Genomic DNA, 71910 nt, shown 5'->3' on the forward strand with positions numbered 1-71910 from the left:
AGGTTGTGTGACACCAACCCCTCCCTCCCCCCCAGCCAGTTACTTAGCTTCAGTGAGCCTCAGTTTCCCCATCTGTGAAATAAGGTTAATAAAACCTCCTCCCACAGTAGCCTAGGGGTCAGTGAGAATAAACACACAATACACAGCATCCTGCCCACTGCGTGGGAGGAGGCCAGGGAGGGTGAGGAGGGTGGAGTCTGCCATCACCAGGCCTCAGGAGGGCCCGTGGGCTGATTTCCAAGCCTGTGGGACCCGGATGCCACCAAGACTATGAGGAAGGGAGGCCCTGACTGGCTGGGAGAAGACAGGGGTACTGAATCTGGTTGACCCAAGAAAGAGGTCACCTGACAGTGTCTCTGTACCCAAACAGCATTCTGTCAGCTACCTGGCTGGATGCCTTACAACTTCGTAAATAATCAAAGGGCATTGAATCATAGAGAATCATAGAGAACGGCTTCTTTGTGCTAATTTTATTTCCTAGGACACCTTGGCTTGACTGTTTCCATCTGTTTTCAGAGTGACCCTGATTTCTACCTAATTTCTCCGTTGGATTCTAGAGGCAGAGAGAGGTTAAGTGATTTGCCCATAAGCTCTTGATGTGGTTACTTTATATAGGGGTGGAGTCTTGGTGGCTACATCAGGGCCTCCTCCATAGTAATCCTTCAGCAAGGACCAGGGAAAACTGTGAGGTTTGCAGATAGATAGACTTGCTATTCCGCTCCCGCTCAGAACAGAAAGCCCACCGGCCTAGGCTAAGTCTTGGTTTCTCCACCTGTCAAATGGGTTAAATGCCACCTAGCCTGTGAGACCATCGAGAGGCACATAGCAAATATGTATCAGTTCTCAGCGATGCCTGTCATGCCCTGGGGACACAGTACGTGGTGCTATTATTTTGTTGTCAGCGTACAGAAACTGAAGATTGGCAAACCCCTTCAAAATCCTACTTGGGTGGTTTCTCTGTAGTCTTGATTTCACAGACCAGTCAGATTTCAAAAAATAAGGGACCCACACAGGGTTGACAACTCTCATTTTGCTGAGTGAGGTCATTAAAGACAAACTGTCATCCATTAGCAAAATACTTTCATAAAAGAAGGGGTATTTTAACACACACAGAGACTAGAAATGCCAGAATATCAGAATAAAGGACAGTCTTTCAAAACTGGGTACAGCTCAATTTGTAAAACACTCACTATGTTATTTTTCTCATTTCTCCACAGATTGGTGGAAATTTTGTCCTAAACTGACAGTTGTCTGCAGACCTGCACTGGGCAAGCACTGCCTCAGTTCCTTCGGTCCTCAAAACAACGAAATAAGGAAGACAGACAAAGAATGGTAGCATTTTACAGGTGAGCAAACTGAGCCAAGAAGAAAGGAACTAACTTGTGATGCTCCTTAGAGCTGAAAGTTTCTGTTCTATTATGATCATCATTTTCATCATCATCGGAACCCATAAGGGGGTGCTTGCTAAGTGCCAAACACTGTGCTAAGTCCCTTTAAGCATCGCCTCAAATTATCCTTACAGAAGGCCTGTGGCTGAGGGTACTATAATCTCCATTTCTGTAATGCATAAAATGTAGGTTAGAAAGTTGTCCAATGAAGGGGCGCCTGGGTGGCTCCGTCGGTTGAGCGTCCGACTTCAGTTCAGGTCACGATCTCCTAGTCTGTGGGTTCGAGCCCCGCATCGGGCTCTGTGCTGACAGCTCAGAGCCTGGAGCCTGCTTCCGATTCTGTGTCTCCCACTCTCTCTGCCCCTCCGCTGCTCATTCTCTGTCTCTTTCTGTCTCAAAAATAAGTAAAAACATTTTTTAAAATTAAAAAAAAAAAAAAAGTTGTCCGATGTCACGCATTTGGTAAGTGACAGAGCCAGGGTTCAAACCCAAATTCAGACAACTCCTAAGCTGCTGCATTTTGCAGATCACATCTTCCCAAAGTCATCAGCTAGAAAGAGGGAAAACTGGTTCCAATCCTAAACCTTCAGACTCCTGGCCCACTGTTCTTCCCCAACATGAAAGATTTGAGGAACCCCCTGCAGAAAACAGGGACCTCTGCCTCTCCCTGCTGCTCCCACTTGTCCAGACCCACCATCACTTGGCTCCAATGCCTTTGATGGTGGGAACCCAGGACTGGGAGTCAGAAGCTGAGTGAAGAATCCAGAGTAACTGCCCTGCCGTTACCGGCCAGATTTTCATGACCAACAATGAACCAAGGGTCCGTGCCTCTTCTGCCTATGAAACATTCAATCAGACAAGGCAAAAAAGCTCTTATCTTACTATTTTTTTAAATATAATTTATTGTCAAGTTGGCTAACATACAGTGTATACAGTGTCCTCTTGGTTTGGGTGGTAGATTTCTGTGAATCCTCACTTACGTACAACACCCAGTAGTCATCCCAACAAGTGTCCTCCTCAACGCCCATCACCCTTTCCCCTGCATTTTCCCCTTTCCCCTGCACCCCCCTCAATAACCCTCAGTTTGTTCTTTGTATTTAGAGTCTCTTTTTTTTTAATCATTTTATAGCTTTATTTTTTTAATATGAAATTTATTGTCAAATTGGTTTCCATACAACACCCAATGCTCATCCCAACAGGGGCCCTCCTCAATGCCCATCACCCACTTTCCCATCCCTCCCCCCATCAACCCTCAGTTCATTGTATTTAGAGTCTCTTATGATTTGCCTCCCTCCCTCTCTGTTGGTAACTGTTTTTCCCCCTCCCCTTCCTCCATGATCTTCTGTTAAGTTTCTCAGATTTCACATATGAATGAAAACATGATATCTGTCTTTCTCTGACTTTCTTATTTCACTTAGCATAATACCCTCCAGTTCCATCCACGTTGTCACAAATGGCAGCATTTCATTCTTTCTCATTGTCAAGTAGTATTCCATCATATATATAAACCACAATTTCTTTATCCATTCATCAGTTGATGGACACTTAGGCTCTTTCCATACTTTGGCTATTGTTGAAAGCGCTGCTATAAATATTGGGGTACATGTGCCCCTATGCATCTCCACTCCTGTATCCTTTGGATAAATTCCTAATAGTGCTACTGCTCATACTTTTCTCTTTTAATTTTTTTAATGTTTATTTATTATTGAGAGAGAGACAGAGCATGAACAGGGGAGGGGCAGAGAGAGAGAGAGAGAGAGAGAGAGAGAGAGAGAGAATCCAAAGCAGGCTCCAGACTCCGAGCTGTCAGCCCAGAGCCTGATGCAGGGCTCGAATTCACAAACCATGAGATCATGACCTGAGCCAAAGTCAGATGCTTAACCAATTGAGCCAGCCAGGCTCCCCCTTGCTCATACTATTCTTAATGGATTAAGACTCTAGCAAATTCTGAGGGAGGTGGAGTTCTCCAATGCTACTCTATAGAATCTGTTGTGACCCAGATTAGGAGTGAAAACTGCATCCACGTTCTCTGTCTGGATGGACAGTGCCCGTTGATAAGTAAAGACTGCAGTGGGGAGTGAGTAGTTTGTAATCTTCCAGTTAACTGAATGTTAGACATAGTATCTTGCTGGGAGCCAGGTGGTATAAATATCTGCCCTTCACCTGGCTCTTCAGGTGGCCCCAATGCAGGCTTTCCCACAGTCACAGGGTGAGGAGCCCAGGGGCCTAGCAGCTGTGCCCTGCAGGAGCCCACGCACACATACACTCGCCTCCCCCCACCCCCACCCCCACCCCTCCGCTTCTGGTCCAGCTCTGGGGACGCTGGACAACAGAATTCCCTGCTCCAGGGCCTGAACTGGCCTCTCACCCAACCTGTGAAGGTCAGGGTGTGGCTGAGGCATGAAAAGAGGAGCACTGTGTTAAAGTACACCTGCGGACCGAATACCCCTGTTCCTTACCCCGCCTCACACGGTCAGGGGCTTGCACCTGTCTTGCACCCAGCCCTTTCCCACCAGCGCCAGCAGGAGAATGGGGATTTAGTCTCTAAGCAAATTACCAGAATGGATTCTGACCTTCAGATCCCCGGGCTCAGTGGAGGGGGGTGGGGTGGCACATGGGATGAAAGCGGGGTTCGGTGAAATCTGTAGGAGGACCAGCGAGGTCCCCCCCCCCGCTTTCCCCAACTGCCGCAGCACACTTCAGCCAGGCAATTGCCCTCCAGAAAGGAGCCAGACTCATCCTTGCTGGAGAAACTGAATAGATGCCAAGAACAGACCTTGAGAGACTGGCACGTGGGGATCCTCCAATGCAGTGGCCGGCTGGTCCTCTGCTCGTCCGTGCTACAACGACATTCCCCAGGCATGAAGCGGGTGGCTTACTCCATTCTTTCTCCTCCCCCCTTCTGCTCCGCTTACAATCACACACCTCTGTGCTGTCCTGCCATCCTCCAGAACTCTTCCGGAAAGCTTGCCAATTGCATGCTTTGTCCTTTCTCTAACCCCTTCTCTTCCACCTGACAGCCTCACCTCCTTTGCCTTTAATAGAAACCACCGGAGAGAAACACCCTCATTTCCACCCCACCCCCATAGACAGAGCCACAGCTGCCTGGGCATCGGCTTCTTCCCTCTGCTCTGGTGGACACAGCTCCCCTCCTCCTGCCCAGGGCCCTCCCCCTTGCCCCCACTCAGGGACTGTGTTCCTGCAGCATCTCCTGCATCAGCACATCGCCAGCCTCTGCCAGCCTCGCTCAGTCTGGTCGGGCATCCCACCAGCAGGCAGTCTTCCTTCTTTATTTATGTATGTATGTATGTATGTATGTATTTAAAATGTTTATTTATTTTTGACAGCAGCAGAGAGACAGAGTGTGAGCAGGGGAGAGGCAGAGAGAGAGGGAGACACAGGATCTGAAACAGGCTCCAGGCTCTGAGCTGTCAGCACAGAGCCCGACGCGGGGCTCGAACTCACAGACGGTGAGATCATGACCTGAGCTGAAGTTGGATGCTTAACCAACTGAGCCACCCAGGCGCCCCCAGTCTTCTGTCTTTAAATGCCATTCCCTCCCTCCCATCCCTGACCAGTTGCTTAGGTTCTGTCCCTCCTCACAGCAAGACACTGACGACCGTGGCCACACTCACCAGCCCCTTTTCTCACTTCCCACTCACTCTTTTAAATGTACTGGTTAAAACCTTTCAGATGATTTCTCATCTGTGGTCCCCGATACTCCAAAACTGAGGTGCATTTGGCTATTCAATTGCTCTGTTCCAGTTTGTTCCAGCAGGGCAGTTGTCTGGGGGTGCCCACCAGACTTGGGTCATGCTGATGTCTCTCCAGGGCGGCTCCACACGAACCTCTGCTGGTGCTGTTGGGTCTCCCTTGTTCCACACCGGTTTTGATAGGAATTTCTTCGTCTCAGGTTTCCGCACGTCATGGACACATGCGTGGTGTGGTCTTCCCATTTCTCCACATCTCTTTCCCCACCAGGCAGACACTCAGCCTTCTCACTGTGCACCCACGACCCTGAGTACAGCGAGCGTCTCCAGTCCCATCAGCAAAAGAGATCTCTTTGTTCTCCTGGTTCTTCTGTCACATACCAGTAAACAGAGTCACAGAGGGATGGCTGTGCCTTTAAAATTTGACAGTAAGAGGAATAACATTTAGAACCTGGGACTCTGTGCTGAAATCTCGGGAGCTGCACTGATAAAGTTTTCCAGGGAATATTGGCGCAAGAGTAGAAAGAATATAATTGAATATACCACACTAAATATATGCCAAAAATTAAGCTATTTTTACAATTGAAAAAAGAAATAATTATTTAATTTCGGATGACTCTATCTTCCTCCCTCCTTCCCTCCCTCCCTCCCTTCCTTCCCATCTTTTCTTTTTCCTTCTTTTCTCCTCTTCCCTTCTTTTGCTGTTTCTTCTTTCCTCTTCCTGATGCTTAGGGGAGTGAAGAAAGCTCTACCTCCATGGATACTACTTTTCTCTGGCAAACCTTCTGCCCTTCTGAAAGCTTGAGGGGATAGTTGTAATTTAGGCAGATCGTTTCCTTAATCATTTGCCTTTTTCCTACGCTTCCCTCCCTCCCTTCTTTTATTTGTTAACACAGAATAACCCCAAAACAAATGGACAACAAGCCAAATAATCCATTAATTAATTTATTTTGAAATGACAAAATAGCGCCGATTATGACCGGCAGGCCTCTCGTGTCCATCTTTCCTGTCCCATTTGGGGGGGTGGGATTTTCCCCTTTGGTTTCCATTAAAGTGCGCACCTTGCCTACATTTTAAGGGCCTCAGGAGATGGAAATGCCCTGACTTTTCTTAAGGGTCTATTTCCCATAACTTAATCAGTTTGGAAATGAAACATTCTTTATCCCCCAGCTTCTGTGTTTTAGATCGCCCTAGGCTGTCTGTCCTCTTCCACTTGGGGATCAAAGCACATTGGTGGGGGAGATGCACATGTTGCTTGAAAAGGGCTTCATTTCCCCCTGACCCCTACCCCCCCCCCCGTTTTATTTGATTTCTCTTCAGGCAATAATCCCTACCTCCGTCTTCATCAACATGTCATGGCTTTTTCCCTAGGGTTGGCGTATAAGGTGTCCTAGTGAAAGTAAAGAAGGGACAGGGACTTCGTGACTCTTTTGAAGCCTTTCCTGAGAGCTATGAGAAGGCAAGGCCTTCCCTGGGGAGGTGGGCCATAGAAGATAAGGGCGGATTTCCCACCTGCAGGTGTGAGGCTCCCAAGTACACACTCCAGGTGTGTGGGAAGTAGATACTGCCACCTCCCAATCACACACAGAGAGCTGCTTTTAAAAAAAAAATTTTTTTTTAATGTTTACTTATTTTTGAGAGAGAGACGGAGCAGGGGAGGGGCAGAGAGCGAGAGGGAAACAGAATCCAAAGCAGGCTCCGGGCTCTGAGCTGTCAGCACAGAGCCTGAGGCAGGGCTCAGACCCACGAACCGTGAGATCATGACCTGAGCCGAAACAGAGCGCTGCTCTCTAAGACCAAAGGTTCAGGTATGGCCCGTGTGTCCAGCTATCACAGCTGGCTTTATCCCTGGACGCACTGACATCTGAGAGGCAAAGCGACCACAGGGTCCGGCAGTGACTCGGCAGCACGGCCTCTCCCCTGCCATCTCCTGCTGGTCTCGTTCATGTAACTTCTGGACTCCTGACCCAAGACGTAAGGTCCAAGACCACCCAGAATATCTTGTTGTCCCGCCCCCACATCTCCCAAAATGTGTTTGAATTTGCCTGATTTTCACGTGCACCTGCATGTCCCCATCTCCCCCAGAAAGCATTTGTAGGAAGAGGTGGGAGAATGGATTACAAAATCAAAGAAGCAATGATCAGGTAGGACTACTCCCCAGAGTTTGGTAATCCCTAATCTAACCTACGTGGCCCTTGATGAGAGAGAAGAACGTAGAAAACAAAAAATTCCGTGGGTGGGGACTGAGGATGAAACCATGTGTTGCTAAACACCCATTGTAAGGAACGCATTAAAAAAAACTTGGTTTACAACGGATTAACTTAGGGGGAATAATTATCTCCATTCCTCTTCTTACTTAAGAATGTCTTCCAAAGTCAGCATGGCCTAGTGGCTTGGAGCCTCTGGGCCAGGCTTCCTCTCACCAGCTAGTTTTACAAACTCTGTGAGCCCTGCATTCCTCATTAAGCTATTAATACCTTTCTCATATGGTCAAAGCCGGGACTCTGGGTCAGTACCAGTGAGGTCCCTGCTCCCTTTTAGTAAGCAAAGGTCATAGGCCAGACAGGGACAAGCTCTGCTCACCAGAGGACAGCTTAGGCTTCAGAGGTGCAACAGTCTTGGCTGAGCCCTATCTGCGCAACCCAAAAGAGACCCACAGAGGAAACGGGAGGCTGGACCAAGCTTCAGCTCCGGCCTGCGGGAATGATTACAAAGGCCTAATTACAAAGGCAAACCCTGTGGGATACGCCTGACAAATGGTCCCATGGCTTCTGCTTGAATCTCTCCAGCACAGGGAACTCACCACCTCCCAAGGTCGCCTTTCAGTGACTTGTAATCTGCTACCTTCTCTTCCTCTGGGCTCTCAGGGAGCAAGCTTGCCCCTCTTACACACATAGGCTGGCACCTCAGATACTTGAAGACAGTTGTCCTGTCTCCCCTTAGCATTCTCTGTTCCAGGATCCTTCTTCCTTGAGCTGCTCCTCATGAAGCTTGAATAAAATAGGAGCTGGGTGTTCCCCCAGCTGGCATCTGGTATGTATCTGATGAAACTGCCATTATTAATATCTGCTCCCCTTGAGTGAGTGATGACGATGTCTGTGATGCTCTCTCCTGGAGGACCCATGGCCACAGTCAGGTCTGCAGCTGTATTTAGCAGGTGTCAGGAAGACCTGTGTTCTGATAGATTATCCCCAGCAGGGTCCAGATTGGAAGTGAAGTAGGAACTAGAAAGATCTTGTGTTTCTACCCCTTCCTTGCTTCGGTTCTTCCTCCTTCCCACACTAGTTGCTCTGAACTCCACCAGCTCCCTTCTGAGGTCCATTCAGGCTCCCTGTTCTCACTTCCTCATGTAAGCCCTGGGGTTTCAACCTGTTTTCCTCTTCTCTTGATGGCTGCCACTGCCCCCTTTATCCCTGGGATTCAGTTCCTCCTGCAGCCTGGCCCCTGTCCCCACCAGTTTTTGTCCGCTTGTCTCCAGGCAAACGCATGGGCTTCTGAGGCCTAAAGACATGACTGCGCACGCTTCAGGAAGCCATCAGCATGGGAGAGTGGCAGAGGGCTAGGAGGCAGGAAGATCTCACAGTTCTAGAAACACCTGTTTCCAGATGCCCTTCTGAGACAGAAAATGGTAACTCCATTGTCTTCCATCTTCTTATTCCAAGAAGGACAATCCTACCTGATCGCTCAAGCAATCAGGGATAGAAAAATCATAAGGGCAGGAAAATGGCAACCAGGGAGCCTGGGAGTGTTCTATATGACAGAGTGGCTAGCCATCGTCAGGGGCCATATCTATGGCCAAGCAAAGCAGGGGGGGGAATGGAGTGGGCTACTCAAAGGACCTCAGTAGAACCAATGCATCATGAGCCAGTGGCTCTAACTTTCTAAGAAATTCTGCCTCATGCTGACCTGGCCCAAGCTGACATATTTTACACACATTGTACAATAGGTGTGTGGGGGCTGCTGGTGCTTGGTCGTCAAAGGCATAGACATGACTCCTGCTCACTGTCCTTCACAATAAGAAGGGACCGTGTATCTTTGCTTAACCAAAGGCCACACACAAAGTAAAAATAATAGTAATAATATATATGTATATATATTATTATTTGTATATTATTACATATATTTTATATATATATATATATATATATATATATATATATATATACCAGCCCACAATATTATATCATCCATGTGCTAATTTTTTATCTGGAATTAGGAAACTTTTTGGCTTAAAGAGAACAATTTTTGTGTTAGAAAAATTTAAATATATTTAAATAAAAGAGACTGAATTTGGATTGAAAACAAAAATTTTTTTGTGAATGTACCCTAACATTTGTGAGTAGAAACAAGAGTTGGTGTTAGAAACTTGAAAATATTAGAGTGCTTGCTTCACTGGGCCTTTTTTTTTTTTAATTTTTTTTAAGTTTATTTATTTTTGAGACAGAGAGAGACAGAGCATGAACGGGGGAGGGGCAGAGAGAGAGGGAGACACAGAATCTGAAACAGGCTCCAGGCTCTGAGCCGTCAGCCCAGAGCCCGACGCGGGGCTCGAACTCACAGACCGCGAGATCGTGACCTGAGCCGAAGTTGGACGCTTAACCGACTGAGCCACCCAGGCGCCCCACACTGGGCCTTTTTTAATGTCTCTTATAAACTAGGAAATAAAGACTGAAAGTTACATGTGAGTCACTGATTCTGCCATATGTTTCTCAAGCAAATAGAAAATGAAGACAAGTGATAAAAAGATGCCCTTTCCTGTTACCTTCCTAGAAGCTGTTTCCTCTTAAAAAAATGAGCCTCATGAAGCATAAATCCCATGATGTGAGGTAAATTTCCTTCCCTTTAGCCACATGTCAGAAGTGTTTGCCTTCCAAAATTCAAGTGACCCGCGGTGTTTCCTAAACTAGAGCAACTGTATCCAGGAAGTGTGCCTGGGCCAGGCCTGTGTCCACGGGGCTTCTTCCTGGGATGTGGGAGCATGTCATAGAGAACGACAGGCAGGGTCCTGCAGGGATAGCTTGGTGAATGCACAGGTGCCCCGCGTGGGCATATGTGTCTACCCTGTGGTGAGCACGCACAATTAGGCACACATATATATTTATAAATACATCTGTGTCAAGGCTTTATGTTTACGTATGTGTATAGACATGAATTTGCACACCATATGTCTATTAGGAACCTACCATATGTTCAGAACCAACTGTTTTAGCAAACTTTGAGTCACTGCTTTCAAGGCATTCATAGTCTACTTAACAGTTGGTAAGAACATTCTGGGCAAGAGGAGTGGGCAGGAACGTGTGGGAGCCGGCTGCACCAAGGCCCCGCCTGGCATCTCCTGCTAGAGCAGAGGGAGGAAAACATGGGAGGCAAGCACGAGAAAGAAGGGCTAGAGGAGGGCCTGTGGGGAGGAGGGAAGCAGCAGTGTCTGCCGGCCATCCATACACCTTTCTGGGGCGGGGACAGGTGCTGGGCTCTAGGGAGGCAGGTGACAGTGTCTCCGGTCCTTGCTGCCCCAGACGGGGGAGCATCCCTTCTCCTAGGGCTGATCTCTCCACTGGGCTCTGAAGCCCAGTCTCTCAGGGACCTGGGACCACCCTCTATTAACGCTCCCGTCATCCAGAATGGTGTCAGCTTGTCCTCCTTGCCTCCTTCCCCCTGGGACAGACTGCTCAAGGCTGTCCGATCCTGCCTCCCCACGCTGTTTCCCTCTGTGTATTCCCTCTGCTTCCATTCGCAGCCGCGTTTCCTAACACACTTGCTTACCTTCTGTGGTCTTTATTTCCCCCCTTGCATACCTTCACTGAGTCTGAGCCAACCAGCCTCTGCAATCCCCACCCCCGCCCCACGTCTGCTCTGGCCTAGGTCAGCCCCTAGACACCCTCCACCCTCGAGCTGCCCGGCCCCTCCTGAGCATCTGACAGAGTTCACAGGGCCTCCTGCTCAGCAACCCTCCCCCTGTCCCTCCTTTGGCTCTGGAAATAATGCTGTCTCCTGGCGGCCTCCTCTCTGGAGACCAGTCGGATTTGGGGCTCTCCATCCTCCCTGGGCCTCTCGTGTTGGTGTCTGTCCATCTGCCATCCATCTAGGCCACCTCCAGTCTATCCTCACCTCCTTATGGCTGTGTTTCCCAACACTGGCTGCTTGTCAGAAGGAGCACCTGGGAACTTGTAAAATATCCTGAAATGAGGACCCACTGCACAGCAATTGATACAGAATTTCTGGGGATGGGGTTCAGATCCCTTTTTTTTTTTTAAGCTGCCCAGCTGATTTGGATGGGAGTGAAAGGCTGAGACCCACTGCCCTACAGGCTTCCTCAGCTCCCCGCTCCCTTCCAAACTCTTAACTCCAAGCCTGATTTCTCCTCTGATCTCCCAATTGTGTATCTGACTTCCTTCCTGCTTATTACAGCCACTGGGATCTCCAACTGGCTCCTCATCACAAAAGACTCAAAACAAGCCTTTCCTTTCCCTCGGCCTGCCCCTCCTCCATGTTCCCCTGCTTGCTGAATGGCATCAACCTGTTCTCAGTCACCCAGGGCTGAACCCTGGGCTTGCCTCAGACTCTCCTCCTGCCCCCACACATCCAACTGGCCACTCAGCCCTGTGACTCATTTTTAGCCTGCCTTTTAATTACTTTTTAAGTACTTCTCGAATTGGATCCTTCTTTTTTTTTTCTGAGTTTATTTTTATTTATTTTTGAGAGAGAGATACAGAGCAAGCAGGGGAGGGACAGAGAGAGAGGGAGACAGAATCCCAAGCAGGCTCCGCACCGCCAGCACAGAGCCGGATGAGGGGCTCGAACTCACAAACCGTGAGATCGTGACCTGAACCGAAATCGAGAGTTGGACACCTAACCGACTGAGCCACCCAGGCACCCCGTGGATCTTTCTTTTTCATCCTCTCTGACCCTACCTACCTCAGTCCAGGCCCCTAGCCTGTCTCACCTGAGCTATTAAACAACCTCCAACCTGGCCTCCTTCTCCCCAGCCTCTTTCCCCTTCAGTCCCCTGCACAGCTAACATAGGGATGCTTGTACCCACACATGGGATCGTGCTATTCTCTGCTGAAAACTTCCAGTGCCATCCATGCCCTGCAGGCAGCCCCTGCGCTCCTGCTCTAACCCTGCTCATGGTCCAGCCTCCTGGTTCCTGCCTCTTGCCTGCACCTGCTCTGACCTGCTTTGCGATCCCCCGTGTTCCCTGCTCTCCTGCGTCTCCTGCCTGTCCCAGGCTGCTCCCTCTGTCTGGATTGCTCCCCTTCTATTTCCTATTCAGCCTTCAGACCCACATAGGGATGACCTCTTCCTAAAGCCTTTCATGACTTCTCCCACCACCCTGTGGAGTTGTGTCCTATCACTGCCACCTCCCCAGGGCAGAGAAGACATCATTTATCTCTGAGCAAAGTAAAGTGGGGCCTTGACTGGAGTGGGAGCTCAGGAAATGTTTGTCAAAGGAATAAATGAATGAATGAACGAATGAATGGAGAGCAGTCAGACAACAGTGGAGTGGGTGTGGCCACCATGTAGGAGACTAAGAAGGAAGATGCTAAGCCCACGGTGAGATGTCCAAGATCATCCCACCTTCAAACCTGCTAGACAATTTGCTTTGTGCTCTGTAGCCTAACTGGAGTGTTATAAAAGCACAAATAGTGCTTTACTGTCCTGATATATAAAATGGGGACAATAATATCCATTTAGCAGGAGTGCCATGAGGATCAGAGAAGGTAACGGAGGTGAATGTGCTTTGAAAATTATAAATGACTGTTCGAACACGAGTGATGGGTATCCAGTGTCGTCGCTTGGCAGAAGTCTCCATGCCAGTGGCTCACAGAATGCCCAGTGTGGAAAGGTTGCACACAAATGATGTCATGGTGGCCCTGTCTGCCGGTCCCCAGGGAGGTCAAATCTGCACTTGGAGCGTGCGCCTTCGCACTGTGACAAATCCCTGTGGTCGGAGAGGAGGATGCAGGGTTTGAAGTCCAGCTCCTTAACTGGCCCGAAGGCCCACCGAGTAATAAGCGTGACGCCCTTTGGTGCGCGCCACGGAGGAGTTCTGCTCTCTCGACCTGTGGCTGACAGCCCGCAGGGCCTTAAAAATAGCTCTGGGAAGATATTTTTAGCGCACCATCCTGAGGCGTGGCTGGAGCCCGTGGCCTCCTGTGACGCATGAAAATTGTTTTGGCGCTGTTTGCAAGTGATTCAGACAGCTGGTTTGGGACTTCAGGGGTGTAAAAATAAAAACAAAGTGGGGGAGGCTGGGTTCCAGCCACAGGGCATCCCCCACCCCCACAACATCTGAATAATTCTCATGAGAAAGTTTAATTTGAGCCTTGGTTCTCTAGAGAGTGCAAAAATCACAGCTCTACCTGGAGGGCCTCGGCCTCCGGCCAGAGGGCAGGACAAAGATCAGAGTAACCCATTTTTCAGGTCAGAAGGGGAGGCTGTGCGAGCTCCCCAAGTCACCCCGAGTCCCCAAGCTGTACGTGGCCGGGCACCTCTGGATCCACGTCTAATTCTAAAGGCCTTGTGGTTTTGCTGATCTCCTGACTACATGACCATTGTGAAACTTGCAAAGTGCTTCCATAGACAGCCTCTCACTTGCTCCTCATCCAAGGCAACATTATGATTCTAATTTTACACGTGAAGAAACTGAAGCTCAGAAAGCACCTTCTCATGCCTGGTAAGCCCTCAGGACACAGCAGGGCCCTCAGACTCCAAATCCCTCACCTGCTCAGGGTAAGCCTTCACGGGAGGCTCTCCTTGTGAGGAGGGAGGCCATGGACACAGACCCCGTGACACCTGGCAGGCTGGGAGGGGACAAATGTGTCCATCCTCCCACCCTCGCAGATACCTCCCAGGGACTGGGAAGCAAATGCAGAGAGAACAAAGCGGGGCCTCCGTGGAAAAGGCGGGCAGGGCAGACTATGGGCTCCCCCACTGGCTGGTGTCCTGCTGCTCCTGGGAGAGCCTGCTGGGCAGCACCCGGGAAGCAGCGAGCACTGTAACCTGAGCCATGTGGTGGCCCGGTCACTTCTGCTCCCACCTCAGCTCCCCACATGGTGCATCAAGGCTCAGTCCCTGGTTATCCAGGGAAATGGGATGTCCAATCAACTTTGGATGTTGTGCGAGGAATAGCTAATAAAACTCGTGCCCCGTGGAGCTACATCATCCTCTGTAGGATCAGCAATGCAGGTGGACTCAGAGAACATGCCATTGGTTGCACCTCATCATGCACGCTCATAACATGCAGAAGTAGGAGAGTCAAAGCCATGTGAAATCCCGCAGTGCAGAGCTGTTTGATGTTGGGTGACCGTCACTTAGCCCAGGCATGTCCTTGCATGTGTAAGAATGTATACAATTTTACATAAATGGGAAAACACTGTACAGGATATGAAAACTTTTCATTTGCTTTAAGTAGTCAATCATACCCACAAATACAAGTCTGTATAATTGTAACTACTGTGCCCAATTCCATTGGACAAATGCACCTTATTTTAATCAGTATTCTTCTTTTCCTTAATGTTTATTTATTTTTGAGAGAGAGAGACAGAGCATATGCTGGGGAGGAGCAGAGAGAGAGGGAGACACAGAATCCAAAGTGAGCTCCAGGCTCTGAGCTGTCAGCACAGAGCCTGATGCGGGGCTTGAACTCATGAACTACAAATTCATGACCTAAGCTGAAGTCAGACGCTTAACCGACTGAGCCACCCAGGCGCCCTTAATCAGTATTCTTCTGATTGCAGTTTGCATTAGGTTTCATATCTTGATCATCTTTCACCATCCTTAAACCTTTGGGTCAAAATAACCCAAAGTACACACTTTGAATTACTTAACAGAGATTAACCTTCATTTTGCCCCACCATTATATTACTATTTAATGGCAGAAAAGGGAAAAATGATAGTGATACGAGAGTCTCTAGCCTGCAATGTCTCAGGCAACTTCCCAGCTTCTCTTTTTAAATGCAAGGAACTCTGCACTATCTTCGTAATTCTTACCGTAACTAAGTTGACTTGATGAAAGGCCAGTCTAATTTTAGGGCCTTAGCTTACCTAGATGTCACTCATCTGAGCCATTCCAGCTACCAGAGGGACAGGAGAGAGATGCTGTAATCCCTCGATGTGCTGCTGAAGCCCGGTTCTACCACCTGTTGCTTGCAGCCCCCCACTAGTAGCCTCCTAGCCTCTGAGTTCACTTCCCTTGTGAGGTTATTCTTTAGGGCCAAATGCAGTGATGTATGTGAAAGCAATTCTTTTTTAAAGGCTATATAAACCACAGAAAGATTGTTTTATTAACTACAGGGGGTAGCCAGTGGTTGCTAACCTTTTTCAAATATAAGCCTGCCTTTTCAAAGTAAAAAGATTCCACGGAGTCCTGGCAAACATCTATTAGGCACCTAGTCAGTGCCGGCCTTGAACGAGGTGCTAGGAGTACAGCGACAGCCACCGATTCCTCTTTCCTGGAGCTGAGAGTCATTGCATAGTAGTGTCCCTTGTAGTATTCCCCTGGGCAAGGAAAGTGCATGAGCCTGGTGTGAATTTAGAGCTATTTTTAAATGAATGTTTACTTTGTTAGTTACAGTCAGCTCTGTGGTACACTTGAAAAACTATGTATGTTTGCAAAACATAGCACTCATTTAGTCAGAGACAATGCTTGATTCATAAATGGATTTGCAGACCCCTTGCAATAATGTGGAGCCTTCCACCCCCCAGCCCTCCACCGCAGCCCAGAATTCTGTGGCCCCAGGCCTTGGGCTCTGGAGGGTTATACTAAGGTTCTAGACACTTCCTGCTCATGCATGGAATTTGACACCTGTTTGAACTCTTTTTAGGCCCGGATTCAAGCCATAACTTCATCCCAATCTTTGGAATTCAGCAAATTTATCAGCTCTGTAGGGAAAAGATGGGGGAGTCTCCATAGAAAAGCCTCAGGATACCAATTAGGAGGAGCTAAAGGCAGGAGCTCCTCAGTCCCTGGGAGAAGTCAGCGAAAGGCAGTGGCAATGCGACTTTGAGGACTAAGTCCCCTTGTGACCAAAGCAGCCTTTGTTGCTAATTTTGTCCTTAATGCTATTTATGGATTTTAAGAGGATCCTTCTGGGCATGATAGTCTTTGGATGGCTCTTATAGGCAACACAGAGGAATAAGAGTAATTCTCAAAGAGAACATGTTCGATGTAGCACCATGGACCACAAAAGGTTGAAAAGGACCTCTGGGCTTTCGATTCCAGTATTTTGTATATGGGAAAACTGGAGTTCAGGTACAGAGAGGAGAAGTGGCTTGCCTGAGTTTATAAGGAACTCAGTACTCGTAACTTCCTGCCTAGGTTTTTCTTACCGTGTCACCTGCTTCATCAAGACCATCCCTGACATCAAGACCTAGGATGTATCTATCTATCCCAACAAATTTATTCATGAATGAATTAATTCAGTACTTAGGGAGTCCTTCCCTACTCTAAGCTGGGAACTGTGCTAAGCAACTGGAGACACAATAATGAATAGGAGGGAATCGGAGTCTCAAGGGTCTTACATTCCAGTAAGGGGAACAGAAGATTAAGCAGGCAATTAGCCTAGACTCTGGCAATGGCCCAACAGAGGGATACCCAGAAGCTCTGGGAAAGATTGCTGGGAAAGGAGGTGATAGTGGAGAAAGGCGTTGAGGGCTCTGTCCCAGCACCCTTAGGTAGTGTCTGAACAGGGTCTTCAGGATTGACTAGGAATTAGGGAGGGGAGGTCAGGAAGCTCCAGGCACAAATGCAGCATGTTAAAAATCCTGAAGCAAAAGCAAGCATGGGATATGAGTAGTTGGAGCATTAGTATAAGAGAATGAGAAGGAATATGGATGTAGCTACAGGTCAACAGGTGTCAAGTTGGAGGGATTCTGTGGACTAGGCTAAAGAAGCTTGGAATTTTGGGGTGCCTGGGTGGCTCAGTCAGTTAAGCGTCCAATTTTGGCTCAGGTCACAATCTCATGGTTTGTGAGTTCGAGCCCTGCGTTGGGCTCTGTGCTGACAGCTCAGAGCTTGAAGCCTGCCTCAGATTCTGTGTCTGCCCCTTCCATGCTCATGCTCTGTCTCTCTCTATTTCTCAATAATAAATAAACATTAAAAAACTTTTTTTAAATAAATAAAAAGAGGCTTGGAATTTTTTATCCTGAGGTCTAGGGAAGCCATGGAGGGGCAATGGTGACCCATTAAATCTGTAGTTTAAAAGATGGCTTTGTAGCACCTGGGTGGCTCAGTCCGCTAAGTGTCTGACTTCAGCTCAGATGCAGTTTTCATGAGTTTGAGCCCCACATCGGGCTCTGCACGCACAGCATGGACCCTGCTTCGGATCCTCTGTCTCCCTCTCTCTCTGCCCCTCCCTCATATGCATTTTCTCTCTCTCTCTCTCTCTCTCTTTCTATCTCTCTCTCTCTCTCTCAAAAATAAACATTTGGGGCACCTGGGTGGCTCGGTCGGTTGAGCGTCTGACTTCGGCTCAGGTCATGATCTCATGGTCCGTGAGTTCGAGCCCCGCGTTGGGCTCTGTGCTGACAGCTCGGAGCCTGGAGCCTGCTTCGGATTCTGTGTCTCCTTCTCTCTCTGCCCATCCCCCACTTGTGCTCTGTCTCTGTCTCTCAAAAATAAATAAATGTAAAAAAATTTTTTTTAAATAAACATTTAAAAAGTAGGGGGACGCACTCGGGTGCCTCAGTCTGTTGAGGGTCCAGCTTCACCTCAGGCCATGAGATCTCATGGTTCATGAGTTCAAGCCCAGCATAAGGCTCACTGCTGTCAGTGCAGAGCCGGCTTTGGATCCTCTGTCCTCCTCTCTCTGCCCCTCCCCTGCTTGCACTCTCTCAAAAATAAATAAACATTAAAAAAAAAAAAAAAAAAAAAAAAAAGATGGCTTTGCATGTGTGGAGAATGAATTAGAGGCAATCAGAGGAAAGAAAGCCAGGCAAGCTGGCTGGGGAGCCATGTGGTCTCCAGGCAACGGTGACGGTGGCAAAGGGTGGAGAGTAGATGTAACAAACAGATTTTTAAGAGGAAGAGCCAAAATGCCTTTGTGAATGACTGGAAGTCCATATTCATGAGAGAAGCCCCATAATTCCTTGCCCATGAAATTTAAAATCCTTCAATTAGTAAGATAGGTTTATTGGTTTGCCTAGAAACCTAACACAGAAAAATGCATAAGCCACCTCGCGGACATGGCTCTGGCCACCCCGATGGCCTGATCCCACTCCCTTCGGGTCTTGAACCCTTGGGATTTTGCGTGCCTGAACATCTGCATCATTAGTTCAGCTCCCAGAGCACTCATCAGGGAGTCTTTCATGGAAATAACTAGTAATGAGATTGCAACAAATGGGTGAGAGCTCCCAGATATAGCGAAAGAGCCATACGTATATACAAATTTTACATATGTATCTTGTATATATATTATATATCATATATCATATGTATACAACTATGAGCCTTTCATAGGACAACTCCTAGGAAAATGAGAATGAGTCACTAACAATTCTCTGCATCTCATCCCAAAAAAACTCCTGTGTCCTCAAGGATAAGCCTAAGGCTAAATCTGCACTTCAACCCTCCATCAGATGTGGGGTGCCTGAGACTAAAAAGGAAGAGCCTGGAAGGCAGTTCCAGTTGAGCCAGAAAACAACAACAACAAATAAGGTAGCACGATATCTGTAAATCAGGGCAGCGTGTTTTTGAGATAGGTGAATGTATTGTAAACAAATGATAAGGACATGACAGAGCTGAGGTTAAGGATCCTTAAGGGCACTCAGTTCACAAGCTGTGTAAGAGAGAAAGGGCAGGTCTTAGAAACAGCACGTGACCAGTACTGCGACCGTCTTGCCGATGTCTGCACTCCCAGCATATTGCCTGCCTGGCCCACAGGTGACACTGAACATGAATGAGTAAACAATGAATAATTACTTAGTAGAGCAAATATTCCATACTCACAAGTTAGCTAAGGTCAAATACTGGCTTTGGCCTTCTGGAATTTGTGGAAGGGTCCTTAGAGGGGCGCATGTAGGTATATGATCTGTCAGGACCAAGTATGTTGAACAGAGTCCCTTGATGCTGAAGGGAGTCATCTATGAGCTACTGGCGTCTCATCTGAGTTTCTGGGGGCTAGGACTCTAGACAACCAATCCAAGAAGAGCTGAAGGAATCCCAGGCTCCCAGAGTTTCTGGATCTTGTAAAGAAGATCCGCTGAAATGGACCCCTTTGGGCATCCTTAGCAAGACACCAAGGAAAGTGTACTTCATGCCTCCCCTGGAAGGAGACACATTATATCTGATGGTGGCTGTGGGTGAGTGAGCCCACAGGAAGCAGGATGTCTGTGTGTGTGTGTGTGTGTGTGTGTGTGTGTGTGCGCACATGCACACACGCACACACACACACGTCTCACAGGGTTGACACTCTGCAATTAATGAATGTATTAAAAATAAGAATTCTATGTCTACTTGAGGTGTGATTTAAATTCCCTTCTTGAGATGTGTTAGAAAAGCCCCAGCACTTAATGGAGTTCAGCACTGTTTCCCACCAACAAAAGAAATAACATCTAATTAGCAGCAGATTTGGAGAACAGGTCCTGCTGCCTATTAGAAGTGTGAGAAAATATTAAAAACTAACCTGAATGGGAACCTCAAAGGCTGGAATATAACAATTTGGGGTTTATTGCAGAGGACTTTTTGCTTCTTTCTGGCTTGTCAGTTGAGTGCTGAATAGAAAAGAGGGTGTGAATTGCTAACTTTCGGATAAAGAAGATGTTACCGTGGCGGGGAAGTGAACATCTACATCATTAGATGTACATGAAAAGTTCCCAACAAACAAGCACAAATGGAGGGAATGAAGTTAGGGAAGGAGGGAGGGAGTCCACACAGTATTTAAAACGCATAGCATTTTGGCTGAAAGGGAACAGGTGGAAAAAATTCAAGGAAGCCTCATTCATCATGCATTCATTCATCCTTTGTCAAAACTCTATTTAATAGACTGTAATGTCTGCCATGTGTCAGGTACTAAGCTGAGAGCTAGTTGTATAGTCGTGGACAAAACCTGTATGGTCCTTGCTCTCATGGAGCTTATAGTCTGGAAAGGAAAGGAGAGACTTCAAGTGAATAAAACAGCAAGTGCCATAAAAAAAAAGATCAACAGGCATAAGAGAGAATAACAGGAAAGGCTTACTTTGGATTGGGCTTCCTCTTGAGGAGGGTCCAGTCATGCAAAAAGGGTCCAGTCATGCAAAAAGCTTGGGGAAGGGCGTGCAGGCAGAGGGAATAGCATCTGCAGTGACCTAAAGCAGAGAAGAACTTGGCATTGGGAGGAATCGAAGGGAGAGGGCAGTGTGCCAAGGGCATGGAGGAAGGACAAACATGAGACGAAAGAGAGAAGGAAGAGGGGCCAGAGGGCACAGGGCCTGTGGACCGCAGAAAACAGCTTGGATTAATTCTGAGGGCACTGGGAAGTCACAGTCATCATGAGGTTTAGGTTTAGTATCTGGCCACTCTGTGAGGAATGGATTGGAAGAGGCAAGAACGGAGGGAACGAGAACAGGGAGATCGGTACAGTGGTTCACAGGGGAGAGGACAGGGAGGGGCCTGCATGCACGTAGACCAGGGAGATATTTTGAAGCTAAAATGGGCATGACTGGGATTGCTTGGACATACAGGTTGGGGAGAGGACAAGATCAAAGGTGATTCGTGCACTTCACCTGGGCAAATGTTTCTTTATTTGTTCAAATCAGGAAGAAGAGGGACACGATGTCAAACTTGGGGAAAATGGAGAATATAGAACCACCGGAACAAGCATTAATTGAGTAAATGCTAATTCTGTGCCCAGCCCTGCAGCAGGTAAGAAAATGTTTCACAAGGCCTGAGTGTTTCCCATCCTTTCCAGGTGGCTGGGATTACGGTCCTGCCTTTCTGGTCACGGCACTGATAAAGTAAATAAAATGGAACGATAGCTCAGGAAAACGGATCATGTACTGAGTGGATAATGATTAAATGAGATGGATTATTATTTTAAACTACGATTTTCTGCCTACCAGGTATCTCAGGGGAAAGATCATCGCATAATGAAATTTGGGAGCCCAAGTAATGGGAGAGGGTGAATTGGTCAGGTAAAGAACTAAACTTACACAATGGGAGCCTCAAGCCAGAAAGAAAGAATCATAACAGGAGAGGAAAATGGAAAGGTGATCTCAGAGACAAAAGCCTTCACGGGAATTGAATGCTCGAGAGAAGACCTGTCATCAGCAGAACCTGGGTAAGAAAGCCTCACTGTGGGGAGCCCAGCTGGCTCAGTCAGTTAAGCGTCCGACTCTTGATTTCAGCTCAGGTCACGATCTTACAGTTGGTGAGTTCGAGCCCCGTGCCGGGCTCTGTGCTGACAGCACAGAGTCTGCTTGGGATTCTCTCTCCCTCTCTCTTTCTCTGCTCCTCCCCCATTCATGCTCCCTCTTTCCCTCTCTCTCTCAAAATAAATAAACATTTGGAAAAAAAGAAAAGTCTCACCAGCCCAATACTGAAGGAAAAGGGAAATCAGATGGCACATCATTGTCTTAGGGGACAGGGAGGGAATGAGGGGACAGTGGGCAACACCGGCAGATGGCATCCAGGACGGCCAGGGGTCCACAGCCGGCCCTGCTGCCTCACTCTGCCTCAGGGAGGGAGGAAGAGCTTTTGTCACTGGGATCCCAAAAGGAACTGAAGAACTTCCATGCTTCCTGCGCCCCTATCCCATGGTCACCCTTTGCTCCCCTCCTGCCCCAAAGAGCCAGCACCCAGCCAGAGCCCTCCCCCTGCTGCTGGGCTTCCCCCCCATTCCTCGGCTGAAGGGCTTCCCTCATCTGCCATTGTCACAGTCATGGTCAACAACATTGACTGGCATGGATTCTGTGAGAAGCAGAAGATGCACAGGTGAATGAGTGGCAGCATGACAACAGCAACTCACAGCCCTTCAGAGTTACTTTGCCAAAGGGCTCACCCAGCCTTTAATGGGCATCGATTCATCAAGACAGGCTTGCTTCAGGGAAAGAAAAACAGAGCTGGCTGTCAGAAGCATCGAACCTTAAGAGGCAGCTTAGACTAAGGACAGAAGCCATGCCAGTCTCGGGGAGTTGAGGGAGGCTTCCAGCTGACAGACAGCAGGAAGTCAGGACCCTCGGTCCTACAAACTGCAAGGAAATGAATTCCACCAACCAGAGTGAGCTTGGAGCGGAGATGGATTCTTCCCCAGTCAAGCCTCCAGACTAGCACACAGCCTGGCTGATGCTTTTTTTTTTAATCATTTGAGAGAGAGTGAGAGTACGCACGTCTCAGCAGGGAAGAGGAGCCGAGGGAGAGAGAGAGAATCCCATGTAGGCTCTGCTCAGCACACAGCCCAACCCAGGGCTTGATCCCATGACCTGGGGTCACGAACTGAAATCAAGAGTCTGACACTCAACCCACTGAGCCACCCAAGTGCCCCCCCAAGCACGAAACTAAACGGAATCCTGCTCAGAGTCTGACACATATTAGGGCCACGGTAGTTTTGGCTATTACTAGTATCTCTATCACACCTTTTGTGGTACCAAAGACCAAGAGGGTTAATCTGTGGCCTCAGTCCTTTGGGGAAGGCCTCCTGAGAAAGCAGAACTTGAGGTAAGTAGTAAAGAAACATAGGACTTCAGGGGTGCTTGGGTGATGCAGTCAGTTAAGCGTCCGACATTGTTCAGGTTGTGATCTCAGTTTGTGAATTCGAGCCCCACGTCGGGCTCTCTGATGTCAGTGCAGAGCCTGCTTCGGATCCTCCGTCACCCTCTCTCTCTGCTCCTCCCCCGCTCGCTCTCTCTCCCTCTCTCAAAAATAAACATTTAAAAAAGGAAAGAAGAGGAGGACTTCAATAATCAGCAAGAAGATGGCGTGAAGGTGGGAGAATGGGAGTGTGGATGAGATACTACCGGGGGCAGTACAGAGGTCGGATTTATATGGCAACTAACCAACTGTTTCCTTCATCCATTCACGTATTTCAGGCTACTCCTAGGTTTCCTTCATCCATTCATGTATTTTAGGCTACTCCTAGGAGCTGTGGAAACCAAGGTCAATAGGTCCATCAACTTACAGGGAAACACAGTACTTACAAGTATGTGCCTTGCAGAGGAGGAGAATGCACCAGAGGCCTTCAGACCCAGAAAAAGGAGTGACCGCTACAGTTCTGGATAAGAAGTTTAAGCCTAATGGAGGATCTTTACAAGGGGAAGGTGAGAGGTGGTCGAAGAGTTAGGGAAAGGTCGGTTGGGCATCACTGTCCTCTAGCACACCTTTGTGTGAATCTGAAAACCAGGCTTCTGTGACAGGACCAATTAGAAAAAGACATGCCTTGGGCACCTGCAGCCCTCTTGGCACTAGATTGGTCAGGCAGAAGGCATCCTTATGTAAAATGGAAAAGATGGCCCTTCCTATGGAGGGCAGATGTAGTTCCATGGCAGGGAGCAGGCCTTGGTAAATGGAGTGTGGGCTAGACTTCAGCCCCTGCTCGCCCCATTCAGTTGGTGCCTTTACCCAGGCCAAATGGGCAAAGGCTCTGGAATCGGGAGCCTGCCCCCTACAATCCTACTTCTAAGACTAACAGTGACTGTCCATCTGTCCCCTGCTCACGCACAGTTATGCAACGTTCTCTGTATATTGTGTGTCTTGCTCTGGCCAGATGCCAGGTCTATGAAAGGAGTCAGGCCAGGTGCTTTCTCCTCCTACAGCCTGCCCTTCTGACACTGTTTGCTCTGAGAGGATGAGAATCGTGTCTTGGCATCCCTATGAGGTCCAGCCCAGGGTGAGCTCAAAGAGCCCTTATTGACTCAGATGGAAAGATGCAGGATGATCCAGCCCTATGTGCCACTTGTGGTGGGAAGGGCAAAGTCTACCCAGGATGGTGAAAGGACTAGTTGATTACAGTTTTTTCAAGTCCAAACTGTGAGAATCAACAGCATTCACTTCCAGACAGCATCCTAGGAATCCATGGCCAACTGGCTGGTTATTCCAGACTCACAGAGCACAGGAAAAGTGAAAGGCTGGTTGGGAATGAATGCCTGCCCACTTATAAAACACTTGCTGTGTTTAGAGAATGAATCAGCTTCTTTAGTATCTGCAACAACGTAGGCCAGTTTGGGGGCAACCCTTACCTGCCTCCATACAACTCCCCCTCAGAGCCTTCTTCAAGCCAACTGCAAATGTGAAAGACCCATCTAGGTTCTGGCCCCCCAGGGTGTTTCTCTAACAACCAGTCTTAAGTTCCAGAAGGAAATTCTTCCAGTGGATATAGAGCTGCTAGGGCTAGGTCACTGGTTTGTGGACAGGCAGTCAGAGACTGAACTGGCCTTAATAATACAGAGGTTAATAATTAGCCTCAATTATTCATATTAACCTTAATCATTCAGAGACGCCCTTACAATAACAGACTGTGAAGAATGTATTCATTTGACAAAGGCTTATTATATAGACTGCTGCATGGGCAGCAGCAATTACCAAGTTGGGAAAGACGAGGTCCCTACCCCCCACCCCCACCCCCGTCCATAGGTCTTTGAGACATGGGACATGGGACCCAGGAGTTATTAAAACAATACAGAACACAGTAAGTGAGACAAGAGAGACACCACAAAGAACTTTGAGGCCTCGTGTGGGTTGACGAAGAAGACTTCGTGGAGAAGATGACATTTGAGGTAGGGGAATGGGTAGCATGTCTGCAGTCCTGGAAGAGACAAGAGGACATTCTAAGCCAAGGGAACAGTCTAAGCAAACACAGTGCCTTAAGGAAGTTCAAGATTTGTGCAGAAAACAGCAAGAGGCTGGCTGGGTGGGGATAAAAGGTGCCTAAAGGATGACGCTGTGAACTAACTCATAGCCAGAAACCTGTTGGCAACGAGCGCAGAGAGCTATGGTGCCAGCAGAAGGGGATCCGTGGGGAACGGAAGCCACTGAAGATTTTAGAGATGGGGATATGCTTGAGCTGCGTTTTTGGCAGACTGCTCAGGCAATTATATGGAGCTAGGGCAAATAACCAGGGGACAGATATTGAGGGCCTGAACCGATGAGGCAGCAGGGCAGTGGGAGGTATCGCAGGACAGAATTGAAATATGCACAGGCATCTTTTTGAAATTGTGAATCCAGGCTGGCAGAAAACAATGCCATGATGATAGAGAAATAAGAAGTCCTCAGTCCGCTTTGTGGTAAGACATCTGCTTCCATTTACCAATGTCTTGGGGGTCAATAGCATCAGCAGCAGACCTGGTTTAATGGCTTATGGGATTGACTCAAGTAGTGGATAGGCCAGGAAAGGGGAATCACACAGAAGTACCTGGAACTGAAATCAGAAGACTGAGCTTGTAGTCCAGCCTAGCAGCTGGGTGACCGTAGGTAAACTGCTTTTCCTCTCGGGACCTTAATGTCTCCACTTGTAAAACGGGACCATCCAAGGCCCGTTCTAACCCTTACACATGATGATTCTGCAAATAGCATGGCTTCTGCAGAGGACTGTGTCTGTTTATGATCCAGACGCTGTCCTGACTCCTTTTGTACACGTGGAAACTCGTTTATATCTCACAACAATGCTTCGAGGTAGGTACTTGGTATTGGCTGAATGTTTGTGTTCCCCTAAAAGCCTCAGGTTGAAATCCTAACCCAAGATATGATGATATTAGGAGGCGGGGCCTTTGGGAGGTGAGTAGGACTTAAGGGTGGAGCCCTCATGAATGGGATTAGCGCCCTCCTGAAAGAAACTCCAGAGTGCTAGCACACCCCTTGCGCCATGTGAGGACGCAGAGAGAAGATGGCCCTCTGTGAATAAGGAATGGGTTCTCCCTGGACACTGAATCTGACGACACCATGATTTTGGACTTGCCAGTCTCCAGAACCATGAGAAGTAAGTTCCCGTTGGTTAGATGCCACTCAGGTTATGACATTTTGTTACGGCAGCCCAGGCTAACTGAAGACAAGAAAAGGGGGGAACATAGACGTAAGAAGAAGAGGTAACCCAAGCAGGGTGGCTTTGGAGTCCTGCTTCTAGCCATACGTGCGGCCATTGCATACAACACGGCAACACAGCGCCGCCCTGGGGAAGCCATGAGAATACGCCTCTTTGCAAGTGCCTGAGAGCCTAGCTTGAAGGCCAGCGGTGCGTGTCCTTCCTCCCAGGGCCTGGACCACTCCGACAGGCGAAAGATCGTACACAGTGCTGCTTGAACAATGGTCAGAGGTTGGCCGCATGAGTGGTGGGAGCCTGTAGACAGGGACTGTGGGGTCTTGCGCTGGTCACACAGGAAATGCCACCCCCGGACCCGCACCCATCCCACTGGAGCTGCCGGAAGGTGAGCTGATCTGGCATGAATCATGTTCACTCCCCTTCCACCAAAGCCCTGCTTCCAGCTGCTGGCATCTCATGTTTCACATGTCCCAAATGTTGGAATTCCTAGGGCCCCAGTTAAAGAAGGCAATGCCCATCCGGAGGGCCTCTACCATCCTTCCAGGTAAAAATAGATCCCACTTGGTGCTCAAACATGGTTAATTATCTGGGAGTGTGGCCCCCACCTTTATATAGGGATTCACAGTATGCGAGGCATCTGTATAAAAGTGATGCCATTTGATGCTCAGAAAAAAACCCTGCGAGCTAGCTTAGGCTACATGATACTTAATGCTCATTTTTGTCAATGAGGACACTAAGGCTGAGAGAGATTAAATGGCTGGAGTGAAAGGTAACCCGCTGCCAAATATCGGGGGAACGAAAACCCCACCCTTCTGTCCTCAAATCTGGCACTCTTCCCTTTACACCAGAGCATCCCGATGCGAAACAAAAAGTCAGTAGCAACTCTGGTTTTTAATCACAAGTGATGAACAGCCAGACAAAAAAGTTCTATCACTGCCATTGGGCGGCAGTCCTAGAGCAACCCTCAGTGGGTCAGTGTGCCTTGTGTTTAGGAAGGAATCATTCCAGATGGGCCAAGGAGGCTGAGAGAGGTGTGTTATGTACACCGCTAAAATATAAGCCATGCCTTTTGGGATGACCATGACTGCCGGCACTTCTGTGCGTACTACAGTCAGACGGGCAGCGCTGAGGGGAAATAGCACAGACTCCTGGACAGAGCCTTGGACCGTGAGACTTGAGGCCCGAGTTCAAGCACCTGCTCTGGTACTTACTAATGTGACTGCAACAAGTCATGTCCCTTCTGTGGGACTTACCTTCTTCATCTGTAAAATGGGGATAAAACCCTGAGTCCTATCCGTCTGACAGGGATGTTGCAGGAAGCAGATGAGATAATGGACATCAGAGAAGCATATTTGTCCCCTGAGGAAGGGAGATATGTGCCAGGGGTCAATTCCCAGCCATTCGGAATCTTTCCCATTCCAGGGTCTTTGGCTGACCCTGGGAAAGTGACCAACCGTTTGCAAGAACCTAATCTTGGACCTCCTCCAGCTGCTGAGCTAAGACCACCCGCCGGGTCACCTAACACTCTGACTTGGAGCCTTCCTGCTGACCTCTCTGAAAATATTGTCAATAGACCAAAGATACACTGAATAGCTGGCTTCCTTTTGGGGAGGCGGTCCCGCTGAGCCACGTGACGCAGGGGCACGGAGCCACCTTGGTGGGGAGGGCAGAGGAGCGGCTTGGCTGCCTAGGGAACTCATGAGCATTAGTAGCCCATGAATCCTGAGCCACCTTTCCACTCCTTCTAACTCAGTTTGTCTGGTCGATCTCTGACTTCTCCTCTAGCCCTAGAAGTCTCTGAATCTATGAAGCTAGTTCACAACTCCACAACTGTTGTCCATTCACTTGCCCTCTCTAAATGCCATTGCCCCATCTGCAAAACCCAAATCACACTTCCTGCCCGCAGCTGCAGCGTGCCGCTGTGCAGTTTGATTAGAAAGTCACTCTGAACTTGATCTCCTTGGAGGATGTCTGCCTCGCTCAATCAGTCAGTTGTAATGAGGTCATCGTTGGAACTGGCAGCTCGCACGGCTTTGGAATTCAAGCAAAGCACAGCAGACTTTCCCCCAAGAGCTGCATAAGCCTCCGGTACCCTGGGGTGACTGCTGCCCAGCTGATGTCAACCTTCCCACCAGCAGTCTCCCCCAAGATGTATCCACCACAACGAGGCTTGCTGGCAACTCACAAAGTTCTCCCCACAGACAGCACCCGGGCTCTCTGCTGCTCCTCCTGAGAAGTCCTCTTTATTTATCTTCCTGCAGAAGAATAGGTGGAAGGTCGAAGTTCATAAAATGCTCCTTCTGGTCAGCCAGTCTTTAGCCTGTACAAAATGGAAACCACTGAGAGTCTGTGAGTTAGTTCAGCTGTTCTCGAAATGTGTACTATGGATCCCTGGGGTCACCAAGATAGTTTCAGGGATGCCATGAGGTCAGAACTATTTTCATAACGGTACAAAGATGTTCATTGCCTTTCCTCCCTCCTTGGACATTCGCAGTGATAGTATAAAAGCAGCAGTGAGTAAAACTGCTGGTCCCTTAACACAAATCAAGACAGCGACCCTAGACTGTATGGTAATCGGTATATTCGTCACTATCGTGTACTTGCCATAAAAAAAAATTTTTTTAAGACGGTCTGGGATAAAACAATAAAGTTACCAACTTTATGAAACCTCAACCGTTGCGTAGCACGGTTGTTTTCATGCTGTGTGTGTTGAACCGGTGAGCGCACATAACTTCTGCCTCCTTCAGAAGTACCATGCTGTCTCCAGAAGAATCAGTTGTGTGGCTGAGTATAGCGAGCTGTACTAATCACCCTTTCAGAAAACATGTTTTTATGTGAAGGAAGCAACTAACAGATAAACGATGGTTATTCAGACTTGGGTTTTGGCAGGTATTTTTTCAAAAATGAATCTCATGAGGCTGTCACTTCAAGGAAAACAACAGACAGTATTTGTTGCCCATGACAAAATCCGAGCTTTCATGTGAGAATCAGGATCTTGGAAAAATTGCATCTGCCACTGCGAGCTTGACAGCTTTCCAGGGTTTAATGGCTTGTCCAATGATATGCCAATGGTGATATTAACAAGTGTGATTTTTAAATGCTGGATATTTAATTTTAAATTTAATTTTAAATGCTGGATATTAAATGCTGATATTTAGAAAATGTTTGTAACTTGGGGCGCCTGGGTGGCTCAGTCAGTTGAGCATCCAACTCTTGATTTTGGCTCAGGTCATGACCCAGGGTCATGGGATCGAGCCACAGATTGGTCTCTGCACTGAGTGTAGAGACTGCAAGATTCTCTCTCTCTGTCTGCCCCTCTTCCCCTCTCACACACTCTCTCTCTCTCAAATAAAATAAAAATTAATTAACTAACTAATTAAACGAACAAATGTATATAACTCAGTGAATCAATTTGTTTTAAATGGCCCATGTATGATGTTAGAAAAAGATAAAGTCAAAGTGCAAGATAAAGGAATAGATTTTAATGTAAGAAGGCAAAAAGTTCATTGATGTGGTTTCATATTCTACATTGTAAGGAAACTTTAAAAAAAACTACCACCTCTTGAGTTGAGATGTAGTATGAAAAAAGAACACCCAGAATTATCTAAGAAAACTATTAAAATATTCCTCCCTTTTTCAACTACATATATGCATAAGGTCAGATTTTCCACATACACATCAAACAACATAGCACAACAGACTGAATGCGGGAGAAGCTATGAGACTCCAGGGTCAACTCTGAAGCTAAACATTAAAGCAACTTGCAAAATATAAAACAAGGCCACATTTCTCTGTAAGACTTTTGTTTTGGGAAGTAGAATTACTTTTTATAAAATAAAAATAAAATTAAATAAAAATTTAATAAAATAATATAAAAATAAAAAATAAAAAATTACTTTTTATAAAATAAAAAGTTCCTTGTATTGACATGTTTATTATTGTAATTTTAAAGTGATTAGTAAATAAATATTTTTTTAAATCCCTCTGTGTTCATTTTTAACACCGTAAATTTTGACAGCTATAACTCAAACAAAATCTCTTGAGGTCCTCAGTAATTCTTAACAGTGGAAAAGAGTCTCGAGACCAAATCGTTTGAGAATGCCTAAGTTTCAATATTCTATAGTATTAGGATTGTGGATTCACAACAGTGGGGAGGCTTGTGGTCAAGGATTGTATGGGAGCCTTCTGCTACATGCTGACAAGGGCTGATAAGGGCCAGAACAGTTTTTTGTTTTTTTTTTTTTTTCATGTTTGCTTATTTTTGAAAGAGAGAGAGAGAGAGAGAGAGACAGAGCATGAGCAGGGGAGGGGCAGAGAGAGAGGGAGACACAGAATCGGAAGCAGGCTCCAGGCTCCAAGCTGTCAGCACAGAGCCTGACGTGGGGCTCGAACTCACGAACTGTGAGATCATGACCTGAACTGAAGTTGGATACTTAACCGACTGAGCCACCCAGGCGTCCCTAGAATTTGTATTTTAATAAGATCCCTAGGTGATTGGTATGCACATTCAAGTATGGTGGGCACTTTTCTGTGTTTCTTTAAAAAAATTTTTTTTTAATGTTTTTATTTATTTTTAAGACAGAGAGACAGAGCATGAGCAGGGGAGGGGCAGAGAGAGAGGGAGACACAGAATCGGAAGCAGGCTCCAGGCTCTGAGCTGTCAGCACAGAGCCTGACGCGGGGCTCAAACTCACGGACTATGAGATCATGACCTGAGCCAAAGTCAGACGCTCAACTGACGGAGGCACCCAGGCATCCCCACAACAGTTCTTAAGGTGGCAATGAGGCCGGCCAGAGGTGTGGTGCCCATTCACTGTGCAAACCAAGGTCACTATGTCACACTTTGGTTTCATTCCAATGCTACAAGACCATGGCTCTGAAGTGGACTTGGTCTCCTCCGAGGGTCATTTCCAATGCCGGTTATTTGAGGGGGGGATGGGTGTCCTAACAAGAAGCAGAAACAGAGCATATAAATAGGACAAACTTACTCTAGCTGTCTGGGTGGAGACTTGAGGAAGCAAGGAGACTGGGCACATACTCTGCTTGGCAAGTGCTGAGATAATGCCTATGAGGGGGATACAGAAGCGGAGGCCGGGACCAGGAGGGGTCCGCAGGCCTCAAAGAGAAAAGCCCACCCGGTATCTTGTGTCACAGCATGACCCGCGTTTACTTCTTTTTTGTTATCATTGAGTCTCCAGTGAAACAAATCTTGTCAAAGAGCGCGGCTTTGTCTCTGCTGGAGGAAAGCGAAGAAAGAGGCATGAGTTGATTGATGCAGGGAAAATAGCAGGCCCTCATCCAGGTTACTGTGGGCTGGGGTAATGGTTAGAGAGAAACTCTCAAGAAAAAGGGGGAACTCACGAATCAGAGACATGGCTTCTCTGTCCAGTGACAGCTAGACTTTGTTTACAAAAGGCAGAATTTTCCCTACAGGAATTGACTGACCTGAGGTATATTTTGGAGTAAAGAAGGAATGGAAGTGGCTGAATACAGCTGCTAAAGTGGCTCCCAAACTTCTACTTGGCGTCTGAGATGCCTATGAGACATCCCAGACAGAGAGGCCCAGAACAGAAGGCAGAAGCTTCCAGAGGCTGAGGTTCTGGAATTCTGGAGTGAGCACACCACCTTGAGAACCACAGGTCCACATAGATCAGCGGTTCTCAGGCCTTGTAGCAATCCGGAATCACCATGGAGGACGACAAGAAGGAATCTTGGGAATCCTGCCCATCGCAGACCAACTGAATCAGAGTCTGCAGGGGTGATTCTGATGCACACCACAGAGGGTTCATGAAGGCCAAGGAGACAGTGGGATCTCCCAGGAAAGAGAGAAAGAGTGAGTGCAAAACACAGTCCCGAACCCCAAAGCATCTTACTATTGAGCACCAGAAGTGTGTACTTCCTGTCAGTAAAGAATGCGCTTAATTGAACTCTAATGAGCTTTCCACTACTGGCCGCACTCCGGCCCACGGAATACATGAATCACTTGTCCTTATGCAGTGCAAGAGTCCTCCGCTAATGTTTGGAGCCCTAAACGTAGCCACTTGAGCTTCCCATCTATCAGGCATAGTTAGGGATCCCAGAAGCCTCACATAGCCTGGCGATAAAACAGAGAAAGAGCTGGAAGGCAATAAGTGACAAACCCCAGCCCTTCCTAGATGTCGCTGTGGACAATGGATGCTGTCTCCTAGAAACAATCCCTTTGCCTTGCACCCCAAGACCGGATGAAGTGAACATTTCTGAAACACGTCCAGTAGACAGACTGTTCTCTGGGAGGCTACGAGCTGTCTCTCCTAGCAAAGAAGGGAAAAACGTGAGTAAAATGTTTTTCATCTTTTAAACAAGCTTCTCTTGCCATCGTATAAGCAACTCCATATGCAGACCAGGGTTTCAAAACTCTTTTAAACGTCATTATTTCATTCCCTTTATGGAGTATGTGGTCTTAAACAATATTGCTTGCTTGAGTGCATTAGTTAAGTAGTAACTTATTTGTCCGTGTACTAATGAATCAATGACATGTAAACATAGAAACTTCAGGTCAGCCTTGCTTAATACCGCGGGTACTCAATAAATGTTTGCTGCAATGAATTCAACTCAATGTCACCATACTACCAGGTAGATCTACTTTCCACCAAAGGCAAAGAAAATGGATATTTTGGCTACTTTTATAGCTTTGTTCCAGTGAAGGGGTTTTGGAAATAGCTCAAGGATTTATTTGTAGTATCGTGGAACACTAGGGTTCCAGGAAACCCACAGCAAGAAGTTCTTATATAGACTTTGACCCCCAAACTGAGCCCTGACAGGGTATAAACTTCTTCCTACAGGGACTTACAGGCAGGCCCAGCAAGACATGTCAGTTGTACCAGCAGAGAGGGGAATGCCTGCTTAGTACAGACAATGGGATGCCTCGTTTGGGTTTCTGGACCAGAAACAAGATGGCATTGGCCCAAGGACATATTTGGGGGCACACATAGTTATATTTGGCTGCAGGCAAGTTGAGGTAACCTGTTAGCTGATCCCCAAGAGTGGATTAGAATCACCTGGGGAATGGAGACACCTGGGTGGCTCAGTCAGTTACGTGTCCGACTTCAGCTTAGGTCATGATCTTGCGGTTTGTGAGTTCGAGCCCCGCATCCGGCTCTGTGCTGACAGCTCAGAGCCTGGAACCTGCTTCGGATTCTGTGTCTCCCCCTCTCTCTGCCCCTTCCCTGCTCATGGTCTCTCTCTCTCTCTCTCAATAATAAATAAACGTTAAAAAAAATTAAAAAAAAAAAAAGAATCACCTGGGAACTTATTAAAATACTGATTCCTAGGCACTACCCCAGACTTGAAGCAGAATCTCAGAGAAGGCTCTGCCATCTGCATTTTATTTATTTATCTTTTAAGGTTTATTTATTTAGGGGCGCCTGGGTGGCTCAGTCAGTTAAGCGTCCAACCAGCTAAGGTCATGATCTCCCAGTTCATGAGTTCGAGCCCCACATCAGGCTCTGTGCTGACAGCTCAGAGACTGAAGCCTGCTTTGGATGCTGTGTCTCCCTCTCTTTTTGCCCTTCCCTACCCTCTCTCTCTGTCTCTCTCTCTCAAAAATAATAAACAGTTAAAAATTTTTTAATAACTAAAAAAAATAAGGTTTATTTGTTTATGTTGAGAGAGAGAGAGAGAGACAGCATGAGTGGGGGAGGGGCAGAGAGACAGGGAGACACAGAATCGAAGCAGGCTCCAGGCTCTGAGCTGTCAGCACAGAGCCTGACATAGGGCTTGAACTCACAGACCCATGAGATCGTGACCTGAGCCCACTGACCCACCCAGGCACCCCTGCAATCTGCATTTGAAACAAGTTCCCAAGTAATTCGAACGAATGTCCCTCTGAAGAGCCAGTGTCATATACTCCACACTGTCAAGCGTTGAGGGTGGGGCCGGTTTGTGAATGAAGACAGTCCATCAGTAAACAGCTGCTTCACCACCACAGTCCCTTTCTGTGTCGCATCCTGCCTCAGTGTTTCCCACATTTCCCACTCTGCTCTCACAAGCTCAGGGAGATGGCAGAGAGTGGCAGAGCCAGGGAAGGCCTCAGACCTTCCACACCTCGACCATCTGCTCTGTGAGGCCTTCTTCCCCACAGCTTGTGCCAAAAGGACCATGTGAAGACATTTTGCCCTATATCTTCCCCTCTCTTGCCAGGGAGTCCCTTCCCACCCTCATCACATGGTGACATTTTATCCTTTGAGGTACCGACAAGTATAGACAGCCACCACCGCCCACATATCAGAGGGGCTCTGACAAAGGGCTCATGAGATTATGAACCTTATCCACTGTGAGTAACACAGGAAGGGCTCTTGCAAAACACCGCCTCTTAGGGCGAGGTGCTGGGACACTGCTCCAGCTGTGTTCAAAACTCCAGCTGTCTCCTCTTCCCTGGCTCTGGAGGAAGAGATAGACACTTCCCCAACATCCGGTCCTCAGGTCTTGCTACAGATGACCCTGTGGGCCCAGCTCACCTGCCCTCTCGCGTCCTGCCAGCCTCTGTGGGAGCCTCGGGGAGAGCATTGACCTTCTGGCTGAGCTCCCCTAACTCAGAGTCACCAGACTGCATTCCTGTCTTCGGGAGCAAATGAGGTTCCAAGAAAGGGTAGAATCAGCAGGAAGCAGCTGTTAAGGCACCTGGAAACACCAGTGACCATTGGTGGACTTTCTCCCCCTCACCCCCTGGGGAAAAAGGCCGCCCAGACGAAAGCACCGCTGTTATGTTCCCACCTAGGGTAGCTCAGTGGTGCCAAGGTGGAATGTGAAGTGTGCTACCTGTCTTGGCGCCCGTGACCCTCTTCCCCACCCACCCTGCCCCCCCCAGTTCATACTGCTCCGTTCCCACATGAGCTCAGGGACCCAGCCCTACTTTAAGAAGTCCCAGGCCATGTCACCCAGGCACCAGGCAGTCTCTCTGTGGGTGCTCCCTGTGTCTACCTCAGCTGGAGGAAAAGGGGCTCAAGAACCTCAGGTCCCCCCTCTGCCACAGTGGGAGCCATCAGTCCCACCAAGGAACATGTCAGGTTGTGTACCAATTCATCCTACCCCATCCTTGGTTAGTCTTGCCATTGTGGCTCCGAGGGGCGGGGCATGCGGATGGCAGAAGCTCTGTCACCTTAGCCAGAAGCTCAGTCCCCTTGCTGGCCCTTCCCCTCACAAGGTGGAACAGCCATACATTCCCCTCCTTTGCCCCAGCATCCTAATCTGTAAGTAGAATCCAATCCATACCTAATTCTTGGGGCTGTTACAAAATCTGGCAATAGGTGTTGAAGAAAATGCTTAGAAGGCTATAAAGCAGACTAGGTTTTTAAATGTTTCTTTTTTTTTTTAATTAAAAAAATTTTTAGAGTTTATTTTTGACAGAGAGAGACAGAGTGTGAGCAGGGGAGGGGCAGAGAGAGAGGGAGACACAGAATCCGAAGCAGGCTCCAGGCTCTGAGCTGTCAGCACAGAGCCCAATGCAGGGTTTGAACTCACGAATCATGAGATCATGACCTGAGCTGAAGTCGGACACTTAACCGACTGAGCCACCCAGGCGCCCCTGTGTCTTTCATTTTTGATGCTTAAAGATTTAAGGATTTCTTTTCCTATTTATAAAAGTCGTTTATAAAAGTCATACATGTATATATATATATATATATATATATATGTTCTGGGATATACACACACACACACACACACACACACATATATATATATATACACACACACACACACATATACATATATATCATTTTGGAAAGTACAGAACAGAATAAGAAAAAAAATTGTCTATAGGCCCACCACCTAAGCAGTTCTGGTCATTTTGATTCCTTTTCTTCTTCTTTTTTTTAACCAATCTTTTGTTAAAGATTGGTTTAACAAAACCAATAGAGTACGATCTCTATTTGTGATTTTGAATGCTGTTTTAAGGTATTGCTTTTTCTTATTCAACATAGTATGAGCACTTTCCCATGTTATTAAAAAGTCTTCTTAAACACAATATGTAATAACTACTGGACGAGGCAATTTTTGAGCAGAAAGTTTTTTATGCATTTTGGATTGCTTTTACAGGATGAGTGCCCGGAAATCCGATCACTGGATTAAAAGGTATGACTGTGTCAAGACTCTTGTTGCATGTGTTGCAAGCTATTGTTATATCCCCTTTTTCCTGGAGTTGGGAACTGAAACGCAGAAGTTGAAATAATTTGTCCTAGTTCACACAGCTAATCCTCAACAAGTCCAGGACAAAACGCAGGGCAAGAGACTCCACGTTCTGTGGTCTGTGCTCAACACGGCCCAGGAGAGAAGGCTGCTACTGCCGACAGAGCATCTGATAATTTGCACTAAAGAGGACAAACAGCCCCGTGGGGGATCAAACATGGAGCAAAGGCTGACGCACCTGGGCGCAGGACACCTGGGTTCTACTGGGGGCTCCCCGCCAACTCCATCACCCTGAGCAAAGCAAGTCCCTTGGGCCTCAACGTCAGCCTCCAGTCTGGATCTAACACGCTGCCCTTCTGTCCAGATACCTCATTACCAAAACAAAAACAGAAACATTTTGGTTTTGATTTCACATAAAAAGACCAAAAGTAATACATTTGCTCCCACTCCATGTAACTGCTCTGTTGGCCACAAAACAGATCCGGCTGCATCCCAAGGCCAGCAGGTTGGGGTTAATGAGACAGTGAACTCCAGAAAACATGCCCCAAGCCGGAATCTGCCGGCGAGTGGCAGGAGAATGCAGTCCTTTCAAGATCAAGTCAGATGGCCTGAAACACAGCTCAGCGCTGTATCTCAGCACCAGGCTCCGTCATCGGCACTGTAAAGACATTCCCCTCAGTTCTGGTCCCTGGGACGGAGGGCATCAGCACCAGTAGGCCAGGCTACTGTCTGTCCCTGCACAAATGTGCTGAAGGGCAGCCGCCCAGGGTCCTCAGAGCATGGGGAATGGTGTGCTAGTTTCTTTTCCCAAGTGACCAGGAATTCGGGATGCCACATCAGCAACTGTGAAACCAGGGCCTGTGGGACGCGGTGGGTGGGGCTGCTGTTTGTCAGTTGCTGATGTCCAGACCGCCACTTCCCGGGACCCAGGCGTGAGTGCCTCCGTTATGCGTGGAGGGTCAAGTCCCGAAATCTGTGGGAAACTGGGCATTCCTAAGTCTACATCCCTGTCTCATTTCCAGCGCCAGGGGAACAGACCGGAGGATATAGATTCCACAACACTTTTGAGCACGAAAAAATGTTTGCCCCACTGGCGGAAGATCTGTCCCATCTCTCTCAGAAAGGGGAATGGTGTGTTCAGGGAAGAAACCCAGCAGGAGACTGGATAATCCGTGTGAAAACACGCATGTGAAGTGTCAGGAAATCATTCTGCTGACTCAGAACGAGCCATATAACATGTCATTTACATAATTAAAAGCTCATGTACACAAAAGAACACACTTTTTGCAAGAACATGTTCAAATAAAAAGATAAACAGAAAGGCATTAATAGAGCGGTCTACGGGCAAAGAAAGGGAATGGATTGGAGCATGGAAACAATCACCTTTCATCCGTGAAAAAGAGAGGCCTTCCAGCGGCCAGTTTTGAGAATGGCCATGAACTGAGAAATATCATCAACTCAGTCCTCTGGACCTAAGGTCCAAAATTTTAAAATGAAAGGGAAGAGAAAACAAACCAGACCCAGGAGATGTCGGTCAGAACGGCTTTGGAAGAGCCATGAGTTTATTTTTATAAAGGGAGGAGATCACTGGCGTCTACATGAGACAGAGGAGTTTGGGCCCTGGATGCACCTTTGAACCACCAGGAGAGCTTTTAGAAGATACTGGATACATGCCTTAGTTGCTTGGGGTGAGCCCAGGCTTCCATGCTGATAAAGAGCCTCGTGGGTCTGAGGAACAGCTGGGATGAGAAGACAGCCCTGGAGTATCCCACCCGTGCCTTTGGGCTCTGGCATGGGGGTACTCAGGAAGGGAGGGCTTGCCTGGAGAAGAGGAAGAAGTGTTTTGGAGAGGAAGTGTCGGTTGAAGTGACTTGAAATGAGGCGCTGTTTCAGAAGGGGGTGTTGAGGTAAACACAGGGCCTGAGGCACAGTGGTAGGGGACAGCCCCAGCGTGACCCCTGCAGCTGACCCCCACATGTTACAGATGAAGGAGAACCCTGACACTGAGAGAAAGTGACCTACCCAGAGATGGGTCTCCAACACAAGTGCCCCAACTCCCTTGGTCTTCCCAGCTCTCTTCCCACTGTCCCGTGGAGCCCCAGCTACTGCCGAGGCCCCCTCATCCTCCTGCTGTCTCACCAATGCCATCACAGAAGCAGGGGGGAGGCCACCCCAGAAGGAGCTGGCAAGTGATTTGAGCTTCTTGAGAAAAAATAAAGAAAAGTTTAGATAGGAATCTGATGAGTTCTTGTTCATTCCTTTCCTTTTCTCAGGGAAATGTTTTCCTTCACTGAAAACTGCCTATCACGCTCTGGATTTGGGTTTTTTTCCTCCCTAAGCCCTTAATTCTGGAAGCTCATTTGTTTTTAGTTCTGTTAGTGTTGCCAGCCAGGCTCGGTAGATTCTCCTAACCACTCTTGATTTCCTGAAGCTGTGAAGATGTGTTTGGCCACCCTACTGAGGAAGAGAAGTCCGTGGAGTGAGGGTATGAAAGGGGATGACTGAAAACGTTTGGTTTCCACCAGAATACACGGAGTGTCAGGTGTCCATGTGTGAAAGGTTTTCACATTTGCTCAATGTTTACAGGCAAGAAAAGTAGGCCCAAGGGAGGTTACATAAACTTCCAAGTTATGTGCAAACTCCTATAAGGGGATTGGGTCTTACTCATTTGTGCCCCGCTGGGGCCCAGACCAGCAACAGCATAGAGGAGATGCTCGTGAAAAGCTCACCGAAGGGAGTGGCTGAGCTGAGATCTGCCCCCAGCCTTCTGACTTCCAGCCCGACACTGGGATCACAAGCACAGGCATGCTCAGCCTCTGAAGGCCATACAGGGTACACCTGGCCCTGGCCAGGTCTCCACACAGCCTTGACCTAGCATCATGCTGGGCACACACAGCTGGTGCTCAGCCAACGTTCACCGGACCATCCTTACAGCTCTGTTCGTGCTTACTCTGGCCCTAATTGTCAGCTTTCCATCCAGATGTATTGGCAGAGAGCCTGCAACTGGGGTGGGTCTCATGAAGCATTCCAGAAGAAAATCCAGAATCGCAGGGCTGAGAGGGAAATTAAAGGTCATCCAGTTTTACTGCTCGTTCTCCTCCCTCCCTCCCCAAACGCAGACACAGACACACACACACACACACACACACACCCTGCTTCTCTCCCCTCAGGCGCACACACTTTCTCCCACTGATTGGCTGGGTCTGCGGGTACATCTCTGGCTCAGAAACATTTCTTTATTTGATGTTGTTAATGCAGAGAAACGACATGAAGAGGCCACGTGCAGGTGCTCTAGCCACAGCCCAGCTAAAGACCCCTCCGTCAGCCAGCATTAATCACCAGCCACGTAAGTGGAGATACCTCCGTATAATATACCATGCTAGAGTTATGACCAAAATATTATTAGAGCTGCAGGAGAGAGCAGTTAGTAGTGGTGGGGATATCAGGGAAGGCTTTATCAAAGAGGTGGCAAGTGGGATAGGCCTTAAAGAATGGCTAGGCTCTGGCCTTGCCCATGGGTGTAAGGCAGAATTAGTTTAGACAAGCTATGACATGAGCATGGTCATGTTGGACCTAGCACACCAGGCTAACTGTTGTCAACCAGAGAGAGGTCCATGCTCCTGGAAGCCCCGGGGTGCCCAGCAGAGTGGTGGCGGGGGAGGAGCTCTCAGTCACTGGATGTTGTTTACTTGCTCCAAGGACTTGGGAGAAGGCAAGAGACTGGCCAGCTTCCTCATCTCTGAGGGAAGGGTGGAAGGTGGGGAGGGCACGGAGGAAAGTGCACCAGGAGGGGCTAGATGGTGCTCTGCAGGGGCTTGGGAGGCACTGGCTGGGTCTGCTGCCACTTAACTTGCCATAGGGCCTTGGCCTAGCTCGTCTCACTGAGCATCTTCTCATCTGTAGAGAAGGATGGCAATTTCATGGTTATTGATGAAAACTCTTTGAGAAACACCACGACTGGAGGAACAAAGAGGATTGCTGAATCTGGGGCCTTACTTGACAGCACATGAGGATGGGGAGGTAACTCAGCAGCTGGCGGCCAGAGGATCTGGGGTTGTCTTCACTTGGATGTGAAGTTCTGGCCAGCAGTGGGGTCTTTGGCTGGGCAATTGCTGGAACACCGATACATGGCCTCTTTGTGTGATCTCTCAACCTGGGATAGTTCAGATATCTTCAGAGCATAGTGTCTGGGTTCTAAGAGAAAGTATCCCAAGAGAGAAAAACGGAAATGCATGGAATTTGTATGATCTAGCCTCAGAATGCACATGACACCCCTTCCCGCATGCTCTACTGGTCAAAGCAGTCACAAAGCTCTGTTCAGTTTCAAAGGGAGGGGATATAGACTCCACCACTGAATGGGATAGGCACCAAGGTCACGTTTTAAGAAGAACATGCAGTAATCTTTGAAAAATGCACTCTACCACAACATTCCTTACCTTGGCACTCAAAGCCTCTACCATACGCTCCCAGCAGCATCTCCTGCTCCCTCTCAGCACAAACCTCCCCCTGCTCCAGAAAGGCCCGCCTCCCCGCTGTGCCCAGAATATACCATACTCATCCCGGCCTGAGACCTTGAGCCCTGTTCTACTCACTTCTTGACTATTCAAGTCCTGTCTCCCAAAGGATTCAGGTTCCTGGTGTGTTTGAGTAACAGTTAAGATAAAAAAGGAAGTCTCTTAGGAAACATAGTTCCCAGGGTCTTCTTTACTGCTCTAGAGTAAGGGCTGCTTCTTTCTGAGAATTAGTAAAACTTCTACCATGCTGAGAGTCACTTGTTCTGAAAAGCATCTACCGAACGTGGGCATGGGTCCCCTTCAACAGTTACCATTGCATGCCTTCTCATGAAACTCAGGTTCTTTATCTCTCCCAGACAGAAATGATGAGTGCAATAAATTAAAGTCAGCTTGTTTTCAACCAACCAAGAGTGTGGCTGACAATAAAAGTGTAAATATGATTATGGTTACGGGATTTTTTTTTCAGCTTTGCTCCATTTCAGCTCATTAGACTTTCCACTAATAAAGGGCTGGCCAGCATTCCTCGCTAATTGCTCTCCAATTAAATCAGAGGCCAGGCCCCTGCCTCCTATGTATGCTCCAGTCCCTAGGAGCTCTGGGCATCTAGTAGTGCTCAGGAAACACTCAGTGGCTGCTTGATAGAAAAGCAGAAAGGAGGCAGCCAAACTCTGCAGTGGTTCCCCACTGAACGCAACGGAAGCAGCTAACATTCGGCAGAGCTTCCGACCTTACAAGGAGTTTTTGCATCCATTCCTTGCTCTGGTGAGGCACAGAGTAAAGGTAGTGTTGTCCCCATTTTAATGATGAGGAAGCTGAGGCTCAAAGAGGTTAAGGGGCTTTTGCAGAATCAATGGCTCCCATGCAGGGTGCAAGGACTCTAAGCTAAGTGTTTTCATTCCCCGGTCTAGATTCTTTTCTATTGCACTGCCTCCAGTTCCACTGGCTTATTCTCTCATTTCATTATTCACTCATTGATGGATTTGCCAAATGCTTAGTAACCACATACTTTATACACAGCATAACGTAGGCACCGGGGAAACAATGGTGAGCAAGGCAAAGTCCCTGCTTCCATCGGCCATGTAGTCCAGAGGGAGAGATGGCAATAAACATCTGAACAATTACACAATTAAAAGAACTTGACATAATGGCAAGTGCTGTAAAGAAAATGGAACAGAGTAACGGGATAGAGAAAAGCTAGGATTGTTGGGGCAGGGAGGTAAAGAGGGCGCCCGTTAGCTAGGATTGTCAGGAAAGGCTTCCCTGAGAAGGTGATGCTAGAGCTATGACCTTAATGCTGACAGGGCACCAGCCATTTAAAGATCTGGGGAAATGAGTCCCAGGAAGACACTGCAGAGAGTGCAAAGGCCCTGAGGCAGAATTAGAAACAGTCATGTTAGAGTGACAGAAAGGCCAGTTAGAGTGGAGCATCTTGTGCATGGAGAGAATGGAAGGGACCAGAAGGTGTAGGGCTTTGCAGGCCATCATACAGTGTAAGCAGCTACCGGACTAGCCACTGAGGCACAGTGGCGAACAAGATGGGTACGGGTGCCACCCTTCCGAGAATGGCCAGCCCCAAGCTTCCGTGAACCTCTTGTGCTTGATGTCAATATTGCCCCTGCCCTCTGCATCAAGGCAACCGTGGAACCACTCTAATTCTTTTGCTGGCAGGATTGTCTGAGGGATGTGACATACATGAAAAGAGTTCAGAGAGTGAAATTTGGGATTCCCAGAATCTCTATTGGATTCGATCTGCCACCTGCCCATCCCTTCTACCTTTCGCCTGTGGATCCTGGAATTGGAGGAGGAAATGGTTGTAACTCCACAGCACCCTCACATGGTTCGCCCACCCCAACCTCCCACTTCCAATGCAGGGCCAGCCTGAAGGGAGGGTACCGAGAAGCAAAACAGCATCCCTGGCTGCCTAAGTCTTTTTGTGGCATCGGATGGACAGACACGCTGATGAGGGGCAGACTTGTTGCATGAAAAACAAATTCTCCTGAAATACAAGACTCACGCACAGGAGTCAACCCTGATAAACCGAGAATAACAGCTCACTCTGTGTGCTCTTCAGTTAGAAGCTTTAACTGGGACCCAGCAACAGTTTCCCCAAGTCACGGCAAGGATGGATAGGTAAGAAGGAAATAAGAGTCTTTCCTAACTGCCCTTTCTGTCTTCTAACCTCCATGGTGGCCTAGTCACGAATGCCCTCTCTCTCTCTGTGTGTCTCTCTCTCCCTTACACACACACACACACACACACACACACGTGCGCATGCCCACGCACACTTTCATTCCATTCCCTCTAGATTGCTATGGGCATGTGCTGCCCCTCCCCAAACCCTGTACCTACATCAAACCAAGGACCATGTTTATTCACAGGCCGACCTTTGGGAGAACAGATCTCCTGGATTTGCTTCCTAGACTTCCTATTATGCATAACGAACACATTGCCCTTTCAAAGCCGGGACTGAGACCTAATATTTGTGCCACGCGTGGCTACATTGTAGGACTACCACAAAGGTGGATGGCCTGTCGGCAGCCTCGCAGGTCCCTCAGGGATCTGAAGCCACTTCTGCTCTGGCTGGACACCTCCAAGCTGAGCTCACGTGTTTCTTGTCAACTGATGAGCATGTGTCAGCCCTGTGAGGCCGCGGCACTGCTCAACATGGCACTCCTCTGCTGAGAAGCCACTTGTGAGCAATGTGGACATCCACCCCTGGGGAAGGGAAGGGCTCATGTAGCATATGCTGTACGATTCTAACCAGTTAGAAGTCATTGTCCAGATGCACACACAGAAGCGTGGATGAATCTTAAAACCATAGTGCCAATTAAAAAGTCAAAAGCAGAACGAGATGGAAAAAAACCGAAATCACTTGCATACGTTAAAACCACATCCATCCGAAGCAGCTAACAACAATACACCTTATCCAAGAATATGTACAAATCAAGAGCTAGACGTCAAGCATATTAGGATGCATTTTCTATGGGTAGGGAAATGGGAGTACAGGGAGGAGTTTGTAGGGACCACTGATGACAATGAGTCATGAACTAGATAGAGAATGTGATAAACTCTATCCTCCACTGGAAGTTGCTGTGTCTCTCTCACTCTCAAAAATGAATAATGTTAAAAAAAATTTTTTTTTAATCGAAAGGAAAGTCACAGAAACCTCTGAGCTTCTCCTGGTTGAGATTTCCAGCCTCAGCTGCCACTTCCCATTCAAGTCAAACAGGATGCTTTGCTGTGCACACGACACTGCTGACCCCTAGCCTCTGATTGTGCTGCCGCCTCCCCCCAAAGTCCAACTCTCATGCCCCCTCCCCAGGGTGTCCCGCCTCTCTGGTGGCCCTGCACGTTCTCTGCGTCACCCTACAGGCGTGATCATGTGCCTGGAAGCGTGTACTCATCAGTACGCAGAAGCGCTCCCAGTGGAGCCCCAAGGGTAGGGTGGCTCTTTTTAGGAGGGCAGTGCCGCCATGACACTCTGTGCCTTTGGCCATCTGTACTCCTGGATTGTAAGTCATGCCTTCTAAGGACTCTCTTGAGAGGACCTAGCCAGGAGGAAACCTTTCTCTCCACAGAGATGCAATACTTTTCCAGGAAACACATCACAAAGGAGAGGCACACAGATGTTAGGTGACTGGCTAAGTGACAAAACTATTTCCACAAGTCCTTCTGCAGTTAGGCCCTAAGCCTTCTTCCCATGCCCAAGACAGCTCTCGGGGGTCCCCTTTCCTTCCTGCAAGCCAAGGCATGGCCAGCTTGCCTCTCCCCTTTAAAACTACCTTCATTCCTGGGCCGCCTGGGTGGCTCAGTCGGTTAAGCGTCTGACTCTTGATTTTGGCTCTGGTCATGATCTCACGGTTCGTGGAATCAAGCCCCATGTCAGGCTCTGCACTGACGGTGTGGAACCTACTTGGGATTCTCTCTCTCTCAAAACAGATAAATAAATAAATTAATTTAATTTAATTAAATCAAATCAAATTCCATTGGATACTCTTTCCTGCTCTGTCAAAGATTAGTTGGCCATACGTTTGTGGGTCCATTTCGGGGTTCTCTATTCTGTTCCATTGATCTGAGTGTCTGTTCTTGTGCCAAAAATTAAATCAAATTAAATAAGTTAAATTAAAACAAAACTATCTCCATCTCTCTATCCTTTGGGCTGCCTCTAAAGTCCAGCCTGACTGTGGAAGCCATTTCCTTGTTATTCCTGACATCCCGCCCCACCCCAGATGCCAGGCATTTAATCAGAACCCACTGACAGTCCTACAACATAAAGATGCTGGAGTTGGTAATTTTAGGAAGGAGTGAAGGCTCCCTTCTTTGGCTTCAGTGTGTACGCAGTCAGTAAACAAATGTTTCTAAGTATCTGTTAGGTGCTCAGTGCTGGGTCCAGCTTTGAGGACTGACAAAGATTCCCCCTCTGACCTCCTTGTTTTTCTCTGCATCGTCCAATTTTAGCAAGAATCCTGCCAAGTCAGCTTAGCTACACTCCCCCTCCTCCATATCTGGTCACTCTTGATATCTAATCAGAGTCCTCGTTGTGATACTGTGATTTATAATAAGAAATGTGTACATGGTCTTCATTCCTGTTGCTGGCATAGTGTACCTAAAACTCTTGGAATTTCCTAAGTGGTAAGAGTTGTAAAGGTGCCTTAGTATTCATTAACAAACCTTTTCCAGCCACACCTGAGTTTACGTCAGTCAGCGCCGAAAGCACCTAAGGATGGGGACTGGTTGCCAGGGAAACCACCCGTGTGTTTGGAGGGCTGGATCTTTCAGTCCCCACTACTCCCTCCCTCCCCATCTCCAGGGAGGGGAGAAGGGTTGGAGGTTGAATCAATCACTAATGACCAATGTTTAATAAATCATGACTATGTAATGAAACCTCCTCCATAAAACCCCGAAAGGACAGCTTTCAGAGACCTTCTAAGTTGGTGAACAACTGGAGGTTCTGGGAGAGTGTCCCACCTGGAGAGGGCATGGAACCTCCCCTCCCTGTCCCCATACCTTGCCCTATGTACCTCTTCCATCTGGCTGTTCCTGAGTCATATCTTTTTATAATAAACTGCCATTGTAGTAAGTAAAATGTCTCCTTGAGTTCTGTGAGCTGCTCTGACAAAAGAGAGGGTCCTTCTATGATTTGTAGCCGGTCGGTCACAAGCACGGGTGACAACTCAGGCTTATAATTGGCATCTGGAGTGGAGCGGAGGGCAGTCCTGGGGGACTGAGCCCCTACCCTGTGGAATCTGATGCTCTCTCTGGGTAGAGAGGGTTAGAACTGAGTCCAATTGTAGGACACCCAGCTGGTGCCAGAGAATTACGTGGTGGTGTTGGGGGATCCCCACAATCTGGAGTTGGTGATCAGAATTCTACTCATCCCTCACCAGCCCTCAGGTGATATCTGATCGCCCTGGTCTGCCTTCAGCCAGCACGCTCTTAGGTCAGTTTAGCCAGAACCCCCATTATCCCTGATGTTTCCTCTGAGTAACTTCTCTATCCATTGATCCCTTCCCTGCTCCTTGGCTATAAATTCCTTCTTGCCCAGGCTGTATTTGGAGTTGGGCCCAATCTCTCTCCCCCACTGCAAAATCCCGTTGCAATGGTCCCTACACTTGCCGCAATATTCCCTCCGAATAAGGTCTGCCCTGTCATTCTTTAACAGAGGCCATTGAATACTTTTTTTTTTCTTTAATAGGATGTGATGGTTAAATAAGAGCAGGCTAGGCCTGCCCTCAGGGCCTGATGGATAATCTACTACTCCGTACCCGAGGGTGCCGCTCCGGCCCACTCTCCAAAGACGAGATGGGAATTTTATCAAATTCTATTTCCATTCTCCTGGGGCCTGTGCAGCGCTGGCAGCAGAGGGGGGTGACTGGCTGGAGACCAGCTGCTCAGCGAGCCCCTGCCAGGCCTGTTGGAGAAAGGCCTGGCTCCCAACCAGGATGGCATCTGCTCAGAGTTTGGAGCCCAGCATACTCTAATTGTCCTGTGGCCTTGTGGCACTTACAGCCTATCAATTGAGTCTTTCTGAAAAAGCTACGCCTGTGTTTATCAGTTTCCTGCCCTGGATTTGGGTCACTAGAATTTTCCTCAAGGATGGAAGAGCTCAAAGAATTGGACCTGGAGGTCTCTTACATGCCAGAACCTGCAAAGGGGGTGCTGAGGACACGCTGGCCCAGGGCCCACCCACTCACTGCCCATCGGCTTTCCGAAATGGCACTTGCACAAGAGGCTGGGGGCCCTCATCCCAGTAACATATCACTACATTGCTGTGTGTCCACAGCCGAACCCCTTCCTTCTCTGGGCTGCTGTCTTATCTGTTTCTTGAACAGAAGAAATCACAGACGCAAAAGGGCTTTTTAGTGTGAAAAAATGCAAGTTCCCGTGGGAACACTCTGTGCCTCCCACTCGATTTTGCTATGAAACTAAAACGGATCTTTTAAAAATAGCCTATTGAAAAACAAATAAACAGGGACACCTGAGTGGCTCTGTCAATTAAGGGTCTGACTCTGGATCTCGGCTCAGGTCATGATCTCATGGTTTGTGCCACCAAGCCCCACGTCAGGCTCTATGTTGACAGGGCAGAACCTGCCTAGGATTCTCTCTCTCTCTCCCTCCCTCTCTCTCTCTCTCTCTTTCTCTCTTTCTCTGCCCCTCCCCATGGGCACTCTATCTCTCTCAAAATAAACTTAAAAAACAAACAAAAATGCCAGGACTTATGGTGAACCCTGGGCAGGGAGTAGAATCCTAAATTCTAATAAAAGCTCTGCTCCTTTCTGTGTGGCTGTGGGAAGTGTGGAAACCTCTCTGAGCCTCACTTCACCTCTGCCAGACACTGTAATGGCTATGAGAATTGAACTAATGGGCTTAAAATATTGAGTTAATTATAGAGCACTGCCCCTCTGTGAAGCCTTCTCGTTAATATTTGTTGTTTACCAAAGAGACTGCACTGAAGGTTGACCAGTCAGTCCCAAGCTGGCGGAAATTTTGCAACTCTGAAAGAATATTGGGGAAAAAAAAGAATATTGGAAAGCCCTAGAGAAGGTATGAACAGGTGTCTTCTAAGCACTGAAAACTCAGCATGTTAAAACTGAGCAGGAGGAAGAGGAGGAGACAGAGGAGGAAGAGGAGAGGAAGGGAATCAGAATAAAATTAGGAGAAGCAGAAGGGGAAGAAGGAGGAGGAGGAAGAAAGAGCAAACTAGGAGGAAAGGAAGCAGAAGTAGAAGAAACAGCTGAAGAACGCAGAGGAAGGGAACGCGGAAAGAGAGAAGTGAAAGAAGCAGAGGAAAATAAAGAAGAGAGGGGAGCAGGAGGCAGAGAGGGAGAGGAGGGGTGGAAGCAGCAAAAGTGGGACGAAAAGAAGCAGCAGCGGTAGAAGCAGAAGCAGAAAAAAAGCCAAAACCACAGCCAAGAAAGTAGAAACGGAAGCTGAACCAAAAGCAGGGAAACAAGGAGGAGGAGAATGAAGAAAAAGCAGAAGCCGAAGTAGCTGCACATGTGGAAGAAGCACAAGCAGGAAAAGCAAAAGGCAAAGTAAAAGAAGCAGTGGGGAGAGGGGAGAGGAAGGAGGGGGAGGCAGAGGGGGGAGAGGACGAAGGATGAGGAGGCAAAGGGGGTAGAGGAGAGAAAGGAGGGGGAAGCAGAGGGGGAGAGAGAGGAGGAAGAAGGGGGAAGCAGAGGGGAGAGAGGAGGAAGGAAGGGGAAGCAGGGGGGAGAGAGAGGAGGAAGGAGGGGGAAGCAGAGTGGGGAGAGGATTTCAAGTAGTTGAAGTGGAAAGAGAAACAGAAGCAGAATAAGTAACTGGGAAGAAAGCAGCAGCAGGGAGAGCAGAAGCCAACAGGCCTGAAGGAGAAACCAAAGCCCACACAGCAGAAGCAGAAGCAGGAGCAGAAGGCGCGTCCGCGGAGGGCTATGAAGAGAGGACACAGAGCTGGCCGCTGTGAGCTGTCTGCTGTCCGAACCCCTGTTTCCCCCTTGAAACAAAGGGGCTGGTGACCCAGTGAGATGTTGCCGCGATTCTAGTGGCTTGGATCATGAGGATGAGGCTGGGGGTAGGCAGGAAATGTTCCCCAGATGAAAGGGAGAATGAAGGAATGAACTTTGATCAAGCACCCTCGAGGGGCCGCGCACAGGAAGAGGAGACTCAGGCCCTGCTTTTCCTGAGCCCATCGTCTGAGGCCGGGCCACGCTAAGGGTCAGAACAGGGGTACAGATGGCAAGGCCCAGAATCAGCGAAATGAGGAACCATCAGAGAGGCTTTAGAAAGAGGAGAGGTTTGAGTTCAGAGTCAACGGGTAGAAGTGGAATTTAATTGACAGAGTTAGGGTGGGCAAGAAGGGCTCTCCTCCTCGGAAAGAAGGACGATCGAGGCTGTCCGCTTTAGCCAGGCTGGGGGCCTGCATGGGACACCAGCCTCATATGCCCAGGGCTGAGGATAAAAAGCATCAGACTCGGAGATTCTGACAAGCCCCTGCCCATGAAACAGCTCCTCTCCCAGGCAAGAGGTCGACGACATGGAGGTCAGGCCTGTCCTGCTGGGGAGAGATGGCCACTGGGCTGCGTCCCACTTTGCCAACTAGACGTGCCTGTGAGGTGACCAGAAGGCACCCAGGGTGCTGAAGAACAGACACCTCCAGATACTGGAGTACAAGCTTCCAGGGAGGAGAGAGAGCTGGGCTGGCCAATAACCCTCTAGTGTCCCCAGTCCTCTGAGGGGTTGCTCCTTCTGGGAAGCCAGCTGCCTTGAGGGTGGCCCCCGAATCTAACAAGGATATCCAGCCTGTCCCCAGAACAGACACTTCCCCGATTCCGCTCAAGGAATAGATTCTGCAGGAATGCGCAGTCAGGCAAGCATCTGACTCTTGATATCGTCTCAAGTCATGATCTTACAGTTCATGGGTTTGAGCCCCGCATTGGGCTCTGCTCTGACAGCTCAGAGCCTGGAGCCTGCTTCAGATTCTGTGTTTCCTCTCTCTCTCTCTCTCTCTCTGCCCCTCCCCTGCTTGTGCTTTCTCTCTCTCTCTCTCTCTCTCTCTCAAAAAATAAATAAACATTTAAAAATAAATTTTTTAAAAAGGAAATTTAAAAAAAGGAAAGAAAAGAAAAAAAGAAACATTCCACAGAGCTGCCTCGGCCTTCCACCATGGAGCGGCCCAGAGAAAGCAAGAGTCCAGCTCTGAGCAGAGAATCTCAGGCCCTGTGAGAATATAAGAGAGAGCAAGGGGCCCTCAGTCCTCCCGCATGTCCCCCAAAGACCCCAGCACTTATTTCATAAGCACTGCCCCCTCCTGAGAAGCCACGCCTACGTTACAGTGAGGCCAACACAAGGGGACCATTGTCTGATGAGGCAAAACCTGCATGGGCTTAGGGCATCCCAATCCCTTCCCTCCAGGCCACCACAAACCCCACCACTGGGGTGAGATCAGAAGAAGGGTCTCTCACGTGCATGTGCGTGTGGGCGTGCACACGTGTGTGAGCGCGGGAGGGGGAGAAAGATGCGTTGGGGGAAAGTTGGGGAGTTCCAAGAAGTGACTGGATCGGTCACAGGGGAAATTTCAAGAGATGGAGAACATTGGAGTCAAATGGGGAAATCAGAGGTGCGAGGAAAGGACAGAAGGAAAACCCTCGGCCCCGCTAATGTGAAAAGCTTCCTAAGTCTGGTGAATACTCTTTGGAAAATGGCTGGTGACGCGTTTCTCTCCACAGCACCTGCACCTCCGTGTACCCACGAGAAGGTATGAGCAGGGCAGCACACTGTGGTGGCTTGGAGCACTGGTTAAGCAAACAGAGCGCCTCTCTGAACTTCAGGCTCATCACCTGTAAAGTTACTCATGAATGGCTTAGAGCAGTCCTGGCAGACGGGAGGTGCTCCATAACTCCTAGTTATTATTTTGCTATAGGAAGCATGTATAAACACCTACAAATTGACTGATTAGAAAAAGTATGTTAAAGCCTGAATGGGCAGTAAAAATTTATATTCTGAAGGGGTCAAAGGTGAAGGTACTCAGGGAGGAGGGGCTGTTCTCCTTCAACGTGCCGGGAATAAGAGGAGCCGTGACCACTTTCCTAAACCAGTCTTCTCTCTGAGTTCCATTCACTTTGCGGTAAATGACCACCACCGATCCACCTCAGCTGTCTCAAAGTTTGCAATTACGGTAAAATTCGGGGACTTTTCAAGTCACTTAATGGCAGGCCAAGCTGTCTGCCCTGCCCCTCCCATGCTGGAGCGTCTTGGGAAAATACTTGGAGAGCTACAGATGAAAGAAATGGTTGTGGTGTAGGAGGATCAAGGCTCCAAGGCTTCTGTGAGCAAGAAAGGAAGGCGGCCCAGCCACCTGGTTGCCATGATTCAGAGGTCCCTTGACTCGCCTTTCCAGGCTAGGTAGCCAATCCAGCATTTTCTATGGACATTGAAATACCAGCTGGCCATGCTGGACAGAGAAGGCGTGTCCCTGGATTCTCTCGAATCTGCCCGTTCTTCCCCATCTCCACCCCCACCACCCTGGCCTAAGCTGCTGCTTTGGCTCTTCTCGAGCCCAATGACCTTGAAACCCTCATGATGTTAAAATGAAAATCTGATCACGGCAGATCCCTGCTTGAGATTCCCACTGGCCTTAAAATAAAAGCCAAATGTCTTCCTATGCTCACACAGGCAGGTCCATGTGGTCTGGTGTTGCCCACCCCCTCTTGCCCAAGCCCCTGCATTCCAGCCATAGCGGCTCTCCTTCAGTTCTTAAGTACATCAAACTCCTCGTGGTCTCAGGGCCTTTGCACAGTTACTCCCTCTGTTAGGAACATTCCCCCCACCACCCCGCACCATTCCCCCCTTCACCCTCACCTGCCCCTGCTTTTCATTCAGCCCCCCCCCCATTCTTCTCTTCCAATCACAATTCAAACACTTCTTGGGAGAAGTCTCCCCTAACCCCCTAGACTGGATCAAGTCTCCAGGCCCTAAGTGCTCATGACGCCCTATGTTTCCCTTCATATCACATCTCCCAATATCTAGCAGGAGCCTAGCAATAAATGTCTATTAAGTGAATGAATTTCATTTTCTAGGTTTCCAGGGGGGTAAAAAACCCCATTGCAAAATGAAAAGAGCACAGGAATGGGTGTCCAGAGATCTGCATTTCAGCCCCACTCCGTTCCGGTCAGCACTATGACATTAGGCAAGGCTCTTCCCATTTGGGGACTTTGTGTGATACCAAGGAGACCAAGGGGTCTCTCAGGGCCCTCCCAGCTCAGCTCACAGTTTCCTGTTGCTGAGTGCATGGATTTTGGACTCCTCCTCCCCTGGGTCACATTGGACCCAGCAGTGACATGGTAGGAGTGGAGGGGACATGAATACCCCTAATGAAACAAACCCTCCTGTTCCCTCTTGTGCTTGACAGCGACTTTCACAACCAGAGCCAAGGGAATACTTGGTCACCTGCAGTTTAATTGTTGGTTCCATTACTTAAACAGTGACTGAAACTTTCCATTTCCTCTTGAAACAGCCAGAAAGTAGCCATAGCTCACCACAGCATGTTCCTAAGGCAAAATGCACAACCTATAGGTGGACGACTCAACATAGGCAGTCTTTAAAATAAAGCGTTTACCATTGTCGATGTCATGTTCAAGAATAAATAAGGACACGTCCCGCAAATCAGCTTTCGGATCTCCTTTCTGTCCTAGGATATATTCCTTCCCCCCGTGAACTTTTATTCCTTCTGACTTCCATTGTTAGATCTCCAGAATTAGAATGTCTAGCCTTCTTTTGCTCAGAACACAAAGTAATAATTATTGCCACTTTGTTTCCACAGAAGCAGCCCGTGTCTCCTATTTGCACACTTGATTTCTAAACATCATTTAAATGCAACAGCGAGAAAATAGAGTAATTCAGGAGCAGCAGATAGGAACCTGATTCCAGTCACTCTCTGGACAAGACATTTTCTCTCAACAATTCAGAGGCCCTTGAAATGTGCACTTAACCATACAACGTGTTTTGTGTGTCAGTGGCACAGTCTCTTTGTTGAGAATTAATTGTATGTGCCTTCACTCCTGTTGAAACTACCCTCTAAGAAGCCTGGCAGACTTCCAGGGACCCCGGCCCCTGGGACTGACACCCAAGTTCGGGACTTCTTAGTGACTCGGAATCTGACAGCCGGACATTCACACAGTGTTCTTGCTTAAAGGTTCTCTTTGCTGTAAGCTACCCGAGAAGTCATCACAACGTACAGAGGACAATGAGCTCTTCACTTCCCATGAAGTCACCCCACTGTCACTCCAAGGGCACCTTCTTTGCGTTTGTGCACATCAAAGAAGCTTGAGGGCAAGATCATAGCCCCCTGGCCCAGCCCTAGATTGCGAGCACACAGTGAGGTCAACAACAACAGAATGCTTTCCTGATTCATGGTAATTCATCTTCAAAGGACCAGTCCCCTCTCTGGAGGATCCTCAGGCATTTTAAGATGAGTTCCATCTAATCGGGCTCATAAAAGCCCTTCCAGCTTAATTAATTTGCTCCAGGTAACTTGTATAGAAAGCCTGAACACAAAAGAAAATTAAAATATGTCCCAAAGTGGTGGTGTTCTCCATCCCTTGTTGAACAGGGTAAAGAAATTTGGACATTTCTCTGAAAGTGATAGCCGTTTAGATTTTAATCAGAGCAGTAACTGAAGTACTTAACATCTCCACTGTGCACTCAGGAAAATGGAGAACAGTTTCTCGGTTGAACATCTCTGTCGCAAAATTTCTACAGGATCACGGTGGGGATGACAATCATCCGTGATGTTGCAACAGCTAGTCTCCTCCCAACACACACCAAACGCTGACAATATTCATCTCTCAAATCCGAATCGCTCTTGGCACTGTACAGATAGCTTTGACGTGGGTGGACACCAACACACAGACAGGTGACACAGTTAATCGGTGAGCTGGTTCCTAGTTGCCATCTGAGGGTACTTACTCCATTACCAGGTTGATTGATATTCATGTCCCTTGTGGTAAAGTGAGGCTTTTAGAGGGAAAAGAAGCACAAGACAATTAAGACGAACAACAACAACAAAGAGTCCGGTGTCTGTTCCCAAGCTTATTCTCTTTGAACATGGCTTTGGAAAATGGTTTAGTCAGCATCTTTCCTACTTCTCCCACCTCTAACATTTCAGGTGAGAGTCAGAGGGAATTTTAGAAGACTGGAAGTTCTTGGCTGGTGTTATAGCCCACCTTGGAACAGAAAGTCCCAGTACAGCCCAAGTTTCCCCCATCTCCTCTCCCTCTCTCTCCTTCTCTCCCTCTCTTTTTCTCTCTCCCTCTCTCTCTTTCTCTCCCCACCTCTCTCTCCTTCTTTCTTTCTCTCCCTCTCTCTCTCTCTTCCTCTTTCTCCCTCCCTCTCATTCTCCCTCTCTCTCTCTCTTTCCCTCTCTCTCCCTCCCTCCTCCTTCTCTCTGTTCTACCTCTCTCTCTCTCCTCCCACTCCCGCCCCCTCTCTCTCCCCATCTCCCTCTCTCCATCTCTCTCTCTTTCCTTCTCTCTCTCTCTTCCCCATACATACACAAGATCACTCAGCCAGAGGGAGTTTGGGGAGAAGACAGATAGGCCAGCAGACTTTTAGTGCCTTTCACATTTCCCTTTCAATGAACTTAAGTAAAACATCTGTCTTTTTCGGCATATGGCCCAGAGAGTCACCTGCTAATACTATGTATCTAGCAGGGGCTCTTTAGCTAAGGCAAAGTGCAAAGAGGCTGAAACGCACAGGTAATTTGTATTCCCGCAGAGATGGATCACTTGGTGATGCACTGAGTTTCCATCTGTGGCATGGAGGAGAGGAACACTTAAAACTTTAAGTGTTCTTTTTATAAAATAACATTGAAACAGAAAAACAAAGAGCTAAGCCCTAACAGCCTAAGTGATGCCAAAATAGTGCAAATCATTCAATGTTTTTCAAAATCCCTAAAAGTAATAGTCCACAGACACACCAACCCCTCCCACCTGCTTTCACGAAACCGCACCGATGGTGGAGAGGAAGCTGAAGGAGGGTCTGTCGAAGAAGATGTGCCAGTTAAAAGCCAAGGCAACCCCACAGGCACGTTGTACTGCCCACTTCGCCATGTCCAGGACCCTCTGACACCCAGACTCTCTCCGATTCTCTCCCTCCCCCACCCATCTCTTTTTTAAGCAGATTATTTAAAGAGATCTCAATAAGAAGAAAAATCCCTCTTCTTTCCAAGGTGGAAGGTAGGGGACAATTGTCCTCGAGAACACAGGCTTCACTGGGTTAGCTTGTGGTGGTTGTGATAAACTGTGAACACCCCCAAATGAATGACTTAAAAAAAAAAAAAAACCCTAATCAAGGGGAGGCGTCAGTCAGTAAACAAGCACTTTTTGTGCACCTGCGCGTCAGGGCCACGAACAAGAATAGAGCTTGGCCGCCATGGGGGCCCTAGGTGAAGCCCCCGCTCATTCACTTACTGTGCGCCCTGGGGCAGGTTTTCTCATCTTTGGAAGCATCCGATTCCTCATCAGTAAAATGGGGATAGTAACAGCACCTCCTTGGAAACGTTGTCGGGAGGACTGAATGAGGTCATTCACGTGAGCGCAGCTAGTCACACGTGGCCCAGGGTGAGTGCCTAATGCATGTTAATGCTGATCACTTATCTTTTATTATCTTCTTTGAGATAGCATACAGGATATGGGATGGGGGCCCATGGATGATGGATATCTCTAAGATTCACAGAATAATGAAGCTCATCCTGGCTCCCCTGAAATTTCAGGGCTCAATTAATTTCCGAACATCAAGCGTCACTGTCCTAGGGACTTCTGGGAAGAGCTTGAGGAGCAAGTGTTCACAGCGTCCACAACTTTTGAATAGAAATGAGTATCATCATGATGCCTCTGAGCAGATGTATTCTGTATCAGCCCCTACAGGGAAAGCTGCAGGTGTTTTCCGTGCTTGCCTTGTTGAATTGCTTTCTTGCTTTCTTTCTGGTTTTTTTTTTTAATGTTTATTTATTTATTTATTTATTTTTGAGCTAGAGAAAGAGAGAGAGTACACAGGGGAGGGGCAGAGAGAGAAGCCAAAGCAGGCTCCATGCCGTCAGTGCAGAGTCTGACACGGGGCTCAATCCCACAAACTGGGAGATCATGACCTGAGCCGAAATCAAGAGTCTGATGCTTAACCGACTGAGCCACCCAGGCGCCACACCGTAGACAAAAAATTGCAATGTGGTTGCCTTCTTTTAGTCACGTGGTCTGTGATAGAAAACTGGACTCTCCATACTTGGGAGGAGCCCCGGGGAGTGAGGTAAAGAAAGGTCTACCTGTGCCGGAGCAGTGAGAACTTTCTAAGGAGTTTGCCCCTTTTCCTCTCAAGTAGTCACAAGCAGGGTTCAAATCCTAGCTCTGCCACCTTCTGTGGAAACCTGAGCAGGCCGCTCATCCGCTCTGAGCTCATTTTCCATCTGAAAAATAGGGAGAGGAAAAAACAAATAAATACATAAATGTGCAAAAGGGACTAGAGGTAATAATACAAGGTAAGCACATGACACGTGCAAACATATGACACAAGGTATATGGCAGTGAGCACGTACTTCGTAAACAGTAGTGCTCATTATACAAATTGGAGCGGCGTGTGACCATTCCTGGGTCAGAGAGGACAGTTTCCTCGTGTGAACACTAACAGGTATTTGGCCAGCGTTAGCCCCCAAATGAGGAGACCTGGAGCACTGACCCACTTCCTCACGGTGTGACTTTGCAAACGTCACTTCCCCAGCCTGAGGGTCAGGCTTCTCGTATGAAAATGAAGGGGCCGGACAAATCATCTCAGACGCCTTGGAGCTCAGAGACTTGGACCGTGGGGTTCCAGTGTCTAGGATTATACTCCTGGGCGTGCTTCATAACAGTAACAGGATCAAAATACACGTAGCACTTCAATCTATGACCCAGCATCTCACTCTCGGGTACATGTCCAGCAGAAAAGCGTATACGGGTTCAACAGTGTATGCAGGAACCTTCACTATGGGGCTATTTGTCAGAGCCAGGAGCCAACAACAAACCAAACGTCGAGCCACAGCATGATGGGGAAGTAACTGTGGGCTATTCTTCACAAAGTGGAATACAACACAGCGGAATACAACACAGCAACGGGGAACGAGCGAAGTATTGCTACATGCTAACAAAGGGAACGCGGCACAGAAATCCGAAGCGGGTGAAAGAAGTGGGACGTGAAAGAGTACACACTGTTTGATTCCATTTACATGAAGTTCAGAAACAGGCAAAAGTAATCCATGATGTTAGAAGCCCGGATCGCGGTTACCTTTGCATGACAATCGCAGCGGAGAGGAGCGGAGTTTCAGGGGGCCAGTGAGGCACCATTTATTGGCACAGGTGTGTTCACTTTGAAAACACAAAGAGCTACACATACACTTTGTGATTTGTGGGTGTGCGCATATGTATACATGTTATAGTTCAATAAGAAGTGTATGTAGAGTATGCACAGAACCACATTTGGGGGCGTCTGGGTGGTTCAGATGGCTAAGTGTCTGACTCTTGATTTCAGCTCGGGTCATGATCTCATGGTTTGTGAGATCGAGCCCCGCATGGGGCTCTGTGCCGATAGCTATCAGCTGATAAGCTATCGGCACAGAGCCTGCTTGGGATTCTCTCTCTTCCCTTCTCTCTCTGTCTCTCCCCCTTCTCTCTCTCTTTCTCATGAATATGAGTAATATGAATAAATAAACTTAAAACACAAGGATCAAGAGTAGATGAGGAAGGAGATATAACCTGGGGCCAGAGTGTTTATATTTTAAGTCCTTGTATCCTAGGCTGAGCTTTATGGACTCTTTGACATAAGGCACAACAGGGAGCCACTGAAGGGTCTGTAAGCTGCTGAGATCTTCCAAAAGCACTTCCCATCATATCAACATGCTTTCTTTTATCTTCCAGTCTTACGGATGAACCGTGCTCTCCAGGCACAGACCAGCTCCTACACACCTACACGCAACCCCGTTCCCTCTCGCCTACCCAAGAACATGACCCCAGCCATGCTTCTTCTCTCTCCTGCATCATCAACACCTTCTCCTGATTGGGCCTTTGACCCTAGCACACAAATGTGCAATTATTTCTCCCGTCTGAAAAATAAAGGTGTGCTCAACCTCATTTTCCCCCATCACTTCCTCTGTATGGCAAAATTCCTAACAACATTGTAATGCTGGACACTTCTACTTCCCACCCTCCCATTCTCTATTAAACACGTTTCAGCTGAGCTTTCACCCCTCTCCAGAATTCCATCAAAGAAATGACCTCCACACAGCCCCACCCAGTAGCCAGTTCTCCAGTCTCCACCTTGCTTGACCTTTACACAGTAGTGACCTAGTCAATGACTCCTCCTCAAAGCAACGCTCTTTACTTGGCTACCAGGGCACTCTGCTGGCTTTCCTCTTACCTTACACCCTGCTCTTTCCCAACCCTTGCTGCTTCCTCCTCTTTTCTGGAGTTCTTTATCTTGAAGTTGCCCCAAAGCTCAGTCTTTGGATCCCTTCTCTATCTACACTTATTATCCTGGTGATCTCATTCATTCCCATGCTTTTAAATTCTGTCCACAAGCTGATGACTCCCAGATTTATACATGTGATCTATGTTTCCCCTCTGATTTCCAGACACATAAATCCAATTGCTGCTGACATCTCCATTTGGACAGTTAGTAGGCATCTGAAACTGAGCTCATGATCTGTCCCTCCTCGTACAAGTCACCCTCATCTCAAAATGGCATCTCCGTCCTCCCAGGTCCCCCAGTCAGATGGTCATCCTGACTCTTTTCTCACAGAATACATCCAATCTATTAGCGTCACACTGCTGAATGGTGGGAAATAACAGGACAGAGAATGGTCATGTCCTGTGCAGCATTCTAAAGGACAGCTGAGCACAAGCCTAAACATGAAGGTTGGACCTCGACCATTGTTCTCTGAAACAGAGTGTGGCCTCTTGCACTACGTACTCAAATACCTCACACATACAAAAAAAAACCTCTTTAATATGAATGAAAAAAATAGAATAATTGGTAATGGATACCAATCATTCAGCCTTAGATGGAAAGGATTGTGCAGACCTTAGTGAAATTAAATGCTTCATTTTATTAGGGAATCTCTCCATTGGGACTCCTAGCCCAAGGTCCCCAGGCTCTGTACCACACACTGAATTTCCAACATGGGCACACAGCTGTTTAGAAAAGAAACAGCACTTCCTATGACTAGTATAAAGCCTACTGGCTAACCCAGAGTGCTTGTCTGTCAAAAAAAGAGTCTAACAAAAACCAGATGATTTTACTCATATGCTCATAATGGAATCTAAAAAACAAAACAAAGAAACACACAAAAAGCAGAAATAGACCCAAAGCTGTGGAAAACAAACTGATCGTTGTCAGAGGAGAGGGGAGTGGAGGGATGAGCAAATGGGTGAAGGGGAGTAGGAGATACAGGCTTCCAGTTATGGAATGCATAAGTCACAGGGATGAAAGGTCCAGCATAGGGAATGTCGTCAATGACATTGTAATAAGGGTCCATGGTGACAGATGGTAGCCACGCTTGTGGTGAGCATAGCATAATGTACAGAGAAGTTGAATGACTACATTTTACACCTAAAACTAACGTAACACTGTGTGTCAACTATACTCAAACAAATTTTTGGAAAAACTTTTAACGGGTCTAAGGGGATCTTAGCAAATGCCTGGCATCGTGCGTCCATTCCCTCCTCTCATGTGCTCTAAGAAATTACTAATCCATCTTGCTACCCTTTCCCTTTCAACGTGGATTTGATTTCCGAATTACTTTCAACCCAGTAGCCCAAGGAGTCACTACCAATTGATCTATCACCTTTGGCAGACAAGTCGAAACCTAATGATCCTCTCTTGTCTGGTCCTTGACAAGTATTTGTGTAATCACATATACATACTCAAAAACAAAAAAAGAAATGAGAGCAGTAATGTTATGCCATGAAAGTTAGGCTCAAAACCCAGCCACCTCCGGGATAGGGGGTATTTCCACCCTCCACTCATCCCTCCCTCAAAACTATCCACATAGCATCTAATAGCTCATGTGACGATGAACAATCCCTGCCCTCTACCAAGGTATATTTCTGATAATCATATTGGTTTTTTTATTTTTTTATTTTTTTAACGTTTATTTATTTTTGAGACAGAGAGAGACAGAGCATGAACGGGGGAGGGTCAGAGAGCGGGAGACACAGAATCTGAAACAGGCTCCGGGCTCTGAGCTGTCAGCACAGAGCCCGACGCGGGGCTTGAACTCACGGACCTCGAGATCATGACCTGAACCGAAGTCGGCCGCTTAACCGACTGAGCCACCCAGGCGCCCCTCTGATAATCATATGGTAAGTGGGTTATATTTTCTTATAATAACAATAGAATAACTGGAGGTTGTGTGTCTGATTAAGAAGTCGGCAGCAAATAAATCACAAAGATGATCCAACAATAGCCTCCTATAATTAATTAAGGTCTGAAACTTTAAAGTCCCTTAAAATGGGCCTCCATATACCATATACCATATATATGGATTAGTCAGTGTTTATGATGTGCTCACATACCACGTGAGAGCATCCAACTCTCCCGAATCACCAGTTAACCCACCTAAAATGAAGACAGGAACTTCAATAAATGGTAATTAACTTTTTAATTTAAAGAACTGTGTTTGCCTTCTTAGGAATTAAGAAGGCTTTAGGGGATGAGTTGGGTGATCCAGATTTCTTTGGAGAAGAAAAGAAGCTTCCAGGGGAAGTCTGAACCACGGTTTTCTCATTTTCCTAAACAGACCTCATTGGCCAATGTTTCTTGAAGGCGTCTTTGCGCCAGGCATTGTGCAGGGGGCTCCCGCAAACAAAATGCCTCAAACGCACTCCACTGACCTCAGAGCTGCACCTGTAGGACCATTCTTTCCAAAATAGCTGTTGTATTCTCCACGTATTTGAAGACTTTACTACAGAGTTTGATGGCATCCTAAGTGTCACCTTTTTGTTTCACTTATTTTCTCTCTTTTTTTAAATTAAGAAAGTTTTTTTGAATTTATTTTTGAGAGAGGGAGAGAGAGGGCAAGTGGGGAGGGGCTGAGAGAGAGGGAGACACAGAATCCGAAGCAGGCTCCAGGCTCTGAGCTGTCAGCACAGAGCCCGAGGCGGGGCTCGAACTCACGAACCGTGAGGTCATGACCTGAGCCGAAGTCGGATGCTTTAACCAACTAAGCCACCCAGGAGCCCCTTTCTCTCTTTAATATATAATGTTTTTACTAATTTTCCTTAATTTAAAGTAATCACACAGTAAAACAATCATCTGGAATCTCCAGGTAACTTTTACTAGTGCTTCTCAACCCAAACTGCACATCAGAATCACCCAGGGAAGCTTTAAAAAATCCTAATGCCTGGCAGCACCCCATACTACCTAAATGAGAATCTCTGGGGTGGGAGCAAGGCATCAGGATTTTAAAAGCCCCGGGTGCTTCTCATGTGCCCGGGTCCCTACACGGAAGCAGGCAGGTGTCCTTTCTTCCCACTCCATAAATACCTGACCATGCCTGAAGCAGACCTCCTACTGCTGCTGGATTCAGTCAGCTCTGTTCTCTAGGAAGAGCCTCATTTTTCCCCAATAAAAGTGGTATTTTTTCGGCCTAGAGTTAGCAGGGAATACGGTAATCAGGCAACAAGAGAAAAGCCTTCGTGGATGTTGCCTATTCTGACTTCCAAGAACGGTCACATTCTGTTTGGGTTCCTTTTTCTCACCACGTGATGACAGGGGAGACTGTGTGGAGCTCACTCCACCCACATCAAGTCCTCAGTGCAAGGGGGCTCTGAAGAAGGTAGAAGGAGTGTCCGTCCAGATTCCACCGCAAATTCCCTTATTTTACTTTGGCTGGGCTGCTGTAACAAAGTACCATAAACTGGGCGGCATAAGCCAACAAATTGATTCTCTCATAGTTTTTCTCTCATATGCTAGAAGTCTAAGAACAAGGTGTCAGCAGGGCCACACTGACCCAAAGTCTCTAGGGGAGAACGCTTGTCTCACCCAGCTTCTGAGGTTGCTGAGTCCAGGCTCTCTGGCTCACAGCCATGCACCCGCACCCCCATCAGGGGCCCTTTTCTCTCTGTGGGGCTGTGTCTTCACATGGCCTTCTTGTAAGGACAGCAGTCCTTGGATTTGGGGCCCACCCTCATCCAGTGTGACCTCATCTTAACTAACTACATCTGCAAAGACACTATTTTCTTTTTTTTTTTTTTTCAGTGTTTATTTATTTTTGAGACAAACTGAGCATGAGCAGGGGAGGGGCAGAGAGAGAGGGAGACACAGAATCTGAAGCGGCTCCAGGCTCTGAGCTGTCAGCAGAGAGCCCAACAAGAGGCTCGAACCCACAAACTGTGAGATCATGACCTACGCTGAAGTCAGAAGCCTAACTGACTGAGCCACCCAGGCACCCCGACTCTATTTGCAAATGAGGTCACATTCCCAGGTTCCAGGAAGACATGGATTTGGGGGACCCACTGCTGAATCTAGTACACCTCATAAACTACTTGTGGGTATTTTCATCCCTAGGAGGCAGGCAGGAGAAACGTGTTATCCCAGTCTACCTGTAAATCTAGTTAGGTAATTAATCTGTCTCTAGAATATTGGAAAGGAAACCATCTGTGCATAGCAAAAGAAAACAATTTGGTTAATTAGGTTGGCCTTTTAAATGTTTTTAAGACAGACAAAAAAGGCAAGGATTATGCTTGTGTTTTTTTTCACGTTTTGTTCCAATTTTTAGCCATTTTGCTAGTTACGGGCCTGTTTAGAAAGAGCAAACGTAATATTTACAGTGTAACCAACTCATTTTTTTTCTCCTAATGAAGCTTGACAGAGTATATCTCTCTCGCACAGGCACAGAGGAACTGAACTGCAAAGTCCTTTTATTGTTCAAATATAACATTGTAACTATTCATTTAGGTGGCCCCAGGAAGCTGGAAAGGAGCACAGGCGGATGGTCAGACTTGGTAGGAATTCCTGTGAGATAATCATTTAACACTATTTGCTTCTACTACAAGCAACCTTCTTCTGCAAAATCTGAGGCAGGCCAGGTCTATTGTCTATATTGCTCTTCAGCCACCCGCCCCAGGTGTATTTGCAAAATTAAACTGTGTTAGGCTTTGAGGAATGAAAGGCATTTATAAAATGCCAACAGTCCCCGAGGTCCCTGTGCTGACCTAGAGGTCTGGGTTTGGGAATTCACTACTCCCACCCCCATTTCTTCCTGTCATTTGAGCTGTCGCCTTGGAGATGTCACAGCCCATATGTGCTTCCTTCTGTGAAATGAGGCCCATGATCATTGGCTCTGGAACATCAGGGGAGCGGGAAGAGCAGCCCGGAGACGTTAACTTATTCTCACCCCCAAGTCGCACCAGCTCCATGCTCAGAAAGGCAGCCGGCAGATCAGGGATGGAAGATGGACAGCAGTGAAGAATCAAAAACAAGGATGCGGGCTCTGGAGTTGGACTGCCTGAGTTCAAATCTTAGATCCATTTTGGGGAAGCAGGGAGACACGTAACTCCTCGAAGCCTATTTGCTCATCTGTAAAAGGAGGATGACAGTGCCTGCTTCATAGAGTTGTGCGGAAATAATGTGATAGTGAACATAGCAAAGTGCCCAGCACATAGCGAGCACTGAGCAAACGCCACCAGTGTCTTAAGAGTACGTGAGCCAAAATTAAGTAGAAACATTCCCTAAACACAGATTCTTCACTGTTGGCTTTACTCAGCTGGCTCTGCCGTCAGATGTTTATTTCAGATCTGTGGCAAAGGAAAAGTGAGCCCTATGGGCAGAATGGTAGCTGGGCCCCAGAAAAGATAGAACAGAAGCACGTATCAGGTCTCAGAGGAAACTTCAGTTTGCCCCCCTCCCCCGGGCACCTTGGGGGTGTTTTCTGTTCTGCCTACCACACGAGTCGAAGTTAAGGAAGGACTCTGTGAAGGACTTGTAAATTATTAGATGTTTTCCAAGAAAGAACCTGGTAAATGGAAAAAATGAACACATGGTCATTGCTTCCCACTGTTATGATGACAGGGAAACATCCCAAGGAGGGAAGGAGCTCAAGAGAAGGTTGTGGTGCTTACAGGGATTAGTCTTAAAATGGACCTTAGGATCCACTGCCTGGGGTGGGTGTGGTGAGGTAAAGAAAATACAGTGCCTGGTGCACCGGCCCCCACCCCAGACCAACTGAATCACATTCTGTGGGGGTAGGCTGTGGTCTGGGGCAAAGAGGGGTGGGGGAGTTTTTGGGGGACTTGGGTGTTTTTTTTCTTTAGCTCCCTAGGGGGTTCAAAGGTTCTACAAGGTCAAGAGTTGCTGTTGGAAAGTCTTATGTAGAGCTGGACGCTGGGGCTTAGTCTGTTTTGTCTGAGCCTGAGTGGCCAGAGCTAACCTGGGGGAAGGGAGTTTGGGGAAGAAGCGAACAGAGGAAGGAAGAAGGGAAGTAGCTTGGTGGGAAGGAAGAAAGGATCTGAATCTGAAAGGCCCGCCAACGTTAATTGCTAAATTTGACCTTAGGAAAAGTTAAATTAATGTGTTGTGTCTTGTGCAGACGCTGTGCTTGGAACCTTGACAAGCGAGACATTATGCAATCGTGACATCATGCCAACCCTGTGAGGCAGGCATCCCTGCCCCATTTACCAGAGGATGAAAGGGAGGCCCAGAGAGGTGACAAGGTTTGCCTAAAGGCATCTGGCGGCTGGCTGGCTGAGCTGGGATCCCAGAGCAGGTGTCCCGATTCCAAGACCTGACAGGAGCACTGGTGAGAAGACCCAGTTTGGATTTTCTTGGAATGTTGGCACCGACCCGGACTGGACTCATGTCCCGAGGAATAAAGAAGATGAGACAGACAGATCAATACGTACACGAAACCAAAACACTGAAGACCCAAATACCTGGGAATGCCTCAGTTAGATAAAATAATCAGGATCTCCAGGCCTCCGAGATTCCCTTGCCCCTTGGCAGGAGGTGGGCGTGAACTTGTGCTGTTCTTGCACAAGACCCAGAACTACAAAGGCCGGAGCCACCCAAGGAGGTGCACACGGCCAGAAATACACCTGTGCGAAGGTCGTCAGGAGCTGAATCTCGCTGGCGAGACCTGCAATTCCCAGCAAGCAGCGCGACGGCGAAGCTGCCAGATAGGACTTGGAAACAAGAAGGAGAAATAGGCGCCACATGGGTTGGTGGGCGGGGCAGGGAGTGTGCACCACGCAGGGCGGCGTCCAGGGCCCCCCCCGCGGGCACGCAGCGGGTGTGACCACATCGCAACCCAGGGCACCCCAGCCCGTCCCTCCATGGTCACCTCCCCCTGCCTCACTCGGAGCATCCTGCGTCAGTGACCTACTTTCTATTTGTTACTTTATTATTTTTTAAATGAATTCTTCCCCAAAGGCACAAGTGTATAGTGAAGAATATAACTTGTGCCCACCACCAGGCTTTGTCAAATCCTAACATTCTTTTCCATACTTACTTCAGATGTATTTTTTATTTAGAGCACGAGTGGGGTAGGGGCAGAGAGAGAGGGAGAGAGAATTCCAAGCAGGCTCCTCACTGTCTGTCTGTGCAGAGCCAGACCTGGGGCTGGAACTCACAAACTTGTGAGGTCATGACTTGAGCTGAGCTGAGCTGACTGAGCCACCCAGGCGCCCCTGGATGTATTTTTTTTTTTTTTTTAAACAAAACTTCGAAAATACCTTTGAAGCCTCCATGTACCACTCCCTGATTTCTTTTCCCTTCTGTTGATCCCAAGGGAAACCACTCTTGGGAATTTGATGTTGATTATTCACATGCGTGACTTTTCCTTTTACCACATGTAGACATCCATAAATAATCAGTGGTGTTTTCACATACTTTTAACTTAATCTTACTGGAATCATGCTATAAACTTAATAAAACCTATATAATATTAATAGATTGTGATAATAAATTTTAAGGAAAATAAAAGCTAAATAGATAAATACTATATGAAATACGGTTTTAAAATAAATATTAAAAGAGATTAAATCAAACTGCTACTTGCTTTATTTTTTGCTAACACTAGGGATTCCTCTATGTTCATGTTAATTCATTTATTTTGATGCTATACAGTATCTCGTTGTATGAAAATACTATAATTTATGTATCCCTTTGATGGACAGGCAATTTTTCCACCTTTTCCCCCAATTTGTTCCAATTGGTTACTGTTGCAAACAATGGCAGAATGAGTATTCGTGCATCTGTGTGGGTTTGTCCTAGGAGTGGATGCGGCAGGGGAATGTACATCCTTCACTTCTTTTCAGCCTCTTTTGCCTGTTCCTTGCTGTCACCGGTATTTTCCCAGACAGGATAAGATCAGGAACCAAGGGCCACTCTGGAACTCCTGGAACCGAGGCTGGGATCCAGAAATACTACCTACTCCAGCAGAAACTGCTGGACATAAGCACTCAGTACATTGGAGTGTCCACTCTAAGCTAGGTGGGCTGTGTGTACAGGTCATCTGGGCCAGGGCCTCCAGCCCAGATGATCTTGAGGAGCTGAGGAAGTCAAGCTGCTCAACTCAGATTGAAGCCTGCAGCACCCCCATCTGTGTTTTGGGGCCCAACCTAAAACAGCTCCCCTATTTTTTTTTAATGTTTATTTATATTTGAGAAAGAGAGAGACAGAGACAGAGAGACAGAGCACGAATGGGGGAGGTGTAGAGAGAGAGGGAGACACAGAATCCGAAGCAGGCTCCAGGCTCCAAGCTGTCAGCACAGAGCCCAACGCGAGGCTCGAACTCACAGACTGTGAGATCATGACCTGAGCCGGAGTTGGACACTTAACTGACTGAGCCACCCAGGTACTCTTTCAGCTGCATTATTTTTACTTTTTCCCTTTTATTTATTTTTTCTTTTTTATTGTTTTTATTTATTTTTGAGACAGAAAGAGACAGAGCATGAGCAGGGGAGGGGCAGAGAGAGAGAGAGACACAGAATCCGAAGCAAGCTCCAGGCTCCGAGCTGTCAGCACAGAGTCCGACGCAGGGCTCGAACTCACAGACTGTGAGATCGTGACCTGAGCTGAAGTCAGACGCCCAACCGACTGAGCCACCCAGGCACCCCACTTTTTCCCTTTTAAATATTTAACTTCATTTTCCCCGACTGTCAAAGTAATATATACTCTTGACATAAACTTTACAATTTTTAGAAAAATGTTTTTACACTAATCGTAAAATTTCACTCATCAGACACATTCACTATTAACATTTTAGCCTATGTGTCTTGTTTTTTTCTAAGTATTGTCCCCTTGCCTGTATATTCTATTGTACTCTGATTTTTCACCTAATATAAATTTCTATATCGTTAATACATTATAAACATAATTTTAATTTATTCAGGTTATTTGATATTTTACATAGCGTTTTATTATCTACCTAGTCACTCCTTTATATTGGATACTCAGGTTATTCCTAATTTCCGTTTTCACAATTAAAACACAATGGGCATCTTCAGAGATAAATATTTGATGGACTTTTGGATCCTTAAGATTCTAAGAATCTTAGAAATCTAATTCTTAGAAGGCCAAAGGGCATTTTTAAAGCTTTTGATAGATATTACAAAACTGTTCTAGAAAGACAACTATATTACAGCCCCACTGACAGTGTTCAGAATGCCCAGCTGGCCTGCCTTTACCCAGTCAATTCATTGTGAGCTCTCCTTACACTGGGGCTCAGATGTGGAAGGAAAGGGAACCTTTAAATGCTGGCAGGTTTGGTGGAAAAGAACGTTGGGCATCCTCCCAAGCGGTGTGTATTAAGCTGCTTCCTTCCATGAGAACCGACAAGACAGCAAAATGGATGAATCATACTGTGGGAAAGTTATACTCCAGAACCAGGTCTCTTATATATAGTAGACAGTTGAAAGAGCCCACTGGGACAGTAGAAGAGGTACTATTTAAATTTCCTTAGTTTGAAAGCAACAACAACAATGAAAAGACTCTGGTTAACTTAAGCAAAACAAAAAAGAATTTATTGCAGGAGACTGAAGCCAAGGGGCTGTGTGTACTGTTGGGCAGGTTGTACACTGTACAACTCAGGCCATGGGGAATCATTCATTTTATCACCTATGTGAATGGCACTTGCTAGAATTGTACAGTGCACTGCCTACACAACCATATGCAGCAGCCCTGCTGGAATAGCTCATAAAACAGGATTGCTCAAAGTATCTGTGCTTAAGGACTGGGTTTATTATTGTTGTTGTTGTTACGAAAAGCCATTGTAGATCAATACTTGGGTAAATTAAATTAATATGAATTACTAGAAAAATGAAATGCCACTTGATGTCTCTACAGTGCCAATTACTACAAAAGTTCCTAAGTGCTCAGTTTCCGAATTTACCTCACTGTAGACATGTAACACGTAGTTTGGGAAACAGAACTGGTCCACAAACCATAGCATGATTACATTTGAGGAGTCCTGATGTAGATTAGACAAATGCAGAAAGGTGGGAGTGGAATGAGGAATCTAGAACAAGCAGACCCAAGACGTCAATCTCCTGTCCATCTCCCATTACAGTTTTCTCTCCTCCTGCCAGTACGATGAAACCTCGCTGCAGAATGGCTTTCTGCAGATGGCAGAACATGCACCAACTAACAGCTCTTTCATCTTATGTCTTACAGCCTCAGCCGCCGGAGAAAGAATTATTGGTCCCAAATCCAAAAATTCCAGAGAGGGGGCTTCGTGGCCTAGCTGGGATCTGGGGCTCACTCCTATAGCTAGAAGGTGTGTCACTTGTGGCCGGGGGGGGGGGGGGGGGGGGGCGGGAAGGAGGGGGGGGAGGACATGTAAGAAACCATGGGAACCATGGGAACCATGTGAATGTTGCTGGGAGCAGTTCTCAGAATAGGGGTACGGTACCCGAAATAAGTGAATGTGCCAGGTAGATAAAACAGTACACATTTCAATTATTAGGTATACATTTTCCTTTATCTATATTCTAGTGCAGTCTTCCTCTGAAATATATTCCCCTTCCCATAAAAAGGGCTTATGAACAAATAAATGTGGGAAAAACTACAGGCTTCAGCACCCTCCCAGAAATTCAGAAGACAGACATATTAGCATATTAAAGGTTCTGAGAAGTCCTGCAAGAAGGAAACCTGTTTAACTGTGCTTAATCCAGTGTTGCCTGAGCTCATTTGATCACTCAAACCATTTTTAATGTAACATCCAGGAACATCCCACAGATTAGTGTTTCAAGAACACGTTCTGGGAAAGCCCTTCTAGGTGATGAGATGTTCCCCAGAAAGATGTGACTCAAATCCTTATAAAAAGAAAATTGGGGCATCTGGGTGGCTCAGTTGGTTGAGCCTCTGACTCTTGATTTCAGTTCAGGTCATGATCTCACGGTTTGTGAGTTCAAGCCCCAAGTCAGGCCCTGCACTAGCAGCATGGAGCCTGTTTGGGATTCTCTCCCTCCCTCCCTCTCTCCCTTCCCCCGCTCTTTCTCTGTCTCTCAAAATAAAGAAATAACCATTAAAACAAAACAAAACAAAACAAAAAAGTTTTAAACAAACCAGAGAGCCGGGTATTTACAGAAACTGGCAAATTATTTGCAAAGGGGCATTTTATAACACAAGTTAACCACCATCAAAGAGACCAGCTTCTAGGTTCAGAGTTTTATATGTTCAGCCTTATGAACATGGGGTACATCTCTGCAACTCCAAACCTTCCCTCTCTGGGACATTCCTTTCCCAAGGCCCTCTTCCTTTCCCAAGGCCCTCAGAACCCTTTGCATGTGATGTCTGGTACCCCGCCTCCTTCGAGGTAAGGCGTATCTTTATGCCATTAGGTGGCTGGCCATTGTGGTTTGCAAAACCAACTTAATAGCACGGGGCACCTGTTCTTCCCTGCGTGCTTTGTGATAAAAGGCCCCACTGGGGTGAGCAACACACTAGAGAGCCGTGTTAACAATACGCCACGTCTGGGGAAGCTTGGAGGTGGGGCCCATATTAGTAAGTATAATGAAGGCCTTCTCCTGTTTAAAGAGAGATTAGAATCTTATCCCAGATCATCCAGCTGGATTACAGGCACAACTAAAGGACAGAGTAAGCTGCCTGGGCAATCATCATCAGAGGACAGACTATAGGTTGGCCCCCAAGTCTGGAAACACAGGCAAATGTATCATCAATGGTTGATGGTATATTATAATGCTATTGATTGATACTACAGTATAATGCATGATAAAATAGAATCTATGTTTTCAGACTTTGTGGCCAAGTAGCCAAAGCCAGTATTTATATCATGCAGTGACCAAATGTCCGAAGGCACTGTTCTAAATGCTTCACCTGAATTAGCTAATTTAATTCTCAACAACCCTGTGAAATGGGTACGCTCAGTCATTCCCCTGGGAGTAGGTGAGGCAACAAGGCCCACGGGGAGTCAGTATCTGTCCCATTGGTGGGCAGTGGAGCTGAGTTTCGAGCCCAGAAAGCCTCACTCTAGACTGCAAACTGATACCCACCACACTGCAGCTGCCCCCTCCCCCCACCCCCTATGCTTTGCTGAATAGCCATCAATTAGCAGGAACAATCACCAATCACTGCAACTAATAACTGTATTGTTCTTTGCTTTGGTCCTCATCACAAGCCATTATGGCAACCCAGGCAGAAATTATAGTTCCCGTTATAGATGAAGAAGCTGAGCCTTTACTGGGATCCCTACCTACCAAATGGCAGAACTGTGTCCTTGGACTTCAAGAGTCTCATGGGTTTAACTCATTTCTTGCATTGGGTCCTATGGTAGCCAACATCCAAGATGGTCGCCAATGATCCCTGCCTCTTGCGTTGCCCTCTCCCACACTGAATGAGACTCACTTGTGTAACCACTAGGATACTGTGAAAATGATGATGACTTCTGAAGCTAAGTCATAAAAGATGTTGGAGATTCTGCTTCGATCTCTCTGGACCACTCACTCGGGAGGAAGTTGGCTGCTGCGTCATGAGGATGCTCCAGCAGCTGCGGAGAGGTGCCCCAGCAAGGAAGTGAGCCTCCTGCCTGCACCAGGATGAATGGGCCAGCCATGTGAGTGAGCCCCCCTGGGGAAGTGGATCCCCCAACTTCAGCCAGCTGAGTGCAGCCCCAGATGACACCTTCACCGACGTTTCATGAGAGACCCGTGATGGTGAATTTTGGTGTCAATTTGACTAGCCTTGGGATGCCCAGATTAAGCATTATTTCTAGGCATGTCTATGAGAGTGTTTCTGGATGGGATTAGCATTTGGATTGGTGAGTTCAGTAAAATAGACTGCTCTCCGCAGTGTGGGTGGGCATCATCCAATCCATTAAGGGCCTGAACAGAACAAAAGGTAGAGGAAGGAGGAGTTTATCCCTTTTTTTCCTCTGCCTCACTGCTTCAACGGGGACATCTCATCTCATCTCCCGTCCTCAGACCGGGATTTATACCATTGGCTCCCCTGGTTCTCGAGCCTTTGGACTCAGACTGAACTACACCAGCAGACTTCCTGGGAATCCAGCCTATAGACAGCAGATAGTGGGACTTTTTAGCTTCCATGATTGTGTGAGACAATTCCTCATAATATACCACTTATTCATATACTATGCTATTCATTCTGTGCTATATTCATACAGTGTATGTTTGCCATGGTCCTGTTTCTCTGGAAAACCCTGACTAGCACAGACCTCAAGCCAAATCCACCTGGCTAAGTCACTCCTGAAGTCCTGACTCACAAAAACTATGAGATAAGAAATGTTTTTCACTGTTTCAAGCCATACTTGAGCCATTTTTTAACTGCTTTTTTTTTTTTTTTAAGTTTGGGAGAAATTTGTTTTGCAGTTATAGATAACTAATACAAGTTCCAACTCCAGAGTTCTTATCTGTTAAGGATCACTAACCAGCTGTGATCTTGAGAAAGTCTTTGAAGCACTCTCTTGGACTTGGTTTCCTCCCCTGCTAAATAATAATCTAGGAAAATTTCTGCGTCATTCTTAAGGTAACTAACCAACCATTACAACTGGGTTCAGGGAATACTGTAAAAATGAACTTCTGGCACAAGTAGGCCAATTCATGATAAACCTGCATCATATACTGTCTTTAAGGAACATTTCATTTGTGCATCTGATCTATCAACTCTAATTCAAGATCTGATTCAAGACTCGGCTAGCAATAGTCCACAAATCTCT

The 71910-nt window shown here is 47.5% G+C and overlaps 2 long non-coding RNA genes across 3 annotated transcripts; one reads left to right on the forward strand and one right to left on the reverse strand.

Moving 5' to 3' along the window:
* Positions 1-24649: 24649 nt before the first annotated feature.
* Positions 24650-31591, reverse strand: LOC122198673. The gene is made up of 5 exons (XR_006193094.1): positions 31489-31591; positions 31032-31279; positions 28229-28363; positions 27297-27402; positions 24650-24813 (listed from the first exon to the last, which is right to left on the reverse strand). It is a non-coding gene; the product is annotated as an uncharacterized LOC122198673 (long non-coding RNA).
* A 119-nt stretch (positions 31592-31710) lies between these two features.
* Positions 31711-53265, forward strand: LOC122198625. Of its 2 annotated transcripts, none has more exons than XR_006193061.1 (5): positions 31711-32353; positions 36118-36153; positions 39466-39553; positions 42390-42851; positions 52522-53265. It is a non-coding gene; the product is annotated as an uncharacterized LOC122198625 (long non-coding RNA). The 2 variants fall into 2 exon arrangements; XR_006193062.1 differs by having other exon boundaries at positions 42593-42851.
* Positions 53266-71910: the final 18645 nt, after the last annotated feature.

The sequence above is a fragment of the Panthera leo genome, chromosome C2, assembly GCF_018350215.1.
Source record: "Panthera leo isolate Ple1 chromosome C2, P.leo_Ple1_pat1.1, whole genome shotgun sequence".
In the NCBI taxonomy this organism is placed as follows: Eukaryota; Metazoa; Chordata; class Mammalia; order Carnivora; family Felidae; genus Panthera; species Panthera leo.